Source organism: Clarias gariepinus, chromosome 12 (assembly GCF_024256425.1).
Source record: "Clarias gariepinus isolate MV-2021 ecotype Netherlands chromosome 12, CGAR_prim_01v2, whole genome shotgun sequence".
NCBI lineage: Eukaryota > Metazoa > Chordata > Actinopteri > Siluriformes > Clariidae > Clarias > Clarias gariepinus.
In genome coordinates, this window is record NC_071111.1 from 29,088,717 (window position 1) to 29,160,805 (window position 72,089).

General features: G+C 40.2%; 1 protein-coding gene across 1 annotated transcript; it reads right to left on the bottom strand.

The window, feature by feature from the left end:
• Positions 1-10,477: 10,477 nt before the first annotated feature.
• Positions 10,478-58,687, bottom strand: LOC128534127 (NLR family CARD domain-containing protein 3-like). Its single transcript, XM_053508426.1, has 5 exons — positions 58,599-58,687; positions 54,286-54,459; positions 49,146-49,274; positions 36,781-38,589; positions 10,478-10,655 (listed from the first exon to the last, which is right to left on the bottom strand). The coding sequence occupies exons 1-5, from the start codon at positions 58,685-58,687 to the stop codon at positions 10,478-10,480; spliced, it is 2,379 nt and encodes a 792-aa protein (XP_053364401.1).
• Between the last annotated feature and the right edge of the window lie 13,402 nt (positions 58,688-72,089).

The window sequence follows — 72,089 nt, forward strand, 5'->3', positions numbered from 1 at the left end:
AAAAAATATATAAATTACAATAAAAAAGAGAAATGGGATTAATTGCAGTGCAGCCATAAATGTACAATGTTATATGTGACAAAGTCACAGTGCGACAGGTATTAATGAGGCGCCGCTGTAACAGGCAGTTGTTTTAATATTAATAGTAGCGAGTTTGTTACACGTACAGTATACAAAAAATATTAAATCAAACTTCACTCATGCACACACATATGAAACAGTCACACATACATATATACTACTAACTGCTCAAACAACTACATTAAGACTTGTGACTTCATACTAAATATTAAACTGAAATGTTGTAATTGTGTTGCATAAAATAATTTGTGACCAAAAAATATGTTTTATATTTTATTTTAATCAGACTGACATTAAACCGTACTATCCACACTTTACGTTTTTCTTAATTACAATGTTTTTATGTTTACCTTTATTTATAAGCAATATAAATTTAACAAAGTGTAATTTTATTACATTACACCCTTTATTTGCTTAGTATATATATATATATACACACACATACACACACACACAAAAAGGGGAAAAAAAACCCAAGTCTTTTACATAAGCAAAATATATTTTTATTTTTTATAACTTTTACACAATTAATCCAGCCAGTCATTAACACTGGGCCATAAATTTATCAACATCACAGTGGATGTCTTCGTTGTTCAGGCACCGTGGGAAACATCTCCTGGCATGACGAATCCAGGCTTGACATTGCTCAGCAGTTATATCACCACAATCTTCACCCATGGCTTGAAGAAGGGAGACATGCTTATGCGGATGGCGATCATACACCTTCCACCACAATGTAGAGAAGAATTCCTCACTTGGGTTGAGGAAAGGGGAATATGGTGGAAGATAGAGGGTCATGAAGCGAGGATGTGTTTAAAACCATTCCTGAACCAGCTGTGCATGGTGGAAACGGACATTGTCCCACACAACAACATAGATAATGTCTCCTCCATGACAGGCCTGCTTTAGTTCATTAAAAAAAACTATCAGGTGTTCAGTGTTGTATGACCCTAGAACTGGTCTACAGCCTACCACACCATCTTGAGATATAGCTGCACACATTGAGATGTTTCCCCCACGTTGTCCAGGGACTTGGATGGTTGCCCTTTGCCCAATAAGGTTACATCCTCTGCGTCTAGTTTTTGCCAGATTGAAACCGGCCTCATCAACAAAAATATACTTGTGATGATTCACAGCAGCGTCCAGCTCCATCACCCTCTAAAATTATATTTTGGTTAGTTTTTTTTTACAACTAATAGTTGTCAGTACTTTTACAGTAATTGCATGCCAGTTTAGTGTTGTACCTGAATATATTCTAAGCGCAGTTGTTTCACCCGGACATTGTTTCTCTCAAAAGGAACCAAGTAAATTTGTTTCATGGAAACCTGGTGCTTTTTCAAAAGCCGGGCAATCGTTGGAAGGCTGATTGATGGCACATTGGCAAAGGTGTCATTGCTGTTTTCAATAGCCTGTTTGATTTCAGACAGCCGTATGTCATTCCTTGCCCTGACCATTTCCCCCACAGCCAACTCCTGCTGGTCAGTCAAAACACTTGGGCAACCACCACCAGGTTGTCTCCTGTTAATTCTGTGGACAACCATATACTGTCAATATTGTAGTATTATAAATTACATTACTGTAAACTGACAATTACATGTTGTTCATCTATACAATAGAGTACTATATTTTAGAAGTGAAGTCACTATACTGTAGCAGACTTACCGGTTTTCTTGGCGAAAAGTTCTGATGATAGAGCTAACAGTTGACCTTTGTACAGTAAATTAGGCTGTACCAACCTGGCAGCCTCAGCCATGGTAAAGCCTCTGTTAACCACATGGTCAACAATGATGGCCCAGACTTCATTAGAGATGATGGTGCGTTGTCTTCTGCCTACATTTCTCTGAAGACCACCTCTCTGTTGAGGAGCACCACCACCTCTTCGATGAAGGTTTCCTCTCCCTCTCCCGAGTCTATCCTGCTCCATATTTAAACAGTGCAAAGTCTCAAACACAGTTCTACTTATATGGTAACTAATTGTGATCATCAGGGGGAAACAATTAGCAATTAGTATTTCTAGATTGAAAGCTCTTGCAGCAAATTGTAACTTACAAATAACCAGACAACAATCAGTCAAGTTAAAAATCCATGGACATAATAAATGATTCATTGATTAAACATTAATATCAGTTGAATTAAATGACAGACAAATGTATTAAACTGAATAATAAGAGATGCAAATTTTGTACTAACACAATTGAAAATATGCTAAAATGTTTGAAAAAGGTGGACTTTTGATGATCTGTTGTGATATAAGTACTAAGAGTTTTGAAAATATACCAATTGCTTGTAAAAACTGCGGCAAACCAATTAAAAAAACTGTAATGTTTAATCAATGAATCATTCATTATGTCCATGGATTTTCAACTTGACTGATTGTTGTCTGGTCATTTGTAAGTTACAAATTGCTGCAAGAGCTTTCAATCAAGAAATGTGGAGGTGAAAGGTGTATGATCGCCAGCCACTTGAGCATCTCCCTTCTTCAAACCATGGGTGAAGCTTGTGGTGATATAACTGCTGAGCAATGTCAAGCCTGGATTCGTCATGTCAGGAGACTTTTCCCACGGTGCCTGAACAACGAAGACATCCACTGTGATGTTGATGAAAATTTTTGTTTATATGTGTGTGTTTGTGTATATATATATATATATATATATATATATATAATTTTTGTTTATTTGTCTGAACATACTGTAAGTGTAATATTTGCTGTGTAAAGTTTTGCAGTTCAGTTACACTCATTCAGCACCAAGGACAATTTGAAACGCTTCCCTTGTATTATTTGCTCCTGAATGAAATGATTGGTAAAAGTACTAAGTTGAAAAAAGATCTTACTATTTTGTTTGGGTGATTAAAGCAAATGTTCTCAATATATATCACAATGATCATGTGTTCTGAAACAATGATAAAGTGGAATAAAAATATGTGCAAATACAATGAAATCATGACATCAGATTTGAAAGACTGACTAGTGGTGTTACAAATGTGATCAAATGTGAGTTTTGTACAAAGAGATTTAAAAATGCACACTTTACTTATGAAAATAGTACCAAAACAATAATAATAATTAAAAAAAAACCCTGTAAGTCACAGTTTTACAGTCAGGCAGCCTCTTTGTGGTAATTATTTTACCACATGTTAACATATTATTACATTCCATTATATTGTGATGCATTTTATTTTATTTTATAGTTAAACTGTTGCCAAACATGTTTCCATTGACTAAAACTAGACTAAAATACTTAAGGGTTCGTCTAACTAAAACTTGACTGAACAAAAATAGGATCAGATTAACTAGATATGATTAAAAAAATAATAATAACTAACGGCTACATCTGACTAAGACTAAAATTGAAAATAACTGACAAAATGAACAGTAATACTGATATATAAATATATAAAAGGTATCTAATGCTATGACAACACTACTAATATTGATAGTATTGATAAAGATGTATTTGGATTTGGACTAATGATTCTTCCAAGTTTTCAGTGAGAGCCAATATTGAAAAATCTTAATGTAACGTGCAATTTTTTGTACTTTTTTCATACAACTGAATTTGAACTCGACTAGACTTAAGTATGCACTTTTAAGACATAAATAGATTACAGTTAAATGTATTATAAATGTACTGGATTTACTGTTGAATACAAAAGACTACTTTAATATTGCAACTTAAATACACAAATGCATTTTAAATTATATTTCAGTACCGCTAAATATAACTTAATCCATCCATGACCCTCTTTAGTCCTGGAGGCCAGTGGTGACCATTGTATTTTTTCCCATTTCTACAACTGTAGAAGGACCTCCGGTCAACAATTTGGGAACGGCAGTTATACTAATGTACAGGTCTTTAGACTGTGGGAGGAAACCAGTGTATCCAAAGAAAACCCAGCAAGCACAGGGAGAACATGCAAACTCCATGCACACAGACCTCAGGTGGGAATCGATCCCAGGACCTGGAGATGCAAGGCAACAATGCTAACCACTAAGCCAACATGCCTTAGTACGTATTTGTATCTGTTCAGAGCATATTGTCCGCTCGAAATGTGTTTATTTTAGTAACATCCCAGGGACTATACAAGCATTAATCAGATTCCAGTAGGTCTTTTATTACAGATCTGTTCTCTGATCAGACATTTCTATGTACACATATTCAACATCCACATACAAAATATGAAGGAAGTTGCACCTGAAACAGCAGGAAATGTAATACTTTACTTTAAGAACCTGTGTAAAATTAATTCAATTGGTAAAGGGGGTATTTAAATGTACAATCAAAAAATAACCAGCAAGTGGTAGTAGCTTCTTCTTAACACTTATCCAAGTTGTCTCAAGTTGAACATTCCAACTACTGTACATCTCTCTGTGCATTGATGCCTTTAACTGACTTCACTGTATTTTAATGCACAAAACCCCAGACTTCCCATGACTAACCTCCAGTCCACAGGAGTCTCAGCCTTTATACTGGATACTACCATGTTCGGCTTCATGTAATTTACTGTACTGAATAACCCTCTGACAGAGAAATTCTGCAACTATGTGAAAAACCAAAGTAAGGTATCTATACAAAGGATTGGTGCAACAACTTCTACCTCCAAAGGTGATATTATTCCATTTGCATTTGTTCTTACACCAATGTGTGGAGCTGTCAAAGATCATACAATATAACATCTGAAACATTCATTTTCTTTGCTAATGCAAAGAAAATGCTAATGCTAATGCTGAAAACACTCTATAATCTATAACCAAACCATTACAAAACAACACTTCTTAACATGATCTGTGCAGCATAAGATACCTGCTGTGTAGTAATGAGCAGTGTTACAGTAACTAACTAGAAAGAGAACATGCAATTCAACTTTTTTAAAGCACAAAGAAAGAATATTTTATTGCATCAGATGTAACTGTGACATCCATAATTTGTCAAAAGTTCTAGAATATAAAATATGATTATATTACAATGAACACTGAGTAACTTATGGAAACATTTCTGACCGTAATTTGTAACATAAAAATTATAACAATAATTTCTTTTCTAAAAACATCACAAAAGTAAAAAAAAAACACTTTAAAGAAATATATGCTTATGGAACTGTTGCCAAAATAATTTGGCAATAAAACTCATGTTACATACTTAAGTTAGACTAAATGGATAACGTTGGATAGTATGTAATTTTATTTCTTCAAAATGTATTTTTGGATACAATTGCACAAAGCGTTTAAGTATCTAAGTACAATAAAATTTTATTTATGAAAATTAAGCAAAAGAGCTATATTGTGCATGTGTAAATAGATTTTAACATATGATACAAACAGGGAAATCAGTTATGTTAGAACAGTAACTTCAGGTTAATTGTTTTATTTTATTTATTTATTTTTTAAAGAATAGTCCTAAAGATGTAGAGTAAAAGCACAGGGACACGTGTCTGTAACTCCACTTGTTTGTGTTCGTTACATAAAATTGTGATGCCAGTAACAGTTTATCCTCAAAATATTCCTACATTTACTGCAGGCTGAGAGTCGCTCCATGTTACCTCATGAACACACAATGCTCCATCCAGCTGTGAGTTATTTGGGAAGAAATCCTTGTGAGAACAACGATACATGTTCATATTCAGTCCAGTTGAAGATAATGTGGTTTTTGACATGCTGTTCCAGATAATCTTTCAGGTGTTTTATGGGATTGAGGTCTGGGAATCTAATCCAGGGATCAGAGACCATTATACACTTATACACTCCTCATGTTTTTGGAGTCTGTTTAATGTGTTATATCTCCTAAATGTTCTTCAACATGGAAATACAGGAACACCAGAGTCTTCATCACACTGACACAGATGTTCATCATCGATGGAAACTAAAAGAAAAAAACATGAATTATTATCCACAAGCTGATCTGTTGTCCTTCATGATCATCAGCATGTAATCATCTCATCTCCAAGGGAAACATCATCACCTCCTGTTTGACTTATTACAGCTCAATGTGACATCTTTAGAAATCGTCATTGTGATAAGTTTTTATGAGAATTCAGAAGAAAGTGTACTGTTGATCAGAAACAGGGTAAAGCAGAGACTGTTACTCATTTGTGACATTTTGTAGACTCTGACTGACTCCCGTAACATCAATTTTATATCAATACACTTTACTGAAGACAAAACAGCATCAAAGACAAGTGATGTTTTCTACAGCTGATTTTATTTCATAACCTTTTAATTTAATATTTATTGGAACTAAAGGGAAATGTACAGACTCATGATAATGAGGTTAAATGTTTACTTTAACATTTCTCTAAAAAGCTCTTTACTTACGTCAGTGTCTGTAGTTTGTAATGTTCATCATCCTTAAGAGCAGAGAGACGCTTCAATCCTGAGTCTCCTACGTTATTATAGGACAGATCCAGGTCTCTCAGGTGTGAGGGGTTTGATCTCAGAGCTGAAGTCAGAGCAGCACAGCCTTCATCTGAGACACCACACCACTGCAACCTGTACAGACACAATGACACACACCTCACTCTTGATCTTATACAGAGGAGTAACAGCACCGACACTGATCTGGTTGGAGACAGTTTGTCTGGTTGTGGACTGAGGAACACACACCAAGTCATTCGAATTTCTCTCACTTACAGTCTCAACAAAATCTAACAGCATTCACACACTTTCTTGAGAAGATCAGACTGTCAGTAATCAGACTTTGTGTCTATTTTATAGAAAAAGATCAGACTCTAATTATCTTTTGGAGAAGTTGTTATCTCACTGGTTTATGTACATTTTAAAACCCAGACTGTGAATGTGTAAATGATTTATTCAGTATTGACCGGAACAAATGTTTCTGCGTTTTATTTATACACAATGTGTTTGTTTATTATGACCAGAATTATTATTATCTTACTTCAGTGTCTCCAGTTTACAGAGAGGATTCTCCAGTAGAGCAGAGAGACACTTCACTCCTGAGTCTCCTACATTATTACAGGACAGATCCAGGTCTCTCAGGTGTGAGGGGTTTGATCTCAGAGCTGAAGTCAGAGCAGCACAGCCTTCATCTGAGACCTTACACTTATACAACCTGTAGAGACACAATGACACACACTTCAACAACAGATTTTATCTTGGTTTAAGATTTACTTTAAAGATGCTGTGTTTGTAAAATAAGCTCTTTATAAATAATAACATGGGGATTTAATATCACCTGATTATTCTAACAATGTAGTTAAATGATCAGACAGAGTGTTATATTTAGTTTATCTTATCCATTGTGTACAAATTTATTTATAATGTAGAATCAAGAAAGTAAGTAGTAGTTAGAAACCTGTAAAAACAAATACTGGAATGAATGAAAGATACTATTTAAAAAGTGTAAAGCATTATTATTATTATTATTATTATTATTAATCTTCTTCTTCTTTGTCTTTCGGCTGTTCCCTTTCAGGTGTCGCCACAGCGAATCATCTGCCTCCATCTAACCCTATCCTCTGCATCCTCTTCTCTCACACCAACTAACTTCATGTCCTCTCTCACTGTATCCATAAATCTCCTCTTTGGTCTTCCTCTAGACCTCCTGCCTGGCAGTTCCAACCTCAGCATCCTTCTACCGATATATTCACAATCTCTTCTCTGAACATGTCCAAACCACCTCAATCTGGCCTCTCTGACTTTATCTCCAAAGCATCTAACGTGGGTTGTCCCTCTGATAAACTCATTCTTAATCCTATCCATCCTTGTCACTCCCAAAGAGAACCTCAACATCTTCAGCTCTGCTACCTCCAACTCTGCCTCCTGTCTTTTCTTCAGCGCCACTGTCTCTAAGCCGTAGAGCTGGTCTCACCACTGTCCTGTACACCTTTCCTTTCATTCTCGCTGATACTCTCAAATTTTCCTCCACCTGTTCCCTGCTCTCGCTACAAAGCACAATGTCATCTGCAAACATCATAGTCCATGGGGACTCCTGTCTTACCTCATCTGTCAACCTGTCCATCACCAGAGCAAACAAAAAGGGGCTTAGAGCCGATCCTTGATGCAGACCCACCTCCACCTTGAACTCTTCTGTCACACCTACAGCACATCTTACCACTGTCTTACAGCTCTCATACATGTCCTGCACCACTCTAACATACTTCTCTGCCACTCCAGACTTCCTCATACAATACCACAGCTCCTCTCTTGGCACCCTGTCATACGCTTTCTCTAAATCTAAAAAGACACAATGCAACTCTCTGTTACCTTCTCTGTACTTCTCCGCCAGCATCCTCAAAGCAAATACTGCATCTGATGTACTCTTTCTAGGCATAAAACCATATTGCTGCTCACAAATGCTCACCTCTGCCCTTAACCTAGCTCCCACTACTCTTTCCCACAGCTTCATTGTCTGGCTCATTAGCTTTATACCTCTATAAATGCCACAACTTTGCACATCTCCCTTGTTCTTAAAAATTGGCACCAATACACTTCTCCACCATTCCTCTGGAATCCTCTCACTCTCCAAGATCTTGTTAAACAAACTTGTCAAAAACTCTACTGCCACCTCTCCTAAGCACTTCCATACCTCCACAGGTATGTCATCAGGACCAACAGCCTTTCCACTCTTCATCCTCTTCAACGCCCTTCTCACCTCACTTCTACCAATATTTGGTACTTACTGTTCCACAACAGTCACCTCTTCTACTCTTTGTTCTCTTTCGTTTTCCTCATTCATCAACTCCTTAAAGTACTCCTTCCATCTTCCCATCACCCTCCTGGCATCTGTCAGTACATTTCCATCTCTATCTTTAATCACTCTAACCTGCTGCACATCCTTCCCATCTCTATCTCTCTGCCTTGCCAACCTGTACAGATCCCCCTCTCCCTCCTTACTGTCTAGCCTAGCATACAAGTCCTCATATGCTCTTTGTTTGGCCTTTGCCACCTCTACCTTCACCTTACTCTGCATCTCCCTGTACTCCTGTCTACTCTCTTCAGTCCTCTCAGTGTCCCACTTCTTCTTAGCTAGCCTCTTTCCTTGTATATTTCCTGGACTTCCTCATTCCACCACCTAGTTTCCTTGTCCACTTTTCCCCTTACCTGATGATACACCAAGTACCCTTCTACCTGTCTCCCTAATCACATTGGCTGTAGTTGTCCAGTCAACTGAAAGCACCTCCTGACCACCTATAGCCTGTCTCAACTCCTCCCTAAAGACTTCACAACATTCTTCCTTTCTCAGCTTCCACCACTTTGTCCTCTGCTCTGCCTTTGTCCTCTTCGCCTTCCTCACCACCAGGGTTATTAATAATAATAATAATAATAATACCATTCATGTCTCTTTTAAACCAGAACAGTTATCAAAAGAATAAAATGTTTCTGAATTATAAAACTCATGGAGCGTAAAAATGTCTACAAATTTAGTTCATCAGGATCTTCAGGTTTAACTTTACAGAGAATAAAAGATTTTACAGGAGAATGAGTTAAAAAAAAGTGTGGAAAACTTTTACATGTTATTTTGTCCTCCTCTCTAAACATTAGCAGCGTGTTTGTTGGGAGCAGGTGCCAGGTCTCCAGTGTTCATGAGAACTTGAGCTTTTTTTGACTCACCAGTGTGGACTAATTGTAGTTCTGACATTTTTATGTACATTAATTATATCATCTGATCATACACACTAATAAGTATGATTGATCATAATGTGTAATGTGTCCAGATAAAAAATGATTTCTCATGCTCCCTAAACCCCTCTTTTACCATCTAGTCACTCAATCTACTGGTTAAGGTGTTAGACTAATAATCAGAAGGTCTCAGGTTCAAACCCCAACACCACCAAGTTGCCACTGTTGGGCCCTTGAGCAAAGCCTTAACTGTCAACTGCTCAGATGTACAATGACATAAATGAAAATGTAATGTAAATCTAAGTCCTGGAATATGGCCGTATCATCTGGAAGAAAAACTCCATAGATGTGATAACCTTCATTTTATTGCTCCATAACGTTACTGAGTCTAGACCTGAGCAACTGATCAACCCCAGATCATAACACTGTCCCCAGAGGCTTGTACAGTGGACACTATGCATGATGGGAGCATCAAAATTCTTTTGATTGTGTAAAGCTGCTTTGGGACAATGACAGTTGTTAAAAGCGCTATACAAATAAAATTGAATTGAATAAATGATCAGTCTTAGAACTTTTCAACATTTATCTGAAGAGATAAGTGATGTGTTAATGACTTATTTGTTGTGGACTGAGGAACACACACCAAGTCATTAGAATGTCTTTCACTTACATTCTCAACAGAATCTATCAGAATTAACACAATGATTTATTCAGTATTGACCAGAACAAATGTGTCTGTGTTTAATTAATACACAATGTGTTTATTATTATGACCTGGTGGATCATTAGACAGTTTTATTATTAATATTTTAAAATGTGATCTTACTTCAGTCTCTCGAGTTTACAGAGAGGATTCTCCAGTAGAGCAGAGAGACACTTCACGTCTGAGTCTCGTACATTATTATAGGACAGATCCAGTTCTCTCAGGTGTGAGGGGTTTGATCTCAGAGCTGAAGTCAGAGCAGCACAGCCTTCATCTGAGACACCACAATTATACAACCTGTAGAGACACAATGACAAAATGTAAAAACGTCTACAAATTGAGTTCATCACCTTCTTCAGGTTGAGAAGATCAGACTGTCAGTAATCAGACTTTGTGTGTATTTTATAGAAAAAGATCAGACTCTAATTATCTTTTGGAGAAGTTGTTATCTCACTGGTTCATGTACATTTTAAAGCCCAGACTGTGAATGTGTAAATGATTTATTCAGTATTGACCAGAATAAATGTGTCTGTGTTTCAAATGTAACAATATATACAAAATGTGTTTATCATTCTGACCAAATTGCAAATTAGATCATAGCTAATTATTAATGTTTTAAAATATAATCTTACCTCAGTGTCTCCAGTTTACAGTGAGGATTCTCCAGTAGAACAGAGAGACACTTCACGTCTGAGTCTCCTACATCATTACAGGACAGATCCAGGTCTCTCAGGTGTGAGGGGTTTGATCTCAGAGCTGAGGCCAGAGCAACACAGCCTCCATCTGAGACACCACACTTATACAACCTGTAGAGACACAATGACACACACTTCAACAAATGTTTATCCTGGTTTAAGACTTACTTTAAAAATGATGAGTTTGTAAAATGAGCTCATTATTCACAATGACATGGGGATTTAATATCACCTGATTATTCTAATTAACAATGTAATTAAAATTATTAAACTGAGTGTCACAACTACAAATTGAGTTCATCAGCTTCTGCAGGTTTAACTTCACAGAGAATAAAAGTTCTACAGGAGAATGAGATGAAAACAGAGGATCAGAGGTGCTGAGCTTTTAGTGCATTTTAAAAAGGATCTGACAAAAAGTGTGGAAAAATCAGAAGTGTGTCTGGTTACATATTCATATAATAAAGTGTGTGAGATTAACACTCATCAGTTTTGTTATTTTGTCCTCCTCTCTAAACCAGGTGTAAATTAGCACCTAATCAAAAACGACATTATTTTAATTATATCTGTATCATAAACATACAGTAGTGATGGTGCACTGTGATCTCCTTTCATACACACACCTACTGATCCTGTTCTCACCTTCAGCTCTGTGTTACTGTAGGAACGTGTTTGAGTCAGTGGGTTTATTCAGAAACTTCATGACAAAATGTTAAATAATACGAAACTGTTTTAGGATCTTAGTGAAATAACTATTGAGGAAAACTGCATGGTTTTAATCCTGCTCGTCATGTCTACAGCTGCTTTCGGCGACCCTGTTTATAACAACTAGACAGAGACACTGAAAGAACATTCACTCACAGAATAAACACTGTTCCAGCTTTAAATACAGAAATAACAACAAAATGATTGTTAATGTGGTTTACATTTTTTGGCAGCTATAGCTCATTTAAAAAAAAAAAAGTCTTTACAACAGTCAAAACAACATTAATGTCTAAATTTAGTTCCAATTTTAAAGATTTTTTTCATCTTATTGCTGTATTTAAACTTTGTGGGTCACACACAGTGCTTTTAGTTTGTGTCTCAGGTACAGTTTGTGTGATTAGTTACAGTGTTTTAGTAAATTTCACAATAAGTTCAGACACATTGCAGTCACATCAAGTCAGGTTTTGTGCTGCAGCTTCTCACGTACACACATCTGACCCAAAGACTCGGACAACCCAAAGCAAAGAAACTCCAAGATAAGATCCCTAGTAAACAGAGTTTAGCAGTGTGTGTCAACACTTAGTATCTTTGTCAGGTTGGGTGACATTTTGTATAACTTGGGGTCTTGATTTGCCAGATTTTGCTGGTGTCTGTTATATTGTTGATCAGCTCTTTTCCTTATGTCATTTCAAGGATTGGTCTTAATCATCTGGATTATGCACATATTTAGCATAATGAGCAATATCACACACTCGAGATACACACACTACCTCACAATAAGTTAGGAATATTGTGAGAGACTTAGTGGATGTCATACATACGGTGTTTGTTTTACTTCAGACATTTTTGGGATAGGGAGGCTGTATTGGGGTGATAGACACACCTCATTTTGTGTTTTCCATGTAATGGTCCCATTGTGTACAGGTGTGCTTTATATTGGGGCCAATCCCAAAAGACAACCTTTTCTATTGTGGCTCATTAATTTTAATGAATTTTTAAGATGCTGGTCTCAAAAAAGTTGGGACAGAAGCATGTTTACCATGGTGCAGCATCTCCTCTTTAAACAGTTTGGAGACGTCTCGGCATTGATTTTATGAGTTTCTGGAGTTTCAGTGTTGGAATTTGGTCCCATTGTTTCCAGCTGCTGAAGAGTTTGTGGTCGCTTTAACGTATTTTAGTTTAAAAATGCATCAAATGTTTTCTAAGGTGAAAAATCTGGACTGCAGGCAGGCCAATTCAGCACCCGAACCCTTCTACTACGAAGCCATACTGTTGAAATACTGTAGCTGCAGTATGTCTTTTTAGATTGTACTGCAAAAATACACAAGGCCTACCCTGAAATAGACATAGTCTTAAACTTTGATATACCTTTCAGCCTTTATAATGCTTTTTAAAACATGCAATCTGCCCATACTGTATGCACTTATGCACCCCATACCATCAGAGATGCTGGCTTTTGAACTGAACAGGGATGACAAACTGGAAGGTCTCCCTCCTCTTTAGCCCAGAGAACACGGCGTCTATGATTTCCAACAAGAATGTAAGATTTGGACTCATACAGGGTCTGAGCTTTATGTCCCAAGAGACACTGTAGCAATTGTGTTGAATGTCCTACAAATAGCAGGGGCACAAAGGCATTTTTGAAGTTCTTCAGGAGACACTTTAGCAGTTGCAAGGGCAGGAAGGCATTATCATTACATCGTACACAGCAGATCATTACATGACTAGAGGAGTGTGATATTTAAATTTAAATAGGTATGAAAAAACTTAAGATATCCCATGACCGTATGAGCTTGCTTGTCCACATCTAGGTTATGGAAAATAATACGTAGTTCATTGTAAAAACACAGTTATTATGAATGACTGAAATGAGCAAAAAAAACTAGTATTTTATTGAGGACAGATTTTATTCTGTAAACAGGAAATAAGCTACTTTAGTAAAAAGCCTCTGCGCTAAGCGCATGTATAGAGCGTTAGCAGCGTGTTGTGCCAGGGCGGAGTGTGTGCGCCACTCATGACTTTGGAAGTAGTAACCGGTGACTTTACTTACTTTACTAAACATATTTTGATATATTTTTTTTAAGTTTATTCCTTATTTATTGCTCCCATGGTTTCTGTAAAGCTGCTTTGTGACAATGACCGTTATTAAAAGCGCTATATAAATAAAATAACATGTTGTAATTGGATTGTGTAACTTTTATTACACTGTATGCTGTTAACTGAGGATTTTACTATAACTACTATTTAACTATAGTATTTCTCTTTTGTGCTTAATGCATTTCATTTATATCTGACTTTAATCTCATTATGGTTACTGAGATGGCGCCGCGGATGGCTGCCTCGGTGTGGAGCTCTCTATCTGTCTTACTGTTTTTGTTAGTTTGTCCTGTTTTTTGTTTCTCAAATGTTATCACTTATACCAGAGATGAACTGCTGAACATTCAGCAGGACACATCACACAATTTTCAACCAGTTTTCGACTTCTCAAATGTTTTTCTGAACATTGTAACCGGCGGAGCAGCGGCACTGTTGAAATGCTTTAAGAAGCGCAGGCGGGGGAAGAGGGCCGGCGCGCTCGTCAAGCTCCGACAGCGCGGCTTTAGAACTGCGCTGCCGAGTATACATCTGGCGAATCTCCGCTCTTTACCCAATAAAATGGACGAACTTTTCCTGCTCTCCAGGAAAAATAAGGACTTTTCAAACTCTGCTGCGCTGTGTTTCACGGAAACCTGGCTGAATGAAGCCATTCCGGACAACGCGCTACACCTGCCGGGCTTCCAGCTGTTCAGAGCGGATCGCGACACGGAATCAACGGGGAAATCGCGAGGCGGTGGGACATGCTTTTAAATCAATAAACGTTGGTGTACAAATGTGACACCATTGAAGAAGATGTGCTGTCTTGATCTAGAGGCATATTTCATCAACTGCAAGCCTTTCTATTCGCCGCGGGAGTTTACCTAGTTCATTCTTGTGAGTGTGTACATCCCTCCACAAGCGTGTGTGAACGCAGCATTGCAACAGCTGGCTGCTCACATCACAGACACGGAGCAACAACACCCGGACTCGGTTTTAATTATACTTGGGGATTTTAACAAAGCAAACCTTAAACGTGAACTGCCTAAATACAAACAGCACATTACATGCCCCACCAGAGACAAAAATACTTTGGATCACTGCTACACCACAATAAAGGATGCATATCGCTCTATCCCCAGAGCAGCTTTAGGACTTTCTGACCACTGCCTGGTTCATCTTCTCCCGACCTATAGGCAAAAACTTAAAACTGCTAAGCCTGTAGTAAGGACAGTAAAGAGATGGACCAGTGAAGCAGAGCAGGAATTACAGGCCTGTTTTGACTGCACTAATTGGAGTGTTTTTGAAGCTGCTGCCACCAATCTGGACGAGCTCACAGATTCTGTAACATCCTACATCAGTTTCTGTGAGGACATGTGCATCCCTACCAGGACTTTTTTAACATATAACAATGAAAAACCATGGTTTACAGCAAAACTCAGACAGCTTCGTCAGGCCAAAGAGGATGCCTACAGGAGTGGGGACAGGATCTTGTACAAACAGGCCAGGAACACACTAACAAGGGCAATCAGAGCGGCTAAGAGAAGCTACTCTGAAAAACTAGAAAATCAGTTTTCTGTAAACGACCCTGCTTCTTTGTGGAAAGGCCTGAAAACCATCACTAACTGCAAGACGCCAACCCCCAACTCTGTAGGGAATCAACAACTGGTTGATGACCTGAATGAGTTCTATTGTAGATTTGAAACACCCAGTTTCACACCACACCCCTGTCCTGACCCTCTTCCTACACCACCATTATCACCCAGTTTCACACCACACCCCTGTCCTGACCCTCTTTCTACACCACCATTATCACCTCTAGCAACCATCCTCTCTTCCCCCCCTGCACTCCAGGTCTGTGAAAAGGATGTTCGCCAGATCTTTCTAAAACAAAAGAGAAGGAAAGCTCCAGGCCCAGACGGCGTGACACCAGCCTGTCTGAAATCCTGTGCTGACCAGCTGGCTCCCATCTTTACACAGATCTTCAACAGATCACTGGAACAATGTGAAGTGCCTTTGTGCTTTAAACGTTCCACAATCATCCCCATTCCAAAAAAACCTAAAATCACAGGACTTAATGACTACAGACCAGTCGCCCTAACATCTGTGGTCATGAAGTCATTTGAAAGACTGGTGTTGGCCTATCTGAGGGACATCACAGGACCCTTACTGGACCCCCTGCAGTTTGCCTATAGAGCAAACAGGTCTGTTGATGATGCAGTCAACATGGGACTGCACTTCATCCTCCAACATCTGGACAAACCAGGGGCTTATGCAAGGGTCATGTTTATAGACTTTTCATCAGCTTTTAATACGATCATCCCAGCACTGCTTCAGACCAAACTAAACCAGCTCTCTGTTCCTAGCTCTATCTGTCACTGGATCACCAGCTTTCTGACAGACAGGCAGCAGGTAGTGAGACTGGGGGAATTCATGTCCAACAGCCACACCACCAATACTGGAGCCCCTCAGGGATGCGTTCTTTCCCGACTGCTTTTCTCCCTGTACACCAATGACTGCACCTCTACAGACCCCACTGTCAAGCTCCTGAAATTTGCAGATGACACCACAATCATCGGCCTCATTCAGGACGGTGACGAGTCTGCTTACAGAAGTGAGGTTAAGCAGCTGGCTGTCTGGTGCAGTCACAACAACCTGGAGCTGAACACGCTCAAAACAGTGGAGATGATTGTGGACTTCAGGAGGAACCCACCTGCACTTCCCCCACTCACCATCATGAACAGCACTGTGACAGCAGTAGAGTCATTCCGGTTCCTGGGCACGACCATCTCTCAGGACCTGAAGTGGGACATTCACATTGACTCTATTGTTAAAAAGGCCCACCAGAGGTTGTATTTCCTTCGCCAGCTAAAGAAATTCAACCTGCCACAGGAGCTGCTCACACAGTTCTACTCAGCCGTCATTGAATCCGTCCTGTGCACTTCAATAACTGTCTGGTTTGGCTCAGCTACGAAAACAGACATCAGAAGACTACAAAGGACGGTTCGGACTGCTGAAAGAATTATTGGCACTGCCCTGCCCACGCCACAAGAACTGTACACATCCAGAGTGAGAAAAAGGGTTCGGAATATCACTTTGGACCCCTCACACCCAGGCCACCTTTTATTTGAACTTTTGCCGTCGGGTCGACGCTATAGAGCACCTAACACTAGGACAGTCAGGCACAAAAACAGTTTTTTTCCCCAGGCAATCTCCCTCATGAACAGTCAAACATCAACTGTCAATAAATATATGTGCAATATTGTGTACAGTATCACAGTGCAATATACTGTATAATACCACAGATTTCAAATATTTATATAACTTATTTAAAAAGTATCTCACACCCTACTCCATTTGATGTCAAATGTTTTTTTTTTTTTTTTTTGGTCGTGCTGTTTTAGTCTTGTCATTTGTTTTCTGTTCTGGAAGCTCTGTCACTAAAACAAATTCCTTTTACGTGTAAGCGTACTTGGCAATAGAACTCTTTCTGATTCTGATTCTGATTACGGTCTTATATATGGCTCATTTGCTTCTCCTTCAAACGCAGTTCTGTTTCTCATGTACATCTGAGATTTCTCAAATGTTTCTTACGTTTACCTCGGGTTGGGTCTCAGTTATGTCAGCTTAAGGTCAGCTTTAGAAGAAATAAAAAGGACAAGGTCGAGCTTGTAATGAGACAGCACGATTCCATCTCATGAGACAAGAAAAAGCTCATTCTGAGCAACAACATTTTGCTATGGGAAACCATCAGTGTGGACTGAAAAGAAACAATCTTCCTCCTCAGGACATGATAATAAACCTAAAACTTCTGCTTCAGTCTCACTATTAGAGAATGTGTCTTACTGAGAAGCAGGTCATGTGACTCTCAGAGAGATGATCTTACCTCAGTCTCTCCAGTTTACAGTCAGGATTCTCCAGTACAGCACAGAGACACTTCACTCCTGAGTCTCCTACATGATTAAAGGACAGATCCAGGTCTCTCAGGTGTGAGGGGTTTGATCTCAGAGCTGAAGTCAGAGCAGCACAGCCTTCATCTGAGACATCACACAACTCCAACCTGTAGAGAAACAATGACACACACTTCACTCTTTTGATCTCAGGCAGAGGAGCAGCTCTGATTTTGCTCTGGTTGTAGACAGTTTGTCTTGTTGTGGACTGAGGAATAGGGAGGCTAAAATGGACATCAGGATTTTTCTTCACTCGAATTGTGATCCACGTGATTCTAATTTTTTTTAACCAAAACATTTGTTGCACTCAAGTGAAAAAACAAAACAAAAAACAAAAAGGGTCTCCACTTGTGATGCGCGGGTCGGGTATTTTTCCAATAAATAGACATACTAGGCATTGTAATTCAAATAAAAACAGCCTTTATTTCAGCCTGAACGTGCTTGGAAACATCGCCCTGTAAACTGGCAACAACATATGATTATAAATGTGAATGATAAATCAGGTCATATTAATAACAAGATAATAATACACATTTTAAACATTTACAAAGTAGCATTTGTAATCTAGGCTAAACAATTTTTTTATTTTAGATTTGTATAGGGCAGGCCTACAGTTTACAGCCTACGCTAAATACCCACTGACATTTTTTTGTTCATTTAGATCACACGAAAATGTTCATTTAGAGTTTTTACATTCGCTGTGCGAAAAAAGAATTCTAAAACAGATTCTCCCGTGCCTCGTCTTTCATCTTCACTTTTATTTCTTTATTTTTGATGTGACTGGCAGCGGTAGCTGCTTGGCGCTTTCGTAACTTGTCACGTGACGTAACCTTATCAAAGAACTTAATAAAATATGAAAATAGATATTCCCGAATATTTAATATAGGCTATAGGGAATTGCACGCAACATACATGGATTTTTTATTTAATTTTGTTTTTAATTACCCACCCGTGGGTTACTTGTGGGGTCCGCGAGTTACCAGACGACCCGCGCATCACTAGTCTCTACACAGAACTTTTACTCTTAACAAACAAGAACAAAAAAACATAAGAAGCATGAAAAGGAGCCAATCAGAAACAGGTTGTCAGCATGTACCCCCTCCAGCTTCTGATTGGCTGGTACTGTCCCTCCTCTAGCATCTGATTGGATGAAATTACAGTGTGATCTGAATGCAGGGAAACACATGCACGTGAATCTCCGTCAGAAATGAGATGCGTCTATACATCAATCAAGATCGAGATTTTTTTTTCCTGATCGTTTATTATTATGACCTGGAGGTGGATTAGATCATGTTTTGGTATTACTGGTTTAATATATATAATATAATCTTACCTCAGTGTCTCCAGTTTACAGAGAGGATTCTCCAGTAGAGCAGAGAGACACTTCACTCCTGAGTCTCCTACATGATTATAGGACAGATTCAGCTTTCTCAGGTGTGAGGGGTTTGATCTCAGAGCTGAAGTCAGAGCAGCACAGCCTTCACCTGAGACACCACAATTATACAACCTGTAGACACAACAACACACTCCATAAGCTTCATCATCTTGCTTTCAGATTTACTTTGAAGATAGTGTGAATGTAAAATGAGTTTATTATTTAGATTGACAGTTTTATTAGTTTCTCTCATCTGTTGTGTGTGATATTAACCCATCAGCAGCTGAAGCTAAAACAGGGAACAGACTGACTATGACCTTTAATCAGAGCAAGACAAAGAGAGTTTTATTTTAGTCTCCAGTGTTGGGGAAGTTATTTAAAAAAAGTAATCTACTACAAATTACTAATTACTACTTTAAAATAGTATTTTGATTACGTTACTGATTATTACATGTAAAAAGTAATCAGATTACTAATTACGTTACTTTGAAAACATCTGCATGCGTCTATAATGGGCGTGCGCGCCTCAACATGTTGTCGCTCCTCGCTCACTCCCTAGGCTCCCTACGCAGGCGTCTTCCCCTTCTGCAGGTCTCCGAGCTGAATCCTCAGCTTTTTCCCCTTTCTCCCTCCTTAAATTCAATTCAATTAAATTTTATTTGTATAGCGCTTTTAACAATTGACATTGTAGGAAATATTTAACTTTAAGTGTGTTTCATGATATTCTGTGTGTGTGAGAAAAGAGTGTTTTTCTTTCTTTTACCTCGACATGCTGCGCTTTCAATAAACACATTCTATAATAGTTTATGTTAAAGGTCGTAAATGCAGAGCTACTCCAAAGTTTATGTTCTTTTTCACCTTATCTTTTATAAACATTCCAGACCAGATGTAAACGCTCCTGCACCCACCTTTTGTTGGTTCTTTGTGTGTGTGCGTATATAGACTCCTGTCTCCCACAATAAACTTTGAACATCTCACTGACCACTGAATTGTGTGTGTTTCATTGAGGGGTTCCCTGGTACCAGGCGGAACAAGCAGAATACAGCACTGAGTAGACAAAAGGGGGTCTACCATAATTCAAGAAATCCTTACAGACATTGTCGGAAAGCAGCTTTACACAATCAAAGGAATTATTTAAGTTTGTATGAGATGTGAATGTGTATGAATCAAAATGATAAGATTATCCCTGATGACGTAATGGGAAGAAACCTTGAGAGGAACCAGACTCAACAGGGAACCCATCCTCATCTGGGTGAAACAGAGAGCAGGGATTGATCTGCACTCATACTGTGTGAGACTAGAAGTTCAGTATAACAGGAGATGTGTTAAGTTAAAATGAAGTCCAGTACTGAACTATCGGGCGACTAAAGTCACAAGTCCTCAGAGAACAGCTGTCTGCATCAGCCGAGGACAGGACCGTCTTCGTAGAAACGCTTCTCTTCTTTAACCCTTCTCCTCCCTCGTGTTTTTTAAATAAAATTACCCCTTTTCCTGTAAGACCTCGCCTCGTGTCCGTGTGTCTGTGCAAAAAAAGGTGAACCCGTTAAAACATCAAATGTAAAATTACAAAACTCTCTGACGATTGATTAAAGCACATGATCATTAACTGATGCTGTCACGCAAAATGTGATTTTTAAATGCATTTTGATTATTTTTTAAGCACTACATTTATAACATTAGTAACAATGTTATTGACATTGGTAACTGTAATTTAATTACATGGATTTAAAATGTAACCTGGTACATTACAGCGTTATAAGGAAAAGTAATTGGATTACAGTAACGCGGTACACAGTAACACATTATACCCAATTCTGTTAGTCACTCATATGATGTGTTCACCACTAGATCTGGACTGAGCTCACCTTCCTCAGGTCTGACCACCCCAGTGCAGTAGTCCCTGAGCTGTATGTAATCCTCTGATCAAGTATAGACCTCCACAACTGTATAGACTGTGTAACAACAGAAACTAATCTCACCCCTATCCCTGCTGCTACAGTATGTCCTCCGGGTGAAGAAATTAAAGTAAGTATAAAACACTCTACAAGTATAAATCCACTAACATGGCCTGTAGAGCCGATACTAGTTTGGGAAGTGGATTGAAGTTCTTCCTTTGTACAATTTTTTTGATGACCAATGATGACCTCATCACTTATATAGGCATCTCTTTGTTGAATGAACAGCTACTGTACCAAATGCAAATGTAACTACAGGCCTTTGATCTGCTTAATCAATCATGGAGTAATGAGGGAACCGGCCGCACCTGTCCATGCAACTACTTGTCAGCTGTTTGTTCTATTATTTATGACCCCATATCGTGTGTGAGTGAGAGTGTGCGTGTAAAAAATTAACTTTTGTTCCAAAATCCTTTAACCTGATTATACACCAGTGTTCTAAACCAAACACGTTTGACCAGTGCTGATTTACACTGAAGTGAAATAATCTTACTAGAGACGAGTTTTTCATAAGAGAAAAAGAGCTACTTTGCACTTTCTTAGTTGAAGTACTGAGAGCATCAGTGTGAGTGAAGCTGGCATCACAAAATTCACAACAAAATTCATTCACCTTATCTAGTGTCTTTAGGAAGATTACACTAGCACTGTTCATTCATGAAGCTGACATGATGTTACTGCACCCACTACATTCCCTCCTGCTGAGCAGCGTTCTTACACACTCATTGTACACACAACATTCACACCTTGTCAGATTGTTATCCCTTCATGAACACTGGTGTCTGAAATGCACACTTTTCCGGCATGATTTGCAGACTCTACTCCTGTAGTAGAAAGTCTGGGTGCCACAGGTGAAGAATGCCAGCCCCCGACTCCGGCATTAGAGCTCTTACAGCGGGCCGAGTGGGTGACGACTCGGCGGCATACTCGCTCAGTCAAAGCTAACGCTAAGGCTAGCCCACCGGAGCACACCTCCTCCACACTTCACGTGTCCAACAGGTTTGCTCTCCTCAGTGATGCACCCACTGTGAAACCTGAAAGAGCTCTGGTTATAGGAGACTCTTACTGAGGCACATAAAATTAGCCAGGCCTTTAGGGGCTCCAACGGCAGTGGTTAGGTGTTAGGTAAATTACTAAATTTAATTACCCAACACCAGAAGCCAGAGCACCGAATATAGCAGGTAATCTTAGGGCTCTAGGACAGCATAGGTTCTCTAAGATAGTGATACATTCAGGAGCTACTGATATACACCTTCATCAATCAGAGGTTAGTAAGAGTAACTTTTCAAAGGTGTTTAAATTAGCGGAGATAATGACTGATGTCCGATGTCTCTGGATGTCGCTGGATGTCCAGGTGGTGCTCCGAAAATAATGTGGGCTTTATAGACAATTGAAAGACCTGTAAGGGCAAAGCTGGCCTGTTAGGGCGGGACGGTGTCCATCCCACTCAGGAAGGTGCTGCTCTCATTTCCTGTAGTATAGCTCATATACCTTATTTCCACTACACTGGTGCTGGTGCCAGGTGCCGAACCGCATTTACACTATACAGGAGTTCAGCGGGAGCTGCATGATAATACGTCACAGGCCACGCCCACTAAACAGAAACGACCATGGCCGAAGTCAGTTTACTGGTTATTCTCCAAACTATGAAAATGTATTTCAGTATCCAAAGGCAGCTTATTCGACGTGTTATAACCGCTGAAAGAGATCGACATAGATAACTTGCTTATTCACTATTTGGTCGGTTGTTCGTGTGAAGCCTGCGACTATTAGTTCTTCTCTTATTTCCTCATACACTTTTTTTTTTTTTTTTTTCCCGGCCTGTCAGTATCACAGATAACACATAGCAGAGAGTATGTGTAGCTGTTCTATCATCATTCACAGTTTTTTTTGTTTTTTTTAATATTTATTTATTTATTTATTTATTTTGTTTGTTTCCCATATTATAACAGACAAGACCGGGGACCAAAAAAAGAGAAGAGAGAGTAAAAAAAAAAAAAAAAAAAGAATAAAAATAAATAAACAAACACACATTTAAGTGGAAAAAAAAAGGGAAAAGAAAGAAAAAAAAAAAAGAAGGGGGGGGGTGAGAGGGGGGAGTAAATATATTCAAAATTCGCTTCCGCACCTGCCGAAGAAAAAGAGAAAAAACAACAGCAGAGAAACCGCAGCCACAACCAACACCTGCACGACTTGCGGCAAACCACAAATCCCAAAACCTGTTGAGCAGCGCACATAATAAAATATTTTGAAATAAACATTTTGTTTTGAAGCAACAGCAAAGACAGTGTGTGTGTGAGCACCTGTTTGTACACCAGTGTGAACGTTTGTGTGCACACCTGTGTGTGTGAGCGCGCTTGTTTTCATAGGGCTCCTCCATGTAAATGTTTAATAGTGTGTGTGGGGGACCACAGTCCCATCCCGCGAGGCATGGAGCAGATACGGCGGAGACACGAGTCCCAGACATCCAGAGGCCCCCCAGAGCACAGGAGTCTCAGGAGAACCACCGCAGGGACAGCCCCCCACCCCGAAAGGGGCAGCGGAGAGCCCAGAGGGGGGGCATCTAGCAGCCCCAGTGCAGACGCCCCAGGGGGCCGTGGTGACAGGACCGCAGGCTCCGCCGGTGGTCGTCCATTCCGAGGCAGTCCGGTCCCTGGGTCCAGAGATCCCAGGGCCCCCCCCCCCATTCACCAGCCGGTGCCCCGCCCAGCCCGGAGAGCCAGATCCCGCCCAGCGACCGCCGCGAGTGAGCCAGCGCTCACCCGAGCGCCCCGCCCCGGAGCGAGAAACCAACAACCCACCAGCGGCTGGGGGCACCCCACAGCTGTGTGTGGTGGCAGAGCAGGGGGGGCCTGGGATGTTGAGAGAGGTGGAGTCTAGGACCTGACCTGACACCTAAACGTAGACAGCCAGGCACACACATACACAAACATACATTCCCACCCTCATACACACAAAAAAATATTCACACACTCACACATGTAGACACACAAAAATAGACAGTATACACACTCACACTCCCCATATACCCACTTCCCTCCGCCGTGGGGACAGAAAGACCCCCCCGGTCCCCGCAGCAGCGGAAAGGACCACCAGCCCAGACCCCGACCAAACGGCCAGCTCCTCCTCTCAGCCCCCGGCCCTGGACCGCGGATAGGGAACGGGGGTGTGGAAAAAAGGAAGACCCCCGCTTCGCTCCTCCCGCTCTAATGTAGTGTTGGTGTGTGTTGTTCTAAAGTGCTTTAAAACAAGGGAGGGGCAAGACACTAACCACCCTCCGGCAGCTCGTGTCAGCTCTGCCCCTCCCAAGAACCCTAAATGTCTACGTGCCACTTAAAATTGGGAAGTGGGCACTGGCACCAGAGGTAAGGCTGATTAAACAGCCCGCCCTCTGGACGCCATTCAGTGTGCCCACCCCCAAGGCCCTATATGTATGTGTAACATGACAGTAAGTAATGAGAGTGTCTAAGATGTGATATAAAATTGAGATGCAGGTGGTCACAAGGAGACAGGGAAGGAAAACCTCCCCTGTATCCCAGCAACACCCCCGCACCCCAAAGCCCTACCTGTATGGTGTTGTGATGGAGCGGGAAGAGGGAAGCATCGGGGATGGGGAGAAAATAATCAGAGGAGGCAAGTACCCCCCCCTTGGGACCAGCTCCCCTACTGACCCCCATAGGCACCCCCGTTGCCCAAAAAAAAAAAAAAAAAAAAAAAACAGGGCCAGGGGCCCAGGCCCATCCAAACCAGGGCCCATGGCAGCCCCACAACAGAGGGGAAGTAGAAGGAAAAAAAAAAAAAAATTAATAAAAAAATTAAATCAAAAAAATAAATAAATAAAAAAATACTCCCACCCCCACATTCAGTCGACTCCCAGACTACATAGACCAATAGACACCCAAGTTAGGCCCGTCCTCCTCCTGTAATGGACCCCCCCTGCAAAGAGGACACTTGCAGATGGTAGAAACACACCCACCAGCTGAAGAGGCCCCCCAGCTCCACCGATGCGTCGAAGGTCCCCGCCCAGGGCCGGGCACCAGGGCAAGCACCAACCCACACCCCGGCAGCACACCAGCCAGGACCCAGGCCCCCCTGGCCCAGCCGGAACCCCAGCCCAGAGGCAGAGCGCCCCCAGGACCCCAAACCCCCCCCGGACCTATCTCGGAGCGGTACGGCCGCCAGGCCGGCAACCTACGTCCGCCGACACAGCCCTCCCTAGCAGCGCCGCGTGCGGACGGTGGGGGGGGGGGAAGAAAAAAAAATAATAATTATAGTAAATAAATAAATAAATAAATAAAAAACACCGCCCAGGAGCCACCCGCGCCCCCTCCAGGCCAGAACCGCAGCCCCAGCGCCGGACCCCCCAAGAAACCCACCCTGCGAGAACGCCTAGACGCCCCAGGCCAGCATGCCCCCCGCCGCATCAGCAACCAGGACCAAACTGGACAGAACTGCGGCCCCCAGCCACACTAGGTAATGGAGCCGATCAAAGGAGCCCAGAGAGATTAATCTAATGTGGCAGCAGACGCCGTGTCAAGACTAATATAGTCTAACAAACAATCTCTATATTGGTTGATATTAAGATTATTTCTATTTTTCCAGTTCATGAGGACAGTCTTCTTAGCAATGTATAAGGCGGTGAAAGCCATGTGGATTGTGTTGACCTCTGTAGTAACACCCTCTAGGTCACCCAACAAGCAAACTGAAGGAGAGGCTAGAATGGAACATTTAAGACACTTTGATAAGTCTTCACAAATCTCATACCAGAATTTCTGAACAGGTGGACAGAACCATAGAGCATGTACAGTGGTTAATCAATCGGAATGTAGGTCCTACCGTCGCCGCGCTCGGCGGTACCGTTTGGCTTTGTGCGTTTGCTGGCTTTTACCGTTGAGTGGCGCTATATAACTACAGGCTGACGCCTTATGCCTTAGTTCATTCTCTGCTGGATTAATGAGACACAGAGTTTTAGAACTGCACGTAGTAGCGGATAAAATCAAGTAAAACATTGTAGTTAAACAAATTTATAATCACAGAACTAAAATGACGATACAAATGTAGAATTTAAATTAAATTAAATCTTATTAGGATCAAATTTAAACCAAATAAATGTTAACACAGTGAGCCTTTAAATTTTATCACGTGTAATTAGAAAAGACGCATGTAGGGTTTTGTGTCGTCTTATATCTTGTGTTCTTTAAATTTATAGTAGATTTATTAACTAAAATAAATGACCATAAAAATTATAACATTGTCAGGACGTTCTACTGCGTCAGCTGATGTTGGTCATTCAGCCCCGCTTGTGTTTGTGCGTTATTATAAGAATGAAATGCAGTAGACTGTTATGATCTGTAACGGATTCGACCCATGTTGCACGGGCGGCACCATAAAGCACGGACACGAGGCGAGGTCTTACGGGAAAAGGGTAATTTATTTAGGTAAAATGGGGAAGAAAAGTGTTGAAGGAGGGAGAAAGGAAAGAATGGGATAAAGGTTGTGCATGTGCAGTTCCGGGGGCTGTGCCACACTGGCATGCGGGCACACAGCTGACGATAAGTGTTGGTGCGAGTGGCAGAACTGAGCACGCGGAGGCAGCGCTCCTGCACGCTCCCTCGTGACGGCGCTTCTCCCGCTGTCGATGGCCGGCGCGAGTTCTCGCTGACGCAAAAACCTAACCACACTTTTCCCCTTCGGCAGCGGGGCTGCGAGGGCGGGCACGGTGCGGGAGTGTAGATGCCGCGGGAGCTCGCGCAGCTCTTTCTCGCGCTGTCCTCAGCGCGGAGATCAAAGGGCGGAATTCTAGGGTCCTTGTTTAAAGCGCCTGGGCCGCGTCACATCTCCCCACTGACATGCTTTTTTTTTTATATATATATTCTCCATTACATCACGTACTTCCCAGACCTCAGACAAACCTCCGCGCCTTGCTTTTATAATGCGGAGCAAGCCCGAGATTATATTAACGTTAATTATCGGCAGCCGGCACAAATAGGCGGCTGCGTCCATTTGCTGCCTATTCAGGGAGCCTACGGAGTGAGGGAGTAGTTATAGTAGATTTGGGCGTACACCCATCACACGCGCACGCCGTGGCAGATCATAATAATTGTCCTAAACTTGTATTTCATAAGGTTTTCCGAGCGGTGGTACAGCGCAACGGGGGTCATTATTTACTATTAAACATTAAACGAATTTACAAAACTTTATGCGTGCGATTAAGCGCTGATTCTACGTAGGAAAGTAAAGAAGAGGATCCTGATGCTCAACATTCCGGAGACCAAACCCCATTTAAATTAAATTAACAAATATTGCATGTAAATAACAATAGCCCACGTTTAAAAAAAGCATTTTTATTTAGATTATAAAAAAATAATCCTGCATCTGTTTTAGGTGTTCCAGCTGCCACTGTTCTAAAATTCAAATTAAATCAAATCTTATTAGGATAAAATTTAAGCACAATAAATGTTAACACAGTGAGCCTTTTGATTTTATCACTTGTAATTAGAAAAAAAGCGTGTATGGATTTGTGTCATCTTATTTCTTGTGTTCTTTAAATTTATAGTAGATTTATTAACTGAAATAAATGACCATAAAATTAAAACAGTGTTAGGACGTTCTCCTGCGTCAGCAGATGTCGGTCTTTCAGCCCCGCTTGTGTTTTTGCGTTATTATAAGAATGAAATGCAGTAGACTGTTATGATTTGTAACGGGTTCGACCCATGTTACTCAAACAACTCAGTTCAGGTGCTGGGGGAGGGAGGTGCTAATGATTTGGTCGGCTCTGTGTGTGTGTGTGTGTAAGAGAGAGAGAGGGGTGTCGCGGTCGTTTTCAGTGAAACAAAGGCTCAGCTGAAAAATGTTAGGCACATCAGTCACTTAACCCCCAATAAAAGGTATTTGAGTGTTATGATAGTTGTAATATAACAGATGCGCACTGAATACTTAACCTAAACCAGCCACGGAGATTATTGAACCAAGATAGCCCCCATACCCGTTTAAAAAAAAAACCCAAAGAATATTATTGTGTATAGACTGATTAAAAACAATGCAATTTATGCTATCATAAGGAAAATAACAAGTTCTTCCATTCCAATGATTAAAAAAGGTAACAATGTCAACTTTAGAATCTAGAATCCAGGAGATTAAAATTACACAAATTGAAATCACTGAAAGTCTCCAGAAGAGCCTCAGATTCACGAGGTTTTTAAAGTGGGGAGAAGTGCATTTCAGTTCCTCTGAATAGGTGAGAACAGCCGATTCACACCTGGGGAGGGTGAATAATTTGTATTTGAATGTTGTCTGGCATTGTAAAGCACTATAGTGACACTGAAAGAACAACCCAGGATTAATAGGAATTCTTATACTGCATAAACATTATTTAGCACAAAAAAATTCCTCGCGCTCGGGAAAACTATGCGTGTGGCTGAGCGCTGGTTAGACTATAGGAAATTAAATCGGAGGGTTTTTATTTAGACTATTAAAAAATAACCTGCGTCTATTTTTAGGCGTGCCAGCTGCCACTTTTTAGTTAGAAGTTTTCAATACAAAGCTTATAATGCCCACATGACATGACAGAATAAGGCACGGCTGGTGATGATTGGGGTTTGTTGGGTTACAGTGGATTTTACTACGCGGTGTGAGTGCAATGGCCATCCGTCTGCTCGCGCTGACTCTGCTCTCCGCGGATGGCCGTACCGCCTCCCTCCCACCTCTCGCTCCTTTGAAGTTCCTGGGGCGCGTTCCATTTGCCCTGCTTGCATGCCGCACTTCCGGGTTGTTGCACGCGCGCTGCATACACAGCGCGTAGTAAAATCCACTTTAACCCAACAAACCCCGAGTATTTTATAGCGCGGGGTGCAAGCCCGGGCATCGATAGCAACGATAGCTCACCAGTCATGTGTAATTCTGCGGTCCCGCTGCTTCGCATGTCTGAAGGAGAGGCCACCTAACTAGTGAGCGAGGAGCGATATTGATTTGGGCGCACGCCGTGACAGGCTGAAAAAACTGTGTCAGATTAATGTGCAAAAACTATATAATAAAACTATATAAGACTACATGCCTTTATAAGACTCAACTTTTATTTAAGCGCACTCACAATAACGAAAAAACGTTGTGATTTTGTAAGTGTTGTGATTTTGTAAGTGTTGTAAGCTGCGCTGCTCTGTATTGTTTTTGGTGAACTTGAGCGCGTCAGAAAATGAACGCAAACGTTTTTTTTAAATGGTCAGAGTCAGTCTGCTTGCTGTTTTCCCGACGCGTTCATAATCATTAGTCTACTTCTGCCGGTGCGCTCTGGAAAACTCCCTGCATGCGGCTGAGCGCTGATTAAAACTATGGAGTAAATTAAAGAGGAGAATCACGATGCCGAATCGAAGTCCTGAGCCCAAACCTCATTTAAATTAAATTAACAAATATTATAAGTAAAAAAACAATAGCCCACGTTTAGAAACCTTTTATAAATTTTTTCCGACATGAGTTGGCCCGGTGTTATGCGCAGAGCGCCGGGAGATTTCCTGAAGCTCAGAAATCACTGGGCATGTTTTCTAAATAGCCGCTATCTTTAATAACTGATGGAGGTTTTGAGCTGTATACACACGCATTCCTGCCTAAACAACTCTAAAAACTACACCTGTAACACAATAAACAGTAATATTTCAAACATTCTGCAGGCTGATATTTGAAGAAAGGAAAGAATAATGAATAAACCAGTTGTTGGGTCAAAATAACCCAACCAGGTGTTCATTTGTAAACTACATCTCATATGAGCCAACATGAGTAACCCAACAATGTGTTTAAAGTACCTGAAATAATCCAGAACTTAAATAACAATAAACCGATACAGAGATACGCTGTATAACGGTCACTGTTGTATTTACGGCAACGAGCGAAAATGTCACTTTGCGCCACCTGGCGGCCGATTTACGAATTACTTTGAAATGCAACTGATTGTTCCATATGGGAGTGCGTTTGCATGGGATTAGTGAAGACTCAGTCATTTTAAGAAACTCCCACCATGCTGTCAGAGAGGAGCTGATACTGATACTGACTTTTTTTTTTTTCTTAAAGCACTTTCCAATTGCTGGTGGATCTCGGCGGATGTCCAAATTGCTAAAAGAATTTTTTGTCCGTGCTCCGCCATGGGTCTTTTTTTTTTAACGCTCCCTATAACTCCGCCCACCGCTCGTGACGTCATGGGTTCTCGCGACTAGACCAGCAGAGTTAAGGGGCCGGTTCGGTGCTCATTTTAGGGCACCGGCACCAATTATTTTCTGTGGAAAAGCACGGCACTGGGTCCAAAATTGGGAACCGGCACGGAACCGGCACAGGAACCAGAACAGTGGAAAAGGGGTAAAAGTCTCAGAAGAGGCCCAGTTAAATTGGTGACAACACAGAGCCCAGGCCAGGAAGCAGACAGACAGGCTAAACCAACCGTCTGCTAGCTGCATAGAGTCGTCACTCAGAGTTCATCATATTAAACATACTGTGTCTGTTCCCCGAGCTAATCAAAACTTTAGAAAGACCCAGAAAATCTGTTTCAGTAATTTAATTAACATAGATACCACAAACTCAGATCACACTGAATACACAGCCAGCACCTCTGATCTGAAGCTAGGACTGTTAAATATTAGATCTCTCGCATCTAAAGCAGTTATTGTTAATGAAACTATCACAGATCAGGAGTTTGATTTACTCTGTTTAACTGAAACCTGGATTAAACAGGACGAGTATGTAGCTCTAAACGAAGCTAGTCCTCCTGGATACAGCTACATACACCAGCCTCGGTTAACTGGTAGAGGAGGAGACGTCGCAGTTATTTACAATAATAATCTGACTATCATACAAAAACACGGACACAAATTTAATGCATTTGAAGTTCTCTATAATAACAAAAAGTGGAGCTACAAATATGAAGTCTGCTCAGTCGATCCCACTAATTATCATTTACAGACCTCCAGGGCCGTACTCTGAATTAAATGGTCTCGCACCACAGTGAACTGCTAGCGTCTTACGATACGACACGCTTACTTCGATCAAAGGCTGCTTGTTAGTACCACGTTTTATAAAAACTACAGCAGGGTAGAGCTTTTTCTTACAAAGCTCCAAAGTTATTAAATAGTCTTCCAATTAACGTTCGAAACTCAGACACAGTCTCAGTGTTTAAGTCTAGGCTAAAAACCTATTTATTAAGCCAAGCATTTTTGTAAATAGATTATCCTTAGGTAAAGGAGCAGATCAGGGGGACTTATGGACGTAAAGTATTAGGTGAACTGGTATGTTTAGATTCTGTCTTTCCCACTCTCATTGATCACTCAGGTTTGTTGACGGTGAAGTGACTGGTTGCTTTACAATCACAATCCTCGTGCCTGTGTTTTTTTCTGGCTCTCCTCTTTTAGTAACGTCATCATAGTTAGTCAGAGAGAGGCTCCTTTCGCACTAGAGATTCAGGCATGAATGTGAGTATGATGATCTTACCCCAGTCTCTCCAGTTTACAGAGAGGATTCTCCAGTAGAGCAGAGAGACCCTTCACTCCTGAGTCTCCTACATTATTCTTCGACAGATCCAGGTCTCTCAGGTGTGAGGGGTTTGATCTCAGAGATGAAATCAGAGCAGCACAGCCTCCATCTGAGACACCACACTCATGCAACCTGTAGAAAAACACAATGACACACTCTTCATCAACAGATTTTTATATTGGCTTAGGATTTACTTAACAAAAAAGTGTTTTGAATTTTTTTTTTTTAAGATCCTTTTAAAAATCTTTCATTTTAGAAAAGGATATACAGTCGTGTTTTACAGCTTTTTGCTCCAATTTATAAATTTGGTCAATAAAGAGCAAGACTGAGGTGACTGTGGTGAGGACAAAGCTCCCCGAGATGGCATGAGGAAGAAACCATTGAGAGGAACCAGACTTAGAAGAGAACCAATGCATATTTGGGTGATACCAGAGAGTGCAACAATAAATAAATAATTCCTGCTATGTTAGATGATCGAAACGGTTTAGTCCCAAAACTCCTCAAAGCTAAAATGTCCAAAGCTATTTTTAAGGTTAATATGTGAAACTGTCCTAAATAAAGTGGAAAGGCAAGCAGGAGGGTTGTTCTGAACATTTTCTCCAAAAAATTAAATAGTAAGCAGCGTCAACTGGCCCATGGGGGAAATCTGGGTGTGAGTGATGTTGAACCTAAAACCTCTGCTTCAGTCTCACTGTTAGAGAATGTGTGTTACTGAGGAGCAGGTCATGTGACTCTCAGAGAGATGATCTTACCTCAGATTCTTCACTTTAAAGTGAGGATTCGCCAGTACAACAGAGAGATCCTTCACTACTGAGTCTTCCACTTTATTCCCGGACAGATCGAGTGTTTTCAGGGTCAGATGCACTTCTCTCAGTCCAGAGGATTCTGAGCTGAACAGTGACACCAGAGCTGACACACCGTTCACTCCAACTGAACCACAACTGATTCTGGGAAAAAATAAAAGGGACTAACATTAGGGCCGACTAGTGAAAAAGGGGTTTATTATGATTTAGTAAAAGATTTCTGTTATCAGACAGCAGGGCTTCCACTTGCATTTCTTTCTGGGAACCATAAAAACAATCCATTATTTTTGATTGTATAAATAAGTTTAGTACATCATTTAAATCTGTAAAGGGTCGACTTTTATTGATGTCACTTACAATATCCACTAAACCTTGTGCTTTTGTAAAAATAAAATAAACAGGGTTCGCTTTCAGTCGTCTCAGTCTCCACCAATATCTTTCTGAAACACGTCGCTAAAATGAACTCAAACTCTACAAATACTGCACACACACACACACGAGAAATATATCTATAGAAAGATTCACTTAAAAGTGTCTAATTTTAAATTAAAAATTAGACACTTTTTTAAGTCAGAAATAAATATTCTCAGTTTATTTAATCCGTATGAATCCAAGGAGAGGTACAATCTAATGACCACGCCCCTAACACACACACACACACACTCACACACACAGACACACACGCAGACACACACACACAGATACACACACACAGATACACACACACAGACACACACACACACACACACACACAGATTGAGTTTTCTGAGCGTTTGGAAGATGTTGCGCTCTACAGAATGTTCTGGAAAGTGGGAGGAGTTTAGCTTTTCCTCAGAACAACACTGACTCAGACAGAGAATGTGTGTGTTTTAAAGATTGTTTTTTGCTTCAGCTGATGTTTAAAGTGGATGGACACACGATAAGTCTCTGTCTGCACCTGTGACTATGGCAAGCCGTTTTAACATTTAATGGCAAGTCTGGATATGTATTACAGATATCCGTAATTCAGTTCTTCCTAGGCAAAATGTAAATTTCAGATATCCACAATGGCATTCCTCCTATCAACAACAACCATTCCAGATATCCACAACGTCGTTCTTCCTAGGACGAATGACGTCACTTTTACCGTTCATGTCTATGGAGCTTTAATTTACAGATATCTTTAACTCAGTTGTAGATATTCACATTGTGAAATGTGGATATCTACAAGTAAATTATGACTATCCATAATTCCTGTTAGAGATATCTACAATTTAATTCTGACTAGTCACAATTCCAATTCAAGATATCATCAACTCCCCTCAATTAAAGATATTTATAATGTCCTTTTTAGATATCTTGAATTCTACTTTAACTAGTCAAAACTGGATTATAGATATCTTGAACTGGTATTGTCACTAGTCAGAATGAAAGTGTAGATATCTCTAACAGGAATTGTGAATAGACATAATTTAGAATCTGCTATAAAATTATAGATATCTTTAAATGAATTTTGATTATAGATATCTCAAATAAAAGATATCTTTTACTTTCATTCTGCCTAGTCAAATTGTAATTACAGATATCTTGAATATAGAGTTTTGACTAGGCAAAATAACGTTGCAGATATCTGTAATTGTGTCACAAGTTACGGCAAATAGGAGGACGGGACGGGTTTGATATTGGCGGGAGCGGCTTACTGTTCAAATACGACATAAATTTTTACCACACCTAAGCTCTTGTTCCCCACAGATTCCTTGATTGTATATGAGTTCTATGGCATGGCATTTTTTTATTATTTTGTCTACAACAGCGACCGCCATTTCTTCTGCTAACTGTTCAAATAATTTGTCTGCTGGGCAAATATCCAATGGGAAGCCTTTCACAAGCAACGTCGGACACAAGAATGCTGACGTTTACGATATCTTTAACTTTAATTCTGCCTAGGCAAAACTTAGTTATAGATATCTGTTATTGTAATTTAGAATGTCTGACAAGTCGAATATCAGTTTCAGTGACGTCATTGCAGATATCCATAATTCAGTTTTGACTCTTAAAAACTTAATTGCAGATATCCCTAACTTTCATTGTGACTATCCAAACCTGAATTACAGATATCTCTAACTGTCATTTTGACTTGTCAGAATGCAATTACAACTAGTCAAAAATATGTTGTTGATGTCTGTAAGGTTTATTCCGGATAGTAAAATTTTGCCATTAAATGTTAAAACGGCTTGCCATATGTGACTGTGTACAAGTAGCACATGGACTGACCTCGGGGGACAGGAGTGTGTTCCCACTGCTGCTCACAGAGTGTGTGTGTGTGTGTGTGTGTGTGTGTGTGTGTGTGTGTGTGTGTGTGTGGAAATGCAGGTGTGTGATGTTCACTTGTGTCTTCAGTTAAACTGGAGCTGCTTTTCGAGTGTAACACAGAGATGTATGACTGTGTGTAGGGTGTAAGAGTCGGCTTTTACAAACATAACACCCTTTTTCCATCGTGCACTGGTTCCTGTCTGCACTGTTTGATCCTGAATGTGAGTTTTTTCATGGCCGTGTTCATGTCATAAATGTGTCTGTGTATAAGATCATCTGTGTCCCTCTCCACTCAATCCTGAACATTTTTATCATTTTAAAACAAAAACTCAATGCTACAAGACCCAGTTCACAAAAGAGAATGGTGCGCTGAGTGTGTGTGTGTGTGTGTGTGTGTGTGTGAGAGAGTGTGTGTGTGGAGCTAAAATAAAGGGGAGATGAGGAATGACTCCCCCCTCCTCTTGTTTTACAGAGTAGACCTCCCTCCTCTCTTATTTAAGGGGCTACTGTGTGGGACGACTTTCTCTCTCTTGTCTTTAAAAAATTATTACAAATTTAATAGTTTAACACCTCCAATAGTTAGTCTTGCGGAACACTCGCAAACCGCGTTACTCACAATGCGAAAACTACAAACTCGTACACACATGCTGTATTACTGTAGCCCAGTCTGTGCTGAAAACAGTGTAATTAGACTTTAACCATGAATATGTTTATAAGTAACTGAAAAATACACAAGTGTCAGGACACGTCAGAACCTCTTTAGGGCTCCAAAACCCCCACAGACCCCTAAAGGTTAAGTAAACAAATATGTTTTGCAAATTTTTGCCTTAAGAACTAAAATTTAGCAAGAAATTAGTTTCGGCATGTGAAGCATTTTCGGTATACGAGTGACCGAGCCGGTTGCACGTACTTCCAGTAGCTGATCAAAACTTATCTGCGTCAGTGGAAAGCCAAGTGAAGCGAGTTTATATATTTTTTGGATTATTTCTTTTTTTTTGCCATTTTAAGCAAGATTTAGTGAAGACATACAGTAGCATCATGGGTCCCAAGAACATTTGTGACGCTTGTATTAATTAATTCACAGACATTACAAAACACAGGAGTTTAATCTGGTCTGCTGGTGATAACAAAACCCAAAAACACGAATGACACACAAACCCTCAATATACCAAACCCAAATGTGTATCATACAACACAGACCCTGCAGTGCACAAAATACCACTATTTACAACTATATACAAAATAATTTGGTGTGTATGTGAATAGATGTATAGTCTAGAGTCGTGTGTGTGTGTGTGTGTGTGTGTGTGTGTGTGTGAGTATTGTATCGGCCCCTTCCAGGAGCACAATGATGAAAAATCGCTGTCCTGTGACACTGTCCCAAAGGTGAGAACCGCAAAGAGACAGAAGGATTCACAGATTCCACAGCGCTGGAGGAAAAAATTGTGACTAAAAAAATGTGTATAAGCAACAATAGTGCGTTTTCTCTAAACATGGTCAGCTGACCTCTGTGTCTCACCAGGATTCGGACAGAAAGTTTTTACAAAAGCAAAAACTAAAACACAATCGATGAGAACAAATTATAAAGTATATAATGGCAAATTAAAAATGATCAGCAGCTTAATAAAAGTGTTTATGTTGATGTGCTACATGTTAACAAGGATGAGATCAAGAGGAAAACAGAGTCGCTTTCAGTTTAGTTTTTAAAGCAGTCGGTGCTAAGAGGGATCATAGATTAAGATTAAGTGAGACTTATTGTCTATTTATGTTATAATCTATTTTACTTTACTTACATGTATTTTTTATATTTTGATTGTTGTTGGTAATATTTTTGGGTGGCTGGAACAGATTATCTGCATTTATATTATTTCCTATGTATTGCACTAGTAACTTTTGTCAGCTCTCACATTTTGTATTTACTGACTATCTGTAAGATATATAGTGTGGAATCACATCTACAAACCTGTTGTTTGGTTACTGTCCTCATCACTACTGGATGTTTAGAATTTCCTTTAGGATTGAAAATCTATCTAACACTAACAGTAGAAGAGTTATAATCAGATTTACTTACATTGATTTTCTGGATGCTGCAATCACAGGCATCACCTTCAGAAGAACAGCTTCTGTTATCTTATCTTCACTGGTATATTTATTCAGGTCAAAATCTTCCAGCTCCTCTGCTGATGTCAGTAACACAAACACCAGAGCAGACCACTGTGAAGAAGAGAGTTCACTTCGTTTTCCAGATTTCAGGTAGTGTTGGATTTCCTCAACTAAAGAATCATCACCCAGTTCAATCAGGCAGTGAATCAGATTTACAGATTTCTCTGCAGTATGTTCATCTTCTTGACAGATTATCATCTTAATGTACTGAACTGTTTCCTCTGTGCTCTGGGAGCTTCTTCCTGTCTGTGTTACTAAGGCCTGTAAGAGTTTATGATTGGACTCCTGTGAGAAACCCAGAAGAAAGCGAAGGAAAAGATCCAGATGTCCAGTCTGACTTTCTAAAGCCTGATGTATAGCATCTGTATGTACATCTGAGATTTCCATATTCTCACTTTCATCGTCCTGCCATTGAGAGAGGTCATTTTCCATATCCTCCTCACTTTCATAAAGAACATTTGTCTTTTTCATCATGAACATTAGGTGCACATACAGAGCTGCGAGGTGTTCCTGAATACTCAGATGAACAAAGCAGTACACTTTACTCTGGTAAAGCCCAACCTCCTCTTTAAACATCTGCGTACACACACCTGAGTACACAGCTGCTTCTCTCACATCAATGCCACACTCTCTCAGGTCTTCCTCATAGAAGATCAGGTTCCCTTTCTTCAGCTGCTCAAAAGCCAGTTGTCCCAGTTTAAGAAGCATTTCTTCATCACTCTCCTGCACCTTTGAGTACTTTTCTCTTATGATGTTTATCTGAATGATGAGGAAGTGTGTGTACATTTGAGTCAGAGTCTTGGGGATCTCTCCGCTCTCTGCTTCACCCAACATTCTCTCTAGAACAGCGGCTGAAATCCAGCAAAAGACTGGGATGTGACACATGATGTAGAGGCTTCTTAATGACTTCAGGTGTGTGATGATGTTATTGGCCAGGCTCTGATCACTGATCCTCTTCCTGAAGTACTCCTCCTTCTGTGGGTCATTGAACCCTCGTATCTCTGTGACTCGATGGACACACTCAGAGGGGATTTGATCAGCTGCTGCAGGTCGGGAGGTGATCCAGATGAGAGCAGAGGGAAGCAGATTCCCTTTGATCAGGTTTATCAGCAGCACAGGCACTGATACTGATTCAGTTACATCACACACACTCACTGTGTTCTGGAAATCTAGAGAAAAACGACACTCGTCCAATCCGTCAAAAATGAACAGAACCTTTTCCAAATTGGACATTTCTGTTTCTTTTGTTTCCTTAAAACAGACATGAAGGAGCTCCATCAGACTCAGTTTCTGGTCCTTCATCAAATTCAGTTCTCTGAAAGGAAGTGAAAATATGAGGTGGACGTCCTGATTTGTTTTCCCTTCAGCCCAGTCCAGAATGAACTTCTGCACAGAGACAGTTTTTCCGATGCCAGCGACTCCCTTTGTCAGCACAGTTCTGATGGGTTTGTCTTGTTCAGAAAAGGGCTTAAAGATGTCATTGCATTTGATTGGTGTTTCCTCTGTTGTTGTTCTCCTGGATGCTGCCTCGATCTGTCTCACCTCATGTTCTTTACTGACGTCTCCACTGTCTCCCTCTGTGATGTAGAGCTCTGTGTAGATCTCATTCAGGAGTGTTTGGGTTCCCAGGTTCATTATCACTCCATTTACACACTGAAACTTCTTCATTAGATTTAATTTGAACTTTTTCTGGAATTCTTTAATAGCTGGGTCGTTCCTGTGGGACGATGAAGCAGAAAGATGCAGTGAGACAGTTAATAATCACTCTGTAGTTAATAACAAGTCACAGTCATGTTGTTGGTTTTGATCTAGCCCTGTGTCTGTGATGAACTTTTGAAATCTGTTCATTTCCTGCTGTAAAACACTGTGGACAATGTGGAGAACAATTCAAGACAAGTGGCATCACTAAGACATTATAGTCAACAAGTTTAGCCCCAATTTTGCCACAATAAATACACAAACATTTAGAAAACACATTGTGCTCTTTTTTGCTTTACATTTATGTGGGATGTGACTCAACACACTGTTTATCTTGTGCATCCTCTTTGGTAGAAGACACAGTAACTCCACTTTCTCTTTTATAGTCCTCTGCTTTAAAGTTCATCTGCATCCAAAATGTTTCAGCAGTGTAGAGACCACTTTAGATGTGTAACCTGGTTAATAAGATGCCGTTCACATCACAAATGAACTACTCCACTGCAATCTGAGTAATGTGTCTACCCAAAAGTTTATTTAGAAATCAGACTGACACTGACTAAAATGTTCTCCGTATATTATAACTGATTATCAATAAAACACTGAGCCAGACTTAAAAGCTGTAACTCTACAAGATGCTTATGGCTTGCCGTTCTGTCAGTGGATAAATGGAGCTAAGAGCTGGTCTAGACTGCAGTGACTCTAGTGTGATAGAATATTTTAAATCAACTCTGTGTGTCTGAGTAAAAGTCTACATAATCATGGGTCAGTTAGAGATGCAGACTTGGAATATGTGGACATGTAAGAAAGAACAAGATGTACAGAGAGGAAAGGTCTTGGTCTATCTACATTAACAGAAACTCAGAGTCAGGAGATGTAACGCGCCTGTTTATTAACACCCCAGGGAACAGCCGTGTTGTTTTATTAAACATGATGTGTTTTATGAGACGTCACTATGACCTGCTCTGTTAGAATATATAAGACTGTTACGAACCGTACACTGTTTTTCCCTTGTGTGTGTGTTCTATGTTCTCTTTAGCGCTTCTAGGTGCCGCCTACTTCAGGACACTATTGGTGGATCTCCCTGTCAATCATCGTTGGTCACTTGTGACGTCGTGTGGTCTCCGCCAATGGTGATCTGTTCTGATGCCCTTAAAACTGAAGCGGCAACGAGAAGATGGAGGCTGCTTGACTTGGCGTGTCACTGTTGTGTTGCGTTGTTATTTTATCTGTTTCTGCTACTACCTTAATCGCTTGTGGTTAAAATGATCTGTGTAACGTTGTCTCTGGTGACATCGGTGTTCTTGTTGATTGAGTGCTTTCGATACTTTTAGCCCGCTTAAGCTCCACTTAAACTAACTGCCGTCTTTCAGACAACGGAGACGTGGAACAGCCTAGTAAGTCACGTGACATACATACCTTGCACGTAGGAGTTTTCTTTATGTATTAGACACACTAGTATAGCGAAGTGCGCTAAAAATGTACTTTTGTGTTTTTAGTCAGAGTAAGTTCAGGGCGCATTTGCGCTGAAGACCTTTTGTTTCACATTTTTGTTTGTTTATTTAGAGGATTGGGAGGAGATAGTGGGGATTCTTTTGTTATGTTTATTTCTTTGAGTTTCTAGCGCCACTTCTCGTTCCCTCTCCCGTTTGTCTTGATTATCTCATTTATTGTTGTTTATTATTTGTGTTTTCTTCAATGTTTGTTAATATTCATGGTTTGGGAGCAATAAACCTTTTTGCGGCGCTAATTTGAGTGTCTTTTGTTTCTCTTGCCACATGCTAAGCTTTTTTTTTTCTGGTCATCTCAATGTTACTCCTTTTTAAATTCCTAGACAAAAACTTCCATCAAAGGTCGTAACATTTAATGGGGGCTCATCCGGGATCTTTTAATAATTTTGGGATAGATATTACCGGATGGATTGTTAAACCCTTGGGAGGTAAACTAAAATGACCGAGGATCTAGCTACGGTGGTGGCAATAGAATTGGTTGACTGTTTAGTAGGGTGTCATAGTAAGTACAGTAACAGGTTTTGTAGCACTTTGAGCACGTGACACATTTTAAAAATGTTCAGTTTAGAGGAATTTGTTAAGAGTCCGTCCGTGGAGCTGCTTAACGTTTGTCGGAAACAGGACCTGTTTTTGGAGGCTGATCATTTTAAACTGATGATTAATAAGCAGGATCGTAAAGCTGAAATTAAGCAAAAGATAACAGACCAGTTACTCGAGCTTAATGTACTTCTCACGCCTGTTGAAATGGAGGAGGCGGCTGATCGGCAAAAACCTGGTGATGAGGTGTTTGCTCCTTTTGGATTAGGAGATGAGAACGTATGTAGTGGCAGAACTGATGCAGATGCAGGGGTGGAGGCCGTTGCAGATGCTGGGATTGGACTGCCACCCTTTGAACCGTTCTCTCCGCTTTCTGTGGGTTCACGAGACGATGCGCGGCTGAAAGTTCGTTTGGCACGTCTATATTATGATTCCCAAGAGCACACCCGTCGGGCTGAACTTGATCTACGTTTGCAGATACGCAAACTTGAAATCGAGGCTGAGACGCAAGTGAGGCTGCGCCAGCTCGAATTGGAGGTTTCAAAGAAGGCTGCGGAGGCTAATCAGCCAGATCCAGTTTCTCCTTCAAATGTTCCTTCGGTGTCGATCTCACCTCGTCCCAATTTTGACGTGAGTAAGCACATTGCTCTTGTTCCACAATTCCGAGAATCAGAAGTTGACTCGTATTTTAATGCGTTTGAACGGATTGCAACTTCTTTGCATTGGCCACTCGAATTCTGGTCTCTGTTACTGCAGAGTAAACTTGTGGGGAAAGCTTTAGAGGTGTACTCCACTTTGTCACTTGATGAAAGTTTGAAGTATGATTCAGTCAAATCAGCGATACTTCGTGCATATGAACTAGTTCCAGAGGCATACAGACAGAAGTTTAGGTCGCTCAGAAAAACTTCTAATCAAACTTTTGTGGAATTTGCTAGAGAGAAGGGCACGCTTTTTGATAAGTGGTGTGTAGCTAACAATGTTGCAGATTTTAATTTGTTGCGTGAGCTGGTTCTCCTGGAAGAATTTAAGAATTGCCTACCAGAGAAAGTGGTTGTTTACCTAAACGAACAAAAGGTAAACTCTTTATCACAGGCCGCTGTTTTAGCTGATGAATTCATTTTAACCCACAAAAATGTCTTTGTTCATTCACGTATGGAAAATACACCCGCTGTTTTATCGTTATCTAACACACAATTTGTGCGTTCGAAAAGCAATGCACCTAGAGTTAGTGAGGATCGTGACTGTTTTTATTGTCACAAGAAAGGACACGTTGTGGTGGATTGTCCCCGACTTAAACGAAAACAAAACTCGCAAGCTAAGCCGGTAGGTTTTGTAAAGACGTGTAAACAGATTGCAGCTGTATACTCCAAGGTGGATGTGGATAAAACGTTCCGTCCTTTTATTCTTAAGGGGTTAATTTCTTTGACTGGTCGTGATGAAGATCAAAAAGAGATCACAATGCTTCGTGACACAGGTTCTATGCAAAGTTTTATTGTTGAAAGTGCAATGAAATTTTCTGGTAAGACTTCATGTCATTCCAGCGTATTAGTGCAAGGAATTGAAATGGGATGTGTAAAAAGGCCCTTGCATAATCTGCATTTGAAAAGTGACTTGTGTTCTGGATTTGTCCGTGTTGCAGTTTGTTCTTCGCTGCCGATGAAAGGCGTAGATTTAATCCTAGGCAATGATTTAGCCGGAGGGAAAGTAATGCCATTATTGGAGGTTCTGGACAAACCGACAGAAGGTGCATCTGATGAGGTTGGTGAAGCGTATCCTCATGTTTTTCCTGCCTGTGCTGTTACTCGTGCACAGTCGCATAAAGAGATTGCTTTGAATGACACTTTTTTTTCTTCTGTCATAGACGGAGAGGAAAATTTGGACTGTGAGAAAAAGAAACCAGAAAGGGTGAAAAGTTCGTATTTAAATGACACGAATTCGTTGATTTTAAAAATCACACGGGACGAATTAATCACTGCACAGAAAAAAGATGAAACTTTGACTACACTTTTTAAATCTGTAATTTCGCACGATTTGGCTAAGACAAAACAAAGCGCCTATATTTTAGAAAATGACGTGTTGATACGTAAGTGGGGTTCATCACCTGACCAAGCCAAATGGGATGTTTTTTATCAGGTTGTGGTTCCTGTCCCATATCGCCCACATGTGTTGTGCTTGGCTCATGATCATCCACTGTCGGGTCATTTGGGCATAAGAAAAACTTACAGCCGGATTTTAAAACACTTTTTCTGGCCTGGACTAAAAACTGATGTAACGCTCTATTGTCGATCTTGTAACGTATGTCAAATTGCGGGAAAGCCAAATCAAGTTGTTCCCCCAGCGCCGCTAAATCCGATACCTGTTCTTGGTGAACCATTCGAACATGTCCTCATTGACTGCGTAGGCCCTTTAAAAAAGTCAAAAAGTGGTAATCAGTTTCTACTAACAGTGATGTGTCTAGCCACCCGTTTTCCTGAAGCAATTCCTTTAAGAAAAATCACTACACCCGTTGTTCTTAAGACACTAGTTAAGTTTTTCTCGACATTTGGTTTGCCTAAAGTGGTGCAAAGCGACCAAGGCACAAATTTTACGTCCAAGCTTTTTAATCAAGTCATGCAGATTTTAGGAATTACACATCGTACTTCCACTGCGTTCCATCCAGAAAGCCAAGGCGCCCTGGAACGTTTTCACCAAACGTTAAAGTCGATGTTGCGAAAATATTGCATGCAGACTGGTAATGAGTGGGATGATGGCATTCCCATGCTGATGTTTGCTATCAGAGAAAGCGTTCAAGAGTCGCTGGGTTTTAGTCCAGCTGAACTAGTTTTCGGACACCAGGTACGTGGTCCATTGAAAGTTTTAAAAGACCAAATTTTAGAAAAAGACAGTTTAAAAACGAATGTACTGGAGTACGTAACGAAGTTTCGGAAGCGGTTGCATACAGCTTGCTCAGTCGCAAGAGAGTCTCTTGCCAATGCGCAAAAAGGCATGAAACGAACATTTGACAAAAAGGCTGTTACACGATCTTTTAAGCCTGGTGACTCAGTTCTGGTTTTCTTGCCTATTCCGGGTTCTTCACTGTCAACTCGATTTTTCGGCCCTTATGTGGTGAAGGAGAAATTAAATGAAACTAACTATGTTATTTGTACTCCTGATCGAAAACGAAAAACTCGCGTTTGTCATGTAAACATGCTGAAATTTTATCATTCGAGATCACAAACTGATGTGAATGACAGAGTTCCAGACACTGCTGTTGTTTCTGTTGCGGTCGTGACGGAAAAGCCCATTACTGATACTGAAGAAGACGGGATAATGTTTCAGAATATTTCTCAGACGACGGTGAGGTTGTGCAATTCTGAAATATTAAAAGATCTTGATTCACATTTAACGAATTTGTCTATTGATCAGAAGTGTGATATGGTGAGGCTCATTTCTGAATTTGAGTGTCTGTTCAAAGACGTACCTGTGCTAACTAATGTCATTCAGCATGATATTGATGTTAAAGATGCTAGACCAATCCGACAGCATGCATACAGAGTGAATTCGGTTAAGCGTTCAGTTATGCGACAAGAAGTTGAGTACTTGTTGAGGAACAATCTTGCTAAGCCTAGTTCTAGTCCATGGAGCTCTCCATGTATTTTGGTACCGAAACCAGATGGTTCTTTTAGGTTTTGCACCGATTTTAGAAAAGTAAATTCACTTACGGTTCCTGATAACTATCCACTTCCTAGGATGGAGGATTGCGTAGATAATGTGGGATATGCAAAGTTTGTGAGTAAGTTAGATATGCTTAAAGGCTACTGGCAAGTACCACTTACACCCAGAGCTTCTGACATTGCTGCTTTTATCACTCCAGATTCGTTTGCACAATATACGGCCATGGCGTTCGGACTCCGAAACGCGCCTGCTACCTTTCAGAGGTTGGTAAACACTGTTTTAGCTGGCATTCCTAATTGTAGTGCTTATTTGGATGATGTTGTTGTTTATTCCAGGGATTGGGTTGAACACATGAAGTCATTACGTGCTGTGTTTGAGCGTTTTGCGAGTGCTTCCTTGACCCTTAACTTGGCCAAGTGTGAGTTTGGTCAAGCTAAAGTGATGTATTTGGGAAAGGAGGTAGGGCATGGTCAAATTCGACCAGTTGAAGCAAAAGTTGAGGCTATGTCGAAGTTCCCAGTTCCCACAACCCGACGTGAACTCCGAAGGTTTCTCGGAATGGCTGGATATTACCGCAGCTTCTGCAGAAATTTTTCGTCTGTGGTTAATCCTTTAACTTCACTTTTAAGTCCTTCTACTGCTTTTGTGTGGAATACAGAGTGCCAATATGCATTTGAGAGTGTGAAAACACTATTAAGTAGTTCACCTGTTCTTGCAGCACCTGATTTAGAACGTCCATTTAAGCTTGAGGTGGATGCAAGTAATGTTGGGGCTGGTGCTGTCTTATTACAGGATGATGAGCAGGGTATAGCTCATCCAGTAAGTTATTTCTCTAGGAAGTTTAACAAGAATCAGTTAAACTATTCAGTCATTGAAAAGGAGACGCTTGCTCTAATTTTTGCATTACAGCATTTTGAGGTTTATGTTGGATGTAGTGTGCAACCTTTGGTAGTTTTTACGGATCACAGTCCTTTGACATTTCTTTCAAAGTTGTACAATCATAATCAGAGATTGACGCGCTGGTCACTCTTTCTGCAGAGTTACAATTTAGATATCAGACACAAGAGGGGCGTTGAAAATGTCTTAGCGGATGCTCTTTCAAGAGTATAATTTTTTTTTGTTTTTCCAAAAGAGTTTATTCTTAAGTGGGGGAGTGTTACGAACCGTACACTGTTTTTCCCTTGTGTGTGTGTTCTATGTTCTCTTTAGCGCTTCTAGGTGCCGCCTACTTCAGGACACTATTGGTGGATCTCCCTGTCAATCATCGTTGGTCACTTGTGACGTCGTGTGGTCTCCGCCAATGGTGATCTGTTCTGATGCCCTTAAAACTGAAGCGGCAACGGGAAGATGGAGGCTGCTTGACTTGGCGTGTCACTGTTGTGTTGCGTTGTTATTTTATCTGTTTCTGCTACTACCTTAATCGCTTGTGGTTAAAATGATCTGTGTAACGTTGTCTCTGGTGACATCGGTGTTCTTGTTGATTGAGTGCTTTCGATACTTTTAGCCCGCTTAAGCTCCACTTAAACTAACTGCCGTCTTTCAGACAACGGAGACCTGGAACAGCCTAGTAAGTCACGTGACATACATACCTTGCACGTAGGAGTTTTCTTTATGTATTAGACACACTAGTATAGCGAAGTGCGCTAAAAATGTACTTTTGTGTTTTTAGTCAGAGTAAGTTCAGGGCGCATTTGCGCTGAAGACCTTTTGTTTCACATTTTTGTTTGTTTATTTAGAGGATTGGGAGGAGATAGTGGGGATTCTTTTGTTATGTTTATTTCTTTGAGTTTCTAGCGCCACTTCTCGTTCCCTCTCCCGTTTGTCTTGATTATCTCATTTATTGTTGTTTATTATTTGTGTTTTCTTCAATGTTTGTTAATATTCATGGTTTGGGAGCAATAAACCTTTTTGCGGCGCTAATTTGAGTGTCTTTTGTTTCTCTTGCCACATGCTAAGCTTTTTTTTTTCTGGTCATCTCAATGTTACTCCTTTTTAAATTCCTAGACAAAAACTTCCATCAAAGGTCGTAACAAAGACACTGTGAGATGAGGGGAGTTACCTCTCTCTTACAGACGCCTCTGCAGTGTGTGTAACCGAGACGTCCAGCGCTGTTTAAAATACACCTCTACTCTTATTGTGATACTAGTTGAAATCACCAGAGTAGTTAAGTTAATTTCCACCATACTAGACACACACACACACACACACACACACACATCTCTCACAGAACCCCTGAGTGTTTAGAGCAGAGAAAAGTAACTGAATGCATGCCAGTTTCTTGATGTTTACATCTTCTATGCTTGTGCGCATGTTATGTTTTCTTATTACGATTAAAACATTAGAGAGAATGTTTTATTTAAAGATGAGGCGCTGCAAAGCCCAGGCTATAAGATCCTTTGTGATATTAACAAAAAAGCTAAATGTCCATTAAAGCAAACTGTTCTGTACTGACAGTTAGTTACTCAGCAGAGACTCATTTGTGCCACAAAGATGGAGCAACTTGAATAAGAACTGTTACTTCAAACTGCCTGCAAACACAACCATCTTCTGCTGGATTGGAACCAAGTCCATTTATATCGTCTATACTGTACTGCAATCCAGAGTATTGTACTGTAGTCCTTATTTAAAATAATAAAACAAAATTTATTCACTCGTTCTCTATAGCGCATGTCCTGTACGGGTTCACATGGGGACTGGAGCCTATCCCAGGACACTCTGGGTACTAGGAGGGGTACACCCTGGACAGAGTGCTAATCCATCACAGGACACACACACACATACACACACACACACACACAGAATGCTAATTACACTAAATTGCCTGCAAACTCCACACACAGAGGCAGGGTGGGATTTGAACCCTTGACTGTGAATAAACAGGTGATGTATTCTGAAAATATACAAATAAACTATTTTAAATGATTACTGTTAGAAACATTTAAAGACATAAAACCTCCACCTACAGCCTGGATGTGATACTTGTCCATCACACATAGAGAAGTTATTAAAAGATCACACCCATCAATACTGCTGCTAATAATAGTGGAACACAACATGAGAGTTGAAGACGGTACAGGACGATGCTATAATAATGGAACATAAACATGAGACATGAAAGAGTTCAACAGGAAAATGGATCTTAGATCATCAAAGAGAAAGAGAAATGATTGAGTTTCTGTGAGAACTGTAACAGTCAGTTTGGTCTTATCTCTGATATCAAAACACTTTACACACCTCTCAATACTGCTGCTACTGATGCTGTAACAACACGGTCTTAGAGAAAGGGAAGTTCACCAGGAAATGGAAATTAGCTTCACCCTTACAGAGAATCACAAATGGAGACTTTGAAAGGATTTTATAGTTTAAAGTGAACTTTTTCAGTTGTTTCCAGGAGACGGTCATCAGAGAGACAGAGGAATAATTCACTTTCTGGGAGGAATTTTAATAGTAATTTGCATCTTACCAATCAAATCAAAAACACTAGAGAATAATCGACCTAATTACTACTAAGTGTGTCTTGGAGAAACTGGTTTAAAATGAAACAGAAATAGAGTGTTTTATGTTCATGAGCTGAGTCACACCGTAGTCTATTAGAATAGAGTTTAATATCGCTGGGTATAAGAGCACAAGGAGAGCATGAGGGAGATAAATAGTGCAGAATACAGCGCCATCTACTGTGTCTTCCTGATATGGCACCTGATATGATGGTTTTCTAGAGCAAATATTCAACAAATATTAAAAAATTTTAATAACAGAAAATAACAGAATTCAAGTCTCTGTATTACTGCATCCAGAGTTTCATAGTGTTTGAGTGAAAACAGCAAATGACAAATCATTATGAATTCTGTTAAAACAGACAGTACGGGGTAAAGTTCTGTAGAACAGAGTATTACATACCATGATAATAAAATATTAATTTTAAGGTTTATCTCAGAATTCCCCTGTAACTGTGACTTTAACAGTGACATTAACAGTGAGGAGACGTTACCTGTGTAGAGGTGATGAAACTCCACCACTAAAATAAATAGGAGGCTCCATAGACACAGCACTCTTCATGGAGACACCGCTGGGTGATGGGGATCCTCGTCTGTTTCCAAGGAATTCACTGTACAACATTACAGACAGTCCTTTAGAGATTTATATTCACTCTTTACTCATTTTAACTGAATTCTTAACTTTTTGTTTTTCATATAATAAACAGAATCTAAGTTGTGACTGACAGCATTTTTATTGTTGGTAAAACTTTTTAAAATCTTTTTATCCTTTTTGTACAAACTTTTTCGATTTATATGAAAAGTTCATGATTAAAATATCTTGACACGGTTAGATACTGTTTTGGAGTAATAGATACAGTGTAATAAGAAATATTGTGGACGTTAGTAAAATTATAAAATTATGTAAAATAACAAAAAAATACAGGGGAAAAAAATCTAATCCTGATTTAATTCCAGGCTTTTACTGAACCCATCAGTCTGAATGATCAGTTAATTAAAAAAGAGATCCCTGGATGTGACACCAGTCCATTACACACAGAGACAAGTTATATTAGCCAATCCACCTATCTGTATGGCTTTGAACTACGGGTACCAACCATCCGCAGTTTAGGAGAGCATGAGGGAGATAAATAGTGCATAATACAGCGCCATCTACCTGTATTGTATCTTTCTGATATGGCATCTGATATGTTGGTGTTTTAGACCAAATATTCCACAAATATTTTATATGTTTGACAACAGAAAATTGCAGAATTCAAGTCTCTATTACTGCACTGCATCCAGAGTTTCATAGTGTTTGAGTGAAAACAGCAAAATGACAAATAATCATGAATTCTACTAAAACAGACAGTGAGGAGACATTAACAGTGAGGAGACGTTACCTGTGTAGAGGTGATGAAACTCCACCACTAAAATAAATAGGAGGCTCCATAGACCTCACACTCTTCATGGAGACACCGCTGGGTGATGGGGATTCTGGTCTGGAACCAAACATCCACGGCTTAGTAAACCTACACAGACAAGAGGAGAACATGTGAAACTCCACACATACAGTGACTGGGAGCTCTGGAGCTGTGAGACAGATACTGGTACTTTATTAAAAGAACATTTATTCAGGAATTCAATACACATTTCTGTCAGTCTGCAGGTACTTTCATTATCTGTCTGTATGACTTCAAATATTTAAATAAGGGTTTCATTTTCCTGTCTTAATTATAATTATAGTTGAATAATAATAATAATAATAATAACATTAATAGCTGTAGTAGAAGTTTATGAGACACATGCTTAATTTGTCTTCAACTTTAAAATTACCACTGAACAAAGACACTAGTTATTTAAGCAGTGTTGCCAACTTGGCGACTTTGTTGCTATATTTGGTGAGTATTCAGACCCCTCTAACGTCATTGATGTGTCCGTATATTTAAATATATCTAAAACAAACAAACAAACCAACTTAAAAAAAAAAAAACGTTCTCCGTCAGATTGTCTCTTTTGGGTCACTTTAGCCGGTCCCAAGCGCGGATAAGGGAAGAGGGTTGGAATTGTGACATTAGTTTATCATCCAGTCTCTCATTTTGTGCGCGCGCGGTCCACTACACAGCAAAAACTTATTTGTATATTATGACTGAGATAGGAAGGCGGCTCACATCGGCGTGTGTTTCGCACAGCGCCGCAAAGACAGCGCTTATTTAACACGTATAAATGTGTGTTTGTTATATTTCTGGGAAAGAGAAATCTCTTATAAATCTCTCATATCGGCGCGCGCGTTCATCAGACATCAAAACTCGATACACAACCCATCATTTTTAATGCTTTTTTACAAAGGGAAAATACAAATGGAATATATTTATTTGGTTTATTTATTTATTTTTAAATAAAAATCTAAAATTAAAACATTGTAGAGTAATTATAAATAGTTTGTGAGTGAGTGTGAGTGATTAATAACATGCATGTTATGATAAGACAAATCTCATTCCAGGGATTTAAAACGGTAACAATGTCAATTTTAGAATGTAGAATCCAGAAGATTTTAAATTTACACAAATTTAATAAGAGGCCTGAAGCAAGATCCAAAATCCTCCACTTGCTGAAACCATGCACAGTGAGAAGAGGTGCATTTTAGTTTCTCCGAGTGTAAAGGTGAGAACAGCTGATTCACACCTGGGGAGGGTGTATTATTTGCATTTGAATGTGTCTGACATTGCAAAGCGCACATTGCAAGAACAACGACCTAAAGTAAATAGAAATAAGAGGTTTATACTGGATAAATATTATTTAATAAAACAAAATTCCAGCCACGATATACTATACTATAACCATATTATACCAAAGATAGAAGTGTATATTTTAGTTATTTTAATGTTCTATTCTGTAGGTCTATTTTTCCAGTTTTTTATATATTTAAATTTTGATGTCTTTAAATTATTTTTTTTTATAATAACAATAAACCGATACTAACAGAAGTCATATAACAGTTCATTCTTTGTACAAATAAAATCGTTAGCTAGTGAACTTAATTAGCTAGTCTAAATAATAATTTTTTTACAAGCTCTTGAGCTGTTGTTAGTGCTTTTTTGGCCAGTCAGTTTCCTTGCTGTTTTCCCCGACGCATTCATAATCATTAGTCTAGTTCTGCCGGTGCGGTGTTTCTTATCCCCACCCCCGTTAAAACGGCGTATTCAGAGGCTCGCCCGCGAGAGGTTGTGCGCGCGCGGTCCACTACACAGCTAAAACATATTTGTATATTATGACTGCGATAGGGCGGCTCACATCGGCGTGCGTTTCGCACAGCGCCGCAAAGACAGTGCTTATTTAACACGTATAAATGTGCGTTTGGTTTCATTTTCCTGTCTCAGTTATACTTATTTTTTCTTTATGAATAATAATAATAATAATAATAATAATAATACTAAGAGCTGCAGTAGAAGTTTGAGACATGCTTAAATGGTCTTCAACTTTAAAATTACTCTTGAATATTTACACTATTTTCTTAAGTGAAACTATATAAGGGTTTTCAATATTTAAAATATCTGATAAGAGAAACTGACAGAACTCAAGCCTCCGTATTACTGCACTGCATCCAGGGTTTCATGTGTTTGGGTGAAAACCAATAAAGCTAAGTTATGAAGCATATTTAAAATTACTGTTGAACAAGTACACTAGTTATTTAAGTGAAAGCTCTGTACAGGGTGTCCCAAAAAATTGACATCATTTCATGGTTCAACAACACAGCCAATTGATCTCGAATTTTAACAAGATGTTTAAAAACTAAGTGACTGTTAGGTTTTAAATGAAGATGAAGTATGTCCGAGCTAAGTTTTAAGCTAAGAGAAGAAGAGTTTTAGCTTGTTGTGTCCGCTGCACCTTGATACACTTACCGGTCCGGGCCCGATCGACCGGGAGAGACAAACACACACACACACACACACACACACACGCAGGCATGATGTCTGAAGATCTCTGTTTATTCTCAGCAAAGAGAGCACATTTAAACGGTGCTACGTCCCGAACATCAAAAGAACCATCATTAACATGTCAGTCATGTAGGGACCCGAAGACAGACAGGTGAGAGGAGATACATTTGCATTCTCCTGATTAAACAAAAGGATTCTAGCAGACAGGAGCCATTTGGATGTCTCCTCGTCTGGATACAGGATATAGAAGGTGTTACCACAGAAGACATGAGGAAGCACAGTGAGGGGTCTGTTCGAAGAGCACAGGAATCTTCTTATAAGATTACATTGTCTTACTACTTTATAAAACCTTACAGTGACATTGACAATGTGCTGTTGAAATGGCCACCACGTTTATCTAACCTAAGTGAACTTAAGCTTAAGGTCTGGGCTTGATCCCCTTCTCCTTCTACAAGCCTAGAGGATCTCGAGCGGAGAATCATTGAGACACTGGAGAATGTTAGCAAGTTATGCTACATGTTTGGCAGGAGCTGGACTACCGACTTGATGTGTGTTACGACCCACAAGTTGTTGGTCGCTGTATGTGTTTTATGTGTGTCTGCGTTGCTGTGCTTTGTTGCATGTGTGTGTGTGTGTGTGTGTGTGTGTATATTGTGTCCAGGTTGTGCGCCGCTCCAGACTCCACTCCAGGTTTTCTGACTCTCCCTACATCAGCATCTCCCCGACTTCCCACACGGTCGCTTCCACCCTGAGAGAGACGTCACCAACCAGCAACCATTTATAAACCGGAGCGAGACGCGGGAAAGAGGAGGCGTAAAAGGCCTGAAATCAATTAAAGTGTGTCGCCACACAGAGCTTTATCAATAATCTCCCAGAGTTTGACTGGATCTTTGATTGGATCACCGACTGACCCCACAGAACTCCATCAGGTGACTGAACTCAATTTGTATTTAGAGTCGACATTTCGTTATACCTTAGATAACATAGCTCCAGTTAAAAGAAAAATGATTATCGATAAGAAACTTCTGGTATAATGATCAAAAACGCACTTTAAAACAGACGGCTCGGAAATTATGATTTAATTTCACTTTGTGTTTTTTTTTTTTAAAGGCAAAAACAAAGAAGTAAAAGTCAGGGAATAAAAATCATATAACCATTAATTAAAAGACGTAACATAAGTTTAAGGCATATATTTTAAGGAAAATTCACGTTCATGTTCCTGATTTAAAGAACACAAGGAGATAATTTATTGCCTAATAGAATGCTGCTAAATTATAAAACTCATGGAGTGTAAAAATGTCTACAAATTGAGTTCATCGGCTTCTGCAGGTTTAACTTCACAGAGAATAAAAGTTCTACAGGAGAATGAGATGAAAACAGAGGATCAGAGGTGCTGAGCTTTTTGTGCATTTTAAAAAGGATCTGACAAAAAGTGTGTAAAAATCAGAAGTGTGTCTGGTTACATATTCTGCCTAATTTAATAAAGTGTTGTTGTTGTTTTTTTGTTATTTTTTCCTCCTCTCTAAACCAGGTGTACATTAGCAGCGTGTGTGTTGGGAGCAGGTCCCAGGTCCCCAGTTTTCATAAGAACTTGAGCTCCTTTTGACTCTCCAGTGTGACTGATTTCACTGGCTGTGGATTACAGTTTAGACATTTTTATGCAATTATTTTAATTATATCTATATAATAAAACATACAGTAGTGATGGTGCACTGTGATCTCCACTCATACACACACCTATTGATCCTGTTATTGTCTTCTGCTCTGTGTTACTGTACGAGTGTGTTTGAGTCAGTGAGTTTATTTACAGATACAGTAAAACCTTGGACTGCGAGTATAATTCGTTCCAGGTTTTACTGGTATGTAAAATGTAACTGTGTTGTGTCTGCGCCTTTAAATCGTGAAGGGAATGCCTGAGGCTATTTCGTCAGCTGTTTTTCACTGTATTGGACTTTGAACTCTTTTGTTGAGGCGTTTCCGAAATTAGGATTATTCACCATCAGGACAGTTTTACAGGACGGCCATTTTCTAGCATCGCGCTCCTGGACTGATTCATTGAAACTGGTGAGGCCGAGTCATTTCTCACACACACACACACACACACACACACAAACACACACACAATATAGCGGACTTTAGACAGGTTTTACATTCACTTAAAATAGTGTATATAATTGTAAACATTGGTATCTGGTGCACTGCAGTGTCTATTTTAGTACCATACACCTGAGCTACTTCTGCGAATTGTTCACATCTATGCAATGTTTGTAGGACCGTCCATGCTGCCTTCACAAGAATTCGAAATAAACACACTTTAATGAAAATAAAACACCAGTAAAACTAATTATTAGAGAACAATTCTGTTTATATTAAATAGTGACATTCCCTAAAATGTAAAAAGTCATTCAATTATTATTATTAATAATAATAATAATAATAATAGTATTAAAATTATTATTATTATTATTATATTTATTGATATAAAGGTTTTATTTCCTATCTGATATTTATTGGAACTAAAGAGAAATGTACAAACTAATGATAAAGGAATTAATTTATAATTTTTATACTTTTTTAATGTTTATCGCACATGGTTTTTACTTACTTCAGTGTCTGTAGTTTGTAATGTTCATCATCCTTAAGAGCAGAGAGACGCTTCACTCCTGAGTCTCCTACATTATTCCAGGACAGATCCAGGTCTCTCAGGTGTGAGGGGTTTGATCTCAGAGCTGAAGTCAGAGCAGCACAGCCTTCATCTGAGGCACCACAACCATGCAACCTGTAGACACAACAACACACTCCATAAACCTTTTTTCTATCTTGCTTTCAGATTTACTTTGAAGATAGTGTGAATGTAAAATGAGTTTATTATTTAGATTGACAGTTTAATTAGTTTCTCTCATCTGTTGTGTGTGATATTAAACCATCAGCAGCTGAAGCTAAAACAGGGAACAGACTGACTATGACCTTTAATCAGAGCAAGACAAAGAGTTTTATTTTAGTCTCCAGTGTTGGGAAAGTTATTTAAAAAAGTAATCTACTACAAATTACTAATTACTACTTTAAAATTGTACTTTGATTATGTTACTGACTATTACATGTAAAAGTTATCAGATTATTAATTATGTTACTTTGAAAACATCTGCATGCGTCTACCTTGCGCCTCAACAAGTTGTCGCTCCTCGCTTACTCCGAAGGCTCCCTACGTACGCGCCCCTATGCCTGCTGCAGGTGCACGAGACCGGCTGGCGATAATTAATGTTTACTCTCTGGCTTTCTCCGTGTTAAAAATTCTTAGCTTTTCCCTTTTTCTCCCTCATTTAATTTAATTTGATTTTATTTGTATAGCGCTTTTAACAATCGACATTGTCGCAAAGCAGCTTTACACAATCAAAGGAATTATTTAAGTGTGTATGAAATGTAAATGTGTATAAATTAAAATGATAAGACTGTCCCTGGTGAGCAAGCCGAGGACGACAGTGTCGAGGAAAAACTCCCTGAGATGGTAATAGGAAGAAACCTTGAGAGGAACCAGACTCAACAGGGAACCCATCCTCATCTGGGTGAAACGGATAACAGAAATTGATCTGCACTCATACTGTGTGAGACTGGAAGTTCAGTATAACAGGAGATGTGTTTAAGTTAAAATAGAGTCCATTCCTGAACTATCGAGGGACTAAAGTCACAAGTCCTCAGAGAACAGCTGTCTGCATCAGCCGAGGACAGGACCGTCTTCATGGAAACGCTTCTCTTCTTTAACCCTTCTCCTCCCTCGTGTTTTATAAATAAAATGACCCCTTTTCCTGTAAGACCTCGCCTCGCGTCCATGTGTCTGTGCAAAAAGAGTGAACCAGTTACAACTTCTAATGTAAATGTAGCGTTTTAACGTTATAATGACAATGAAAAGCTGCCGGCATTCTCCACCATAATACTGTGTATAGGTAGAGTTTTAACATAATAATGACCATGAATAGTTTACGGCATTCTTCATCATTAATACGTAGGGTTTACATAATCAAGACAACGAATGACGGTTGCATTGTCCACCAATAAATATAGACATTTTAATGTGAACACAATGCCAACGCATCCGTCATCATTAACAAGTAATTTTTAGCTCTGGGTCAGAGTTGTATCGAATCTTTAACGATTTGGTTTAATTTGATTAATTGAATCAAAATTTATAACGTACACTATATTGACTACCCGTCCAGCGTTTAGCACAATTTAGTGTATCTTACCAGTTCTGGTTATCACATGGCCAACGGTTATAACACAAAATCTAGTATTTAGCAATTTATGAGCAAGGTAACACGATCTGGGCAAATGTTTAGACTTTAAAATACATGACCAAGACAACAGTACTTTATAAAGAAACGAGAATTTATTTGACTAATCTACGATACATGAAACTACACTACTTGAACGCACGCGCACACACACACACAAACAATTTGGCAAGTGAAAATGAATGAAGTTATTCTAGTACTGGTTACTAGATCAACGAAAGTCACAAGAGCAGAGTCTTGGGTTCAATCTTACGGTTTAGTTATGAAACGAGCACCAACTTCAGCAAGGTATGCAGCATTGTTTGTTTACTTGCGTTACGTTTCGTTCTCATCCTTTGGTTCACCTCCAACGAAGGGAATCACGGCGTTGCTGGTTGGTTGGTGCGCTGTTGTAGAGATGACGTCAGTCAGGAAAGCCCTTCGGTGAGGCGTTGGTTGCCTGGTTACCGATGGCTGCGCTCTGGAACTTCTCCTGAGGTCTCCTTCGTTGCGGGACTTTGGAGTTCTGGCACGAAGTCTCGTTGAGAGTTCTGAAAGAGCGGATGACGCCAGCAGCGGCGGCGCAGCGCCCGCAAGGGCGGGAGCCCGAGCTGCTTGGAAGATGTTGTAGGTTGCAGTTGTGATGATATCTTCTCTTCTTCTCCATTATTACTGTGGACTTCCTGAGGGTTTTTGTCCCTTGGGGGTCAGTCCGTCCCACAGGTGATTCCTCCAATCGGATGTGATTGCAGGGCTTAGCCACACCTCACGTGGTTCCTCCTTCCGTGCATAAATTAGCCAGGTGTTTCGGCTGTCACGTGTGACCCATCCGGTTGGAGTTTTTAATACTTTATAAAAATTAATTTAGCATGAGCTCTGTTCATGCTACCAATTACCCATGTTCACCAACATTCTTGAAATAAAGCCAGCTTGAGATTGACACCAAACATTACATATCTTACCCACTCATTCCTTCCTTTATCTAATAAAAAGGTTTGTAAATGCTGATTACACCTTGAACGTTATGCAGATTAATCAAACATATACACAGGAATAAAAGGAACTGAGTAAATATATGTAAATACGTTTTGCCCTACTGGCACACTTTAAAGATGTTTAAAATAGTGTCCATGCCGTATGCCTTTGTTCATGAAAAGGCATGTCTTCCAGAGGTCAAGAGACTGTCCAGGTGTGATGAGGCCTCTTCCTCCCCAGCTTGGGGTGGAGCTGTAAAACTGTCTTCTTTGTTTACCGGATCGCCGATTTACACCCTCAGTTTCGGGGTCTACTTCAAAGCATCTGGCCTTGTGGAGTTTCTTAGTTTTACAGACGTCCCCCTTAAGATAGCAAACCAGATAAGGTTATCAGGATGGTGCCATGCATGCTGGAAGAGGGTGTTCAGGAATGTGATCCATTGACTGTTCTCTCTATGGGAGCCCTGTTATTCGCTACATATCCCCCTTTTTGCTCGGTGAAGTTCCATTCGCGAACATCAGCGGGCACTGGAAGTAGAAATATAGAGAGAGAGAACAGGCACACACAAGACACAAACAACACCTCCATAACCTACTGAATCATGGTGCATAACCTAGTTACCTCGTATGGTCTGGTTACGAACACTTAAAACGACATGGGGTGCTTTTGGCTAGGCTTTATCCCAAATCGGGTTGTTTCGATTGGCTGACAACGATTTACTTTCACTTTGGGTGAAAAGAGTCAACCTAATTTTTGGGAGCTGTACTCAAGCTTGGTTAAGATAATTCCCTGATCAAAGAAAGAAAAAACGCAGGGGGAAAAAAAATAGACAAACACAAAGAGAAAGGGCCACAAGGACACAAATAGGTTGAGGAAACCAAACTAGTGTCGCATGTGTGGAGGAACTCCTCTCTACTAGAGGTTGGGCCTAGCAGTGCAGACAGAGGAGGGTGATTAGGTGTTTGTTTACAAAAGTGAATAAAATATCTGTATGTACCTTCCTAGAAGGACCAAAGTATGTTACTGTGGTGAAAGGTATACGACAGTTGATCTGTGTCAGTGGTCTGTTCCTCCCCCCCTTTTCAGTTTGGAACAACTCTTTAATCATCCTTCCCATCAGTTCTTAAAAGTCTTGACATTGGTGATGTCTTCAGCTCATTTGTGGCTTGGGCTTGAGCTGGATTAGCTTAGACTTTTGATGAGTTTCTTTGTCGAATCATTGTTCTGATTTAAGGTCAGCAAATTCTTTGATGAGAGCTTCCCGGAGCAAATGGTAGTCAGTCTTTGGGTGAGCTGAAAACTTTAGGTAGCTGCACACTTTGGTAGCTGCACCCTTTAGGGCTGGATGTTGTTTGAAGCCAGAGTTTACCTTGGTCAGTGATGTGGAGTCTCTTTCCTAGATGGAGATCACTTTTTATACATAAATCTGGAAATCTTGGCTGCCTGGCCGATGTGGCATAAATTTATCAAGGTGCCTGGCGAGTGGTCAAGGTCTGCGCCGTGCGATGCTCTGTGGCTGGAGGGAGCAGGTTCCCGGTGTTCTGCCATGAGGTAGGGTTCTTTGGAGGGAGCTGGGGGATGCGTCCCCCGCCCGTCACTTCTTCCACTACGTATCGGTCCAAGAACAGGGGACCTGGTCCTGCTCAACAGGGGTAAGATGCGTGCATGTCGTTACCTTGACGGATCGTGGCACCATTCACAGGCGGGCTTGAGTTCCTCAGTGACGCTGTAGGACTCTTCTTTGCTATGGTCCAGCTGTCGCATGAGGTAGCTGATCTCGTTCCTTGCTTGTCCAGGTGAGTTTTGAGGGCTTTAATTCTGCCATTTTTCTCCCTGGGGTCAGACGTGGCCTTCCCTAGTAGCTCTTTTGCATACTGCAGCCTGTCGGGGAGATCAGCGTGGTTTGCCTTGCCTTGTTCACTTTCATGTGTTGTAGTTGCCAGAATTTCTTGCAGCACGGTGATTTCCACTTTGTCCTGCTCTACCTCGTCACCCCCTTTCCGTCGCTCCTGAGCTTCCAGTTCCAGTTGCTTGATGCGTTGTTGCACACGCCAGCTCCTGCTGTAGATAGGCGGCGTGCCTGTTGCTCAGCTTGAGGGCGACGATGAGTGTGTGACGTAAGGAGCCGGTGATGTTGGACAGTTCATTGGGACTGTAGCACTGACTTGGGTCTTGTCTCATACGGCTCGTTAAGTTGTCGTCTAGCTGGTCTGGCGTCTGGTACTTTAGTGTTTCGGCAGCCTTAGTTAGGAAGCTGTCGGTTGCAACACTTGGCCATGTCTTCAGATCTTTTCAGCGACTGACAGGTCTGTGGTGCGAGACATGTTTTGCTGGGGTTCTAGAACCACGACTGACACAGATGTGAGAGAAAGAAACAAAACAGAAAAAAAAGAGAGAAAAAAAAAACCAACAGACACAGCAAACAGATGTGTAAGTGTGGGCTACTGCCGAGTGTGGTTCTCTGTGACTGTGGTCCTCTGGTGGGTGTGCTACTAACTGGGAGTTTCTGTGGGAAGAGCTAGTGAACACACAGTTAGCATGGCTAGAGAACCGATGCAAAAAAAGAACAACAACACAGAGCAAGGGATAGAGTAGTCATGGTAATTTTCTACTTTCCTATAAGAAGAGGTTTCTTTTTTGTGTAAGGAAAGGTAGAGCTAATGTTAAGCTGAGGAAAAACAAACAAAAACCGCATTTCTGTGGCAGAATAAGTTTAATGCAAAATTTTGTTTTTCCCTCCCCCTTTTGTTTTTATTAAGTTTGATTTGGAAGGGTGCTCCTAAGTAAAGGGGTTTCAAGATGGGGATTTCTAAGTATGTGATTGTTATTTAAGATTTCCTCTAGGCGAAAGAAACAATAACAATGACAGTATTGGTTAACTCAGCATTAGGGTTGACAACCATACACACAGATTGAAACAGTTTTAAACGCGTCTTCAAAATTTTATGGACGGTTTCCTAGTTGACCTGCTTTAACCTTGGCTAGGTAGGATATCCCAGCACGAAAAGAGAAGGTACGGTGAGAGTCGGGCGCATTTGAACCTAGGAATTCACGCTTCAACAATATGTAACGTTTCTACCGTTCTCTGCTTTTGTGACTTTCACAGATACAATCCTAGAATAGCAGCAGTAGTCAAACCAGGAGAAAAACTGAGTTAAAGAGAAAAAGAAAGTGTGGGGTTTCCTTCTAATGTGAGGACACTTAACAGGGTTGACCAAGTTAGTTAAACCTGGGTGACAAAAGACCTGGTGGATAATGCAAAAACTCTTAAATTTGAATTTTAAATGATAAATTATAGCTAATTATTGAGCCTTAATTAGCACTAAAATTGGTAGGAGCAATTTGTTATTAACTCCATTGATCGTCTATCATTAAATTAGAGACACGACTTCTAATTTATTACTTAATTTAAAAAAATTCAAAATAATAATGATAGTCAATGATCAATTTTAAAAGATGTTTATCATCAAAATCATATAAGTAGTTACAGTGTATGATGAACATCGAATCTGTAATAATTTATGAAATTGAATTTAAGTTTTAGATTAAAACAATTAGACAATGAGCAACATTTCAGGATGTCATCAAAATCAATGAAAGTAATTTTGCTTAATCCATTACGTATAGGTAAAGTAATAAAGAGGGGGTCAGAAGAGAAAAAGGAAAAAGACCCACTGGTGTGAGTTAAAGTTTGGTGTAAAGAGGTTAGGCCACTAACAACTTTCGAACAGTGCATTCACAACTAAAAGATGCTATGTGCTAACCGCTAGCCTTAAATGCTACATGCACACAGGCTACATGCACACAGGCTACAATGTAAACGCGCTAGGTTTGCTAAGTGACGTAGCTCATGCTAGACTTTGTTTACAACTGGTATTAAATAGCGCGAGCGGACTGCGCTTGCGCACTTAAAGGTTAGCCCGGAAGAGGTTGTTTAGAGTTTCCGGGTCACAGTCGTCGCTATGGTTACGTCGCTATGGTTACGTCGCTATGGTTACGTACACTTAAACGAGCGTGCTAGTTCAACAGTTATGGGTGGTCAGTGACAATGGCAGCGCATTTAACAATGAACAACCCGAACAACACTAGTTAGCTCCTTATAGCTGGACGACGTCAACTCCACTCGTTAAAGTAGGGCACACAAATTAGTTGGTACTACATTTAAGACAACAATGTTGCTGAGATCTCGGCGGATCTCAGCCCTTTGTCAGACAAACATACCGACATTAAACACAAAAACAAACGTGGCTTTTAACCGCACATTTTACTTGAGTAAATTTGCAAGTGGAACATCGCACAGGCAGACTCACCATTGAGACAAATTAGCTGCACAAAGGTGTGTGTGGCAGGGTTTCTTCGCTGCATACACACTAAGAATTACAAACAGGGTTTCTTCGCTGTTTGTTACACACTAATTTGACTTTAGGGTTTGTGCAAATTAGCTGCACAAAGATGCGTGGCAGGGTTTCTTCGCTGCCTACACACTTACAATTAAAAACAGGGTTTCTTCGCTGTTTTTATGATAATATAAGGCCTTTAAAAGATGATAAGAGGAACATCGCTCAAATCAATCTTTATTGGGGTGAAGGAAGATTTCTTCGTTCCAACAGGCGATTTTAATAATATTAAAATGTAAAGAGATTTCTTCGTCTTTACAGTACAAGTTTAATATTATAAGCTGCAGTTTACTTTAACATATAGCTGAGCTTGAAAATGGAACAAGCATCTCGCGCTCGCTATGAAGGCCTTTAAAAGATGATAGGAGGAACATCGCTCCAATCAATCTTTATCGCGGTGAAGGAAGATTTCTTCGTTCCAACAGGCGATCTTTATAGTATTAAAATGTAAAGAGATTTCTTCGTCTTTACAAGTTTACTTTAACCATTAACCATCACTAAATGTCGGACAAATAGTGGCTGTTAAAGTACAATACTAAAGGTGGTTTTGAACCATCCAATCACGAAAGTAAGTTCGTGTTGCATTTCATTCATTTACACAGTTGTGTGCCGGGAGACAAGTACGTATACAGTATCGCAAAAATCTGTTTCTCCGCCTCTAATCTATTTCTGGACAATAGAAGAGATACAGTAAACGGTCTTGGTTTTATGGATTTTTAAGCCAAACAATGCCCGCATTCTCCACCATTATATATGTAGCGTTTTAACGTTATAATGACAATGAAAAGCTGCCGGCATTCTCCACCATAATACTGTGTATAGGTAGAGTTTTAACATAATAATGACCATGAATAGTTTACGGCATTCTTCATCATTAATACGTAGGGTTTACATAATCAAGACAACGAATGACGGTTGCATTGTCCACCAATAAATATAGACATTTTAATGTGAACACAATGCCAACGCATCCGTCATCATTAACAAGTAATTTTTAGCTCTGGGTCAGAGTTGTATCGAATCTTTAACGATTTGGTTTAATTTGATTAATTGAATCAAAATTTATAACGTACACTATATTGACTACCCGTCCAGCGTTTAGCACAATTTAGTGTATCTTACCAGTTCTGGTTATCACATGGCCAACGGTTATAACACAAAATCTAGTATTTAGCAATTTATGAGCAAGGTAACACGATCTGGGCAAATGTTTAGACTTTAAAATACATGACCAAGACAACAGTACTTTATAAAGAAACGAGAATTTATTTGACTAATCTACGATACATGAAACTACACTACTTGAACGCACGCGCACACACACACACAAACAATTTGGCAAGTGAAAATGAATGAAGTTATTCTAGTACTGGTTACTAGATCAACGAAAGTCACAAGAGCAGAGTCTTGGGTTCAATCTTACGGTTTAGTTATGAAACGAGCACCAACTTCAGCAAGGTATGCAGCATTGTTTGTTTACTTGCGTTACGTTTCGTTCTCATCCTTTGGTTCACCTCCAACGAAGGGAATCACGGCGTTGCTGGTTGGTTGGTGCGCTGTTGTAGAGATGACGTCAGTCAGGAAAGCCCTTCGGTGAGGCGTTGGTTGCCTGGTTACCGATGGCTGCGCTCTGGAACTTCTCCTGAGGTCTCCTTCGTTGCGGGACTTTGGAGTTCTGGCACGAAGTCTCGTTGAGAGTTCTGAAAGAGCGGATGACGCCAGCAGCGGCGGCGCAGCGCCCGCAAGGGCGGGAGCCCGAGCTGCTTGGAAGATGTTGTAGGTTGCAGTTGTGATGATATCTTCTCTTCTTCTCCATTATTACTGTGGACTTCCTGAGGGTTTTTGTCCCTTGGGGGTCAGTCCGTCCCACAGGTGATTCCTCCAATCGGATGTGATTGCAGGGCTTAGCCACACCTCACGTGGTTCCTCCTTCCGTGCATAAATTAGCCAGGTGTTTCGGCTGTCACGTGTGACCCATCCGGTTGGAGTTTTTAATACTTTATAAAAATTAATTTAGCATGAGCTCTGTTCATGCTACCAATTACCCATGTTCACCAACATTCTTGAAATAAAGCCAGCTTGAGATTGACACCAAACATTACATATCTTACCCACTCATTCCTTCCTTTATCTAATAAAAAGGTTTGTAAATGCTGATTACACCTTGAACGTTATGCAGATTAATCAAACATATACACAGGAATAAAAGGAACTGAGTAAATATATGTAAATACGTTTTGCCCTACTGTCACACTTTAAAGATGTTTAAAATAGTGTCCATGCCGTATGCCTTTGTTCATGAAAAGGCATGTCTTCCAGAGGTCAAGAGACTGTCCAGGTGTGATGAGGCCTCTTCCTCCCCAGCTTGGGGTGGAGCTGTAAAACTGTCTTCTTTGTTTACCGGATCGCCGATTTACACCCTCAGTTTCGGGGTCTACTTCAAAGCATCTGGCCTTGTGGAGTTTCTTAGTTTTACAGACGTCCCCCTTAAGATAGCAAACCAGATAAGGTTATCAGGATGGTGCCATGCATGCTGGAAGAGGGTGTTCAGGAATGTGATCCATTGACTGTTCTCTCTATGGGAGCCCTGTTATTCGCTACATAAAACTTCAAAGCTCTCCGATGATTTTTAAATGCATTTTGATTCATTTTTAAACACTACATTTGTAACACTAGTAACATAATTTTATTGAAATTGGTAACTGTAACCTGAGTAGTGATGGTGGTGATTCTCGAGCTCGCTTGCTCAGCGCTGAAAATGCAAGTGAAATATAGTGTATTTGAACTGTTCCACATCAGAGACAGGTCGATTATTTCTATTCCACCAAGACTGAAATTCGAACTCGAAAACAGCAAGTTCTGAGAACAACGGAGTGGCGTAGCAGAGCACGGGGGACAGCAGGCAATAGGAAACGATGTGCTCACAGACAGAAGAGCGGAAAGAAGGCGGCAGCGCCTGCATGGTTAAAGGCTAGCCGACCTCCGATTCCAACTCTCTTCTTGGCCAACATCCGCTCTCTGGATAATAAAATGGACCTGCTACGTTTGAGGATTAATGCTCACTCTGAGATGAGAAATAGCGCTGTTCTTTGCCTAACAGATGTCTGGCTAAACCAAAACATCCCGGACTCAGTCTTTCAAATTGATGGCTTTCAGTTTTTCCATGCGGACCGCGACCACCGGTCGGGGGAAAAAAGAGGAGCTTTTCTAATTAGAAGCCGTAGCTGAATGCTGAAGTAAAGGCTCTGCTGTTTTTAAATGAAGGTTTACGTTATTAAGGGAGAAAAAAACTCCAAATCTACATGGCCCTATGTGAAAAAGTGATTGCCCCCCTTGTTGAAAAAATAACTTAACTGTGGTTTATCACACCTGAGTTCAATTTCTGTAGTCACCCCCAGGCCTGATTACTGCCACACCTGTTTCAATCAAGAAATCACTTAAATAGGAGCTACCTGACACAGAGAAGTAGACCAAAAGCACCTCAAAAGCTAGACATCATGCCAAGATCCAAAGAAATTCAGGAACAAATGAGAACAAAAGTAATTGAGATCTATCAGTCTGGTAAAGGTTATAAAGCCATTTCTAAAGCTTTGGGACTCCAGCGAACCACAGTGAGAGCCATTATCCACAAATGGCAAAAACATGGAACAGTGGTAAACCTTCCCAGAAGTGGCCGGCCGACCAAAATTACCCGAAGAGTGCAGAGACAACTCATCCGAGAGGCCACAAAAGACCCCAGGACAACATCTAAAGAACTGCAGGCCTCACTTGCCTCAATTAAGGTCAGTGTTCACGACCTCACCATAAGAAAGAGACTGGGCAAAAACGGCCTGCATGACAGATTTCCAAGGCGCAAACCACTTTTAAGCAAAAAGAACATTAAGGCTCGTCTCAATTTTGCTAAAAAACATCTCAATGATTGCCAAGACTTTTGGGAAAATACCTTGTGGACCGACGAGACAAAAGTTGAACTTTTTGGAAGGTGCGTGTCCCGTTACATCTGGCGTAAAAGTAACACAGCATTTCAGAAAAAGAACATCATACCAACAGTAAAATATGGTTGTGGTAGTGTGATGGTCTGGGGTTGTTTTGCTGCTTCAGGACCTGGAAGGCTTGCTGTGATAGATGGAACCATGAATTCTACTGTCTACCAAAAAATCCCGAAGGAGAACGTCCGGCCATCTGTTCGTCAACTCAAGCAGAAGCGACCTTGGGTGCTACAGCAGGACAATGACCCAAAACACACCAGCAAATCCACCTCTGAATGGCTGAAGACAAACAAAATGAAGACTTTGGAGTGGCCTAGTCAAAGTCCTGACCTGAATCCTATTGAGATGTTGTGGCATGACCTTAAAAAGGCGGTTCATGCTAGAAAACCCTTAAATAAAGCTGAATTACAACAATTCTGCAAAGATGAGTGGGCCAAAATTCCTCCAGAGCGCTGTAAAAGACTCGTTGCAAGTTATCGCAAACGCTTGATTGCAGTTATTGCTGCTAAGGGTGGCCCAACCAGTTATTAGGTTCAGGGGGCAATTACTTTTTCACACAGGGCCATGTAGGTTTGGATTTTTTTTCTCCCTAAATAATAAAAAACATCATTTAAAAACTGCATTTTGTGTTTACTTGTGTTATCTTTGACTAATCGTTAAATGTGTTTGATGATCAGAAACATTTTGTGTGACAAACATGCAAAAGAATAAGAAATCAGGAAGGGGGCAAATAGTTTTTCACACCACTGTATATGGCTGATTTGCTTCTCCTTCAAATGCAATTCTGTTTCTCATGTACATCTCAGATTTCTCAAATGTTTCTCATGTATACCTCAGGTTGTGTCTCAGTTATGTCTCTTTGTTTCTCCTAAGTCAGCTTCAGAAGAAATAGAAAGGACAAAGTCGAGCTTGTAATGAGACAACACAATTCCATCTCATGAGACAAGAAAAAGCTCATTCTGAGCAACAACATTTTGCTATGGGAAACCATCAGTGTGCAGTGAAAAGAAACAATCTTCCTTCTCAGGACATTGATGATGAACCTAAAACTTCTGCTTCAGTCTCACTATTAGAGAATGTGTCTTACTGAGGAGCAGGTCATGTGACTCTCAGAGAGATGATCTTACCTCAGTGTCTCCAGTTTACAGAGAGGATTCTCCAGTAGAGCAGAGAGACACTTCACTCCTGAGTCTCCTACATGATTACGGGACAGATCCAGGTCTCTCAGGTGTGAAGGGTTTGATCTCAGAGCTGAAGTCAGAGCAGCACAGCCTTCATCTGAGACACCACACAACTCCAACCTGTAGAGACACAATGACACTCTTCACTCTTTTGATCTCAGGCAGAGGAGCAGCTCTGATTTTGCTCTGGTTGTAGACAGTTTGTCTTGTTGTGGACTGAGGAATAGGGAGGCTAAAATGGACATCAGGATTTTTCTCCACTGGAATTTTGATCCACATGATTCTCATTTTTTTCAACCAAAACTTTTGTTGCACTCAAGTAAAAAAAAAAAAAAAAAGGGTCTCTACACAGAACTTTAACTCTTAACAAACAAGAACAAAAAAAGAAAATACATTTTTCTTTATTTCAGAATCTTAAAGTGAATAACTTAAAAGCCGTCGACCATAAATAGAATGTTAACAATAATAAATTAAAATAAATAGAACCTGTGTGTTTTTCAGCCAACTACAGCACAACTACCAACTACTTCATCATCACATGCGTTATTTTATATAATTATTATTTGTATCAGCATAAAGTTAATGGCACAGAGATTGTTGGGTAGTTTACAATTAAATACAGTGTTTACAGTATAGAATTTTTTTCTTAAATGTTTTATTGCTCAGTCTTAACATACTCTTAGTATCCTTCTATGTGTCTTTCACTCTGTTCTTATAGTCTCTGTGTAACAGCTAGAATCAACACGTCAGGTTTATTTTACTAAAACAGTAAGTTATATCCCAATTACAACTGTACTGTACACACCTGTCTCTATTCACACAGTAGTATATATGTAAGTGTGTGTGTGTGTGTGTGTGTGTGTGTGTGTGTGTGTGTGTGTGTGCGCGCGCGCATGTGAGATATTTACCTTATTCTGATAATAAAATAAGATAAACTAACACATGCAGTGATAAAGTCTATACTCGCTGCTAAACGAAAGAAGAGAAGAAAGTGTAAGAGTTTGACGCGTGCGCACTGAGGGACACGGAGAGCATGAAAAGGAGCCAATCAGAAACAGGTTGTCAAGCATGTACCCCCTCCAGCTTCTGATTGGCTGGTACTGTCCCTCCTCTAGCATCTGATTGGATGAAATTACAGTGTGATCTGAATGCAGGGAAACACATGCACGTGAATCTCCGTCAGAAATGAGACGCGTCTATACATCAGTCAAGATCGAGATTTTTTTCCTGATCGTTTATTATTATGACCTGGAGGTGGATTAGATCATGTTTTGGTATTACTGGTTTAATATATATAATATAATCTTACCTCAGTGTCTCCAGTTTACAGAGAGGATTCTCCAGTAGAGCAGAGAGACACTTCACTCCTGAGTCTCCTACATGATTATAGGACAGATTCAGCTTTCTCAGGTGTGAGGGGTTTGATCTCAGAGCTAAAGTCAGAGCAGCACAGCCTTCATCTGAGACACCACAACGCTCCATCCTGTAGACACAACAACACACTCCATAAACTTTTTCATCTTGCTTTCAGATTTACTTTGAAGATAGTGTGAATGTAAAATGAGTTTATTATTTAGATTGACAGTTTAATTAGTTTCTCTCTTCTGTTGTGTGTGATATTAAACCATCAGCAGCTGAAGCTAAAACAGGGAACAGACTGACTATGACCTTTAATCAGAGCAAGACAAAGAGAGTTTTATTTTAGTCTCCAGTGTTGGGGAAGTTATTTTAAAAAAGTAATCTACTACAAATTACTAATTACTACTTTAATTGATTACATTACTGATTATTACATGTAAAAAGTAATCAGATTATTAATTACGTTCTTTTGAAAACATGTATGCGCCTATAATGGGCGTGTGCCTCAACAAGTTGTCGCTCCTCGCTCACTCAATAGGCTCCCAGGACCGTCGTCGTGGAAACGCTTCTCTTCCTTTACCCTTATTACCCCTTTTCCTGTAAGACCTCTCCTCGTGTCCGTGTGTCTGTGGTCCCGTACGTGCAAAGAGAGTGAACCCGTTACAACATCAAATGTAAAATTACAAAACTCTCTGAGGATTGATTAAAGCACATGATCATTAACTGATGCTGCCACGCAAAATGTGATATTTAAATGCATTTTGATTAATTTTAAAACACTACATTTGTAACGATAGTAACAATGTTATTGACGTTGATAACTGTAATCAAATTACATGCATTTAAAATGTAACCTGGTACATTACTGCATTTTTAATTAAGTAATTGGATTATAATACTGCGTTACACAGTAACACATTATACCCAATTCTGTTAGTCACTCATATGATGTGTTCACCACTAGATCTGGACTAAGCTCACCTTCCTCAGGTCTGACCACCCCAGTGCAGTAGTCCCTGAGCTGTATGTAATCCTCTGATCAGGTATAGACCTCCACAACTGTATAGACTGTGTAACAACAGAAACTAATCTCACCCCTATCCCTGCTGCTACAGTATGTCCTCCGGGTGAAGAAATTAAAGTATAAAATACTCTACAAGTATAAATCCACTAACATGGCCTGTAGAGCCGCTACTACTAGAGAGGATTAATGCAGCCTAGTTTGTACCATAGCAATGATTTATAACCAAAGTTCTTCCTTTGTATGACTTTTTTGAACAAGCCATTTCTATTTATTTATTTGTTCAACTTTCTTCAATTCTCTAATCTTGCCTTCTTAGTTCTTTTTCACATGGTTAATGTCCCCTAGGTCCACTCCCAGATATTTAAGACTCTCCCTTTAAGTGTCTTCATGCTAAGTTGTTTAGAAGCTTGGTATTGATGGACCAAAGATTTTACTTCTTATCTTAAACAGCAAAGTTCCTATGGCTAGTGAGTATAGCATGCTGGACAGACCAGCTCTGACTAATACCCCTATAGACTTTAAAAGGGGCACATAAACCACTGTTAGCTATCATTGCACTCTCAATGTCACTGTACAGAACCTTGAACACAGCTGTGAAGCCCAGGTTAACCCAGGAGGTTCTTCTTCACCATGAACATGAATCATTTTATATTAGCCACTCCCAAAGCTCTCTGTGACAGGTACATTGTTTTTTTTTAGCCTAATGATGACCTCATCACTTGGACAGGCTTTTCATGTTGAGGGTTTGAATGAACAGCTACCAAATGCACATGTAACACTCAGAACCACCTACAGGCCTTTGATCTGCTTAATTAATCATGGAGTAATGAGGGAACCGGCCGCACCTGTCCATGCAATTACTTGTCAGCCGTTTGTTCCATTATTTATGACCCCGTATTGTGTGTGTGTGTGTGTGTGTGTGTGTGTGTGTGTGTGTGTGTAAGAGAGAGAGAGTGAGAGAGAGAGAGAGTGCGCGTGTGTTTGTGAAAATTAACTTTGTTCCAAAATCCTTAAACCTGATTGTACACCAGTGTTCTAAACCAAACATGTTTGACCAGTGCTGATTTACAGTAAAATAAAATTTTCTTAACTGCATGGACGAGTTTTTCATAAGAGAAAAAGAGCTACTTTGCACTTTCCTAGTTGGAGTACTGAGAGTATCAGTGTGAGTGAAGCCGGCATCACAAAATTCGCAAAAAAATTCATTCACAAAAAACCCTAACCTTAACCCTAATCCTAACCCTAGTGTCTTTAGGAAGATTACACTAGCACTGTTCATTCATGAAGCTGACATGATGTTACTGCACCCACTACATTCCCTCCTGCTGAGCAGCGTTCTTACACACTCATTGTACACACAACACTCACACCTTGTCAGATTGTTATCCCTTCATGAACACTGGTGTCTGAAATGCACACTTTTCGCCACGATTTGCAGACTCTACTCCTGTAGCAGAAAGTCTGGGTGGCACAGGTGAAGAATGCCAGCCCCCGACTCCGGCATTAGAGCTCTTACAGCCGGCCGCATACTCGCCCAGGCAAAGCTAACGCTAAGTCTAGCCCACTGGAGCACACCTCCTCCACACTTCACGTGTCCAACAGGTTTTCCCTCCTCAGTGATTCACACCCACTGTGAAACCTGAAATAGCTCTGGTTATAGGAGACTCTTACTTAGGCACATTAAACAGGACGAGTATGTAGCTCTAACTAAACCTGGATTAAACAGGACGAGTATGTAGCTCTAAATGAAGCTAGTCCTCCTGGATACAGCTACTTACACCAGCCTCCGCTAACTGGTAGAGGAGGAGGAGGCGTCACAGTTATTTACAATAATAATCGAACAAAAGCTCGGAGACAAACTTAAATCCCTTTCAGTAACATCCTCATAGTTAGTCAGAAAAAGGCTCCTTTCACACTAGAGATTCAGGCATGAATGTGAGTATGATGATCTTACCACAGACTATGCGGTTTACAGAGAGGATTCTCCAGTACAGTGGAAAGAGACTTCATTCCTGAGTCTCCTACATTATTCTTCGACAGATCCAGGTCTCTCAGGTGTGAGGGGTTTGATCTTAGAGATGAAATCAGAGCAGCACAGCCTTCATCTGAGACACCACAATCATGCAACCTGTAGAGACACACAATGACACACTCTTCATCAACAGATGTTTATATTGGCTTAGGATTTACTTGACAAAAAAGTGTTTTAAAATTATTTTTAAAGATCCTATAAAAAATCTTTCATTTTAAAAAAGATTATACAGTAGTGTTTTAATGCATTTAGTGATTAATGCAGCCTAGTTTGTACCATAGCAATGATTTATAACCAAAGTTCTTCCTTTGTATGACTTTTTTGAACAAGCCATTTCTATTTATTTATTTGTTCAACTTTCTTCAATTCTCTAATCTTGCCTTCTTAGTTCTTTTTCACATGGTTAATGTCCCCTAGGTCCACTCCCAGATATTTAAGACTCTCCCTTTAAGTGTCTTCATGCTAAGTTGTTTAGAAGCTTGGTATTGATGGACCAAAGATTTTACTTCTTATCTTAAACAGCTAAGTTCCTATGGCTAGTGAGTATAGCATGCTGGACCGACCAGCTCTGACTAATACCTCTATAGACTTTAAAAGGTACACATAAACCACTGTTAGCTTTCACTGCACTCTTAATGTCACTGGACAGAACCTTGAACACAGCTGTGAAGCCCAGGTTAACCCAGGAGGTTCTTCTTCACCATGAACATGAATCATTTTATATTAGCCACTCCCAAAGCTCTCTGTGACAGGTACATTGTTTTTTTTTAGCCTAATGATGACCTCATCACTTGGACAGGCTTTTCATGTTGAGGGTTTGAATGAACAGCTACCAAATGCACACGTAACACTCAGAACCACCTACAGGCCTTTGATCTGCTTAATTAATCATGGAGTAATGAGGGAACCGGCCGCACCTGTCCATGTAATTACTTGTCAGCCGTTTGTTCCATTATTTATGACCCCATATTGTGTGTGTGTGTGTGTGTGTGTGTGTGTGTGTGTGTAAGAGTGAGAGAGTGAGAGAGAGAGAGAGTGCGCGTGTTTGTGAAAATTAACTTTGTTCCAAAATCCTTAAACCTGATTGTACACCAGTGTTCTAAACCAAACATGTTTGACCAGTGCTGATTTACAGTAAAATAAAATTTTCTTAACTGCATGGACGAGTTTTTCATAAGAGAAAA

Bases quoted from the DNA above. Each gene is read 5' to 3' on its own strand.
- LOC128534127 (XM_053508426.1), bottom strand. From the start codon at position 58,687: ATGCGACAGCTGGACCATAGCAAAGAAGAGTCCTACAGCGTCACTGAG. The intron at 49,275-54,285 runs GTAAGTAAAAAC...TTGTCTGTGTAG, and splicing joins TACAAACTACAGACACTGAA to GTTTACTAAGCCGTGGATGT. The intron at 38,590-49,145 runs GTAACGTCTCCT...ATCGTCCCACAG, and splicing joins GTTTCATCACCTCTACACAG to GAACGACCCAGCTATTAAAG.